Source organism: Fundulus heteroclitus, chromosome 14 (genome assembly GCF_011125445.2).
Source record: "Fundulus heteroclitus isolate FHET01 chromosome 14, MU-UCD_Fhet_4.1, whole genome shotgun sequence".
Lineage (NCBI taxonomy): Eukaryota > Metazoa > Chordata > Actinopteri > Cyprinodontiformes > Fundulidae > Fundulus > Fundulus heteroclitus.
In genome coordinates this window covers 879383-951471 of record NC_046374.1, presented here as the reverse complement: position 1 = coordinate 951471, position 72089 = coordinate 879383, and the positions used below count along the sequence as shown (strand labels likewise).

At 40.6% G+C, this 72089-nt stretch overlaps 3 protein-coding genes and 1 long non-coding RNA gene across 4 annotated transcripts in view; 2 read left to right on the top strand and 2 right to left on the bottom strand.

The window, feature by feature from the left end:
* Positions 1 to 4587, bottom strand: part of LOC105915697 (zinc-binding protein A33) — a 6907-nt gene extending 2320 nt beyond the window's left edge. The window contains exons 1-3 of the mRNA XM_036146959.1: positions 4540 to 4587; positions 1239 to 1819; positions 794 to 889 (exon numbers count right to left, since the gene is read on the bottom strand). Of these exons, the coding sequence (XP_036002852.1) occupies positions 794 to 889; positions 1239 to 1817 (675 nt within the window). The 5' untranslated portion in view covers positions 1818 to 1819; positions 4540 to 4587. The remainder of the gene's footprint in view (positions 1 to 793; positions 890 to 1238; positions 1820 to 4539) is intronic.
* Positions 4588 to 39845: 35258 nt separating this feature from the next.
* On the top strand, positions 39846 to 41149 carry LOC105922936 (macrophage mannose receptor 1-like). Its single transcript, XM_036146957.1, has 3 exons — positions 39846 to 39975; positions 40242 to 40476; positions 40798 to 41149. The coding sequence occupies exons 1-3, from the start codon at positions 39846 to 39848 to the stop codon at positions 41147 to 41149; spliced, it is 717 nt and encodes a 238-aa protein (XP_036002850.1).
* Positions 41150 to 59861: 18712 nt separating this feature from the next.
* On the top strand, positions 59862 to 61175 carry LOC118565897 (C-type mannose receptor 2-like). The gene is made up of 3 exons (XM_036146956.1): positions 59862 to 59991; positions 60255 to 60490; positions 60825 to 61175. Exons 1-3 carry the CDS (start codon positions 59862 to 59864, stop codon positions 61173 to 61175), a joined length of 717 nt encoding a protein of 238 aa, XP_036002849.1.
* A 2852-nt stretch (positions 61176 to 64027) lies between these two features.
* LOC118565885 lies at positions 64028 to 64903 on the bottom strand. Its single transcript, XR_004932697.1, has 3 exons — positions 64774 to 64903; positions 64632 to 64699; positions 64028 to 64306 (listed from the first exon to the last, which is right to left on the bottom strand). It is a non-coding gene; the product is annotated as an uncharacterized LOC118565885 (long non-coding RNA).
* Positions 64904 to 72089: the final 7186 nt, after the last annotated feature.

Here is a 72089-nt window from a genome sequence, read left to right as displayed (position 1 = left end):
AAATTCAATTTCAGCAAGAAATCGGAAGTGAGCATCCAGACCTGCAGTGTGAACGAAGCCTATAAGTTTATACTCCACCGGCCCCCACCCACACCTTGAACACGTAAACCCATTTTTACATAATTCTTTTCTTATCTTGATATTTCTTTATTCTAACACTTGTTTAACATTCTGTATATGTTGTTACATATTAAAGATATACATACATAAAACAATCATACATAGAAATGTTGTCAAATAAACCCCCATTCTCTTCATTCTCCACATATTGATAATATTTCTGTATTATTTATGACGACTGCAAACAGGATGAAATTCATTCATGTCGATACAAGTGAAGATTGAAAGGACACAATTTCAGTTAATGTATTCTGGCATTTCTGCATGATATATAGATTTTTTTTTAGAACATATGAGCATTCGTGTGACCAGTTTCCTTCTATGACAAGGCGTAGAATTGGGTTGACTGACTGACCTGTAGAAGCTGAAGGTGGTCTTCTTTTTGTGAAAGCTCCTCCAGCTGAGAGTGTTTCCTCTGCAGAGCTGCAACCTCCTCTACTAGCTCCCGAATCATCGCCTTGACTTTTGCTTTGGATTTTTGCAGTTTTGTATGAATGTTTTCCTTCAATTTGCTTTGCATTTCTTCAACTCTACCCGTCAGATTAGTGAAGAGCTTCTCAGCATTCTCAGTTTCTTTGTCTGCAATCACCTATTTAGAACAGAGAGCTGGTGTTGGTATGAAAGTACCATTGATTGAAGTTATCTTACAAATACATTTAATTAAGGTACTCACTTTTCTAATTTCTAATGCATTTGTAAATTCCTTTATCTTTTCCACTCTTCCATTGATCATGAGCTGGATTTTCGCTTGTTTGGATTTAATATTTTCCTAAAAGAGAGGTAATGTGATTGGTCCAAATATATCGATTTTTAGGCCTGTCAGTAAAAACATATTTTACAGATTTCATCTATTTTTTTTCTAATTTTAATTATCAGACAAAGATAACCTAAGTAAATACAAAATTCAAACTGTCAAATGATGATTTAATAGAGGTAAAAAGGACTGTGGTAAGTAATTTGTGCCTAAATTAATTATTCTGAAACTTTACAATTTACTGCAGTTTTTGTATTAAAATTTGATAATCTGAATCATTTAGGAGTGATAGAAGTCAAGAAATCTGTTAGGAGGAAAATCCTTTCTCAGCTTACTGCCAGTACTAACACATCACAGGCCTCACTTTCTGCAGAGCCCCCTCCTCTTCCACAGGCACCGTCTCGTGTTCTCTATGTTCTCCTTCACAGCACAGCAGACAGACGCACACCTGTTCCCGCCTGCAAAAAAACTCCAGGATCCTTGCGTGCTTCTCACAAACCTTCTCCTCCAGGTTCTCCACGGGCTCCACCAGCTTGTGTCTCATCAGGGCAGGAACCCGCTGGTGGGGCTCCAGGTGTCCGTCGCAGTACGACGCCAGACACACCAGGCACGACTTGGACGCCTTGAATCTAACGTCTGTGCACACGTCACACTTCACCTGCCACGGAGCGTTGGTGCTTTCAAGTGCCTCGGTTTTTCTTCTCTTTATTTGGACTGACATTTCGGCTATGACTTCATTTGTGGAGACCTCTGGCTTCATGAGGAACCTTTTGTTACACTTTGGACACTGACAAAACTCGCTGTCGCTCCACTGCTGGCTGAGGCAGGACCCACAGAAGGTATGACCACAAGGTGTGGTGACCGGTTCAGTGAAGACGTCCAGACAGATCAAACATCGGAAATGTTCCTCTGGTAATGGAGTGAGGATGCTGTATGCCGACATCTCTGTAGAACCAAATAAAGGTTATTTATAAATTTGTCAGGAAATATTATCTACTTTACAACTAACAAAAAAAAATCCCACATTTCTTCTCAAAGATCAAAAAAGCAACAACATAATCTGCAAGAAAGTGTACAAAGAGTTAAATCTGTTGGAGATTCAATTTCATTCAGTTTGGGTTCAATCAGGAGGTGATGCTGGGTTTGACCAGCAACTGACAAGAAACTGATAAGAGTGACTGAAACAATGGGTGAATAAAGTTTAGCATGATTTAAGTATCTTTAGAGAGATTCCTGCCTCATTTCCCATCACAAACACACCGCCTGTTAACTAAAACAGTGACAGCTTGCAGCTGCATTGAAAAGATTTGGCATTGTAAGATAAAACATTGAAAAATTAAACATTGAAAAAACACTTGCAATGACATCGAAAAAGAGATTTGGCATTGGAAAATTAGACATTGAAAAGTCAAAAATTGTTAGAAAGTAAAAACTTATCACGATATTCTCATTTTATGCTGCAGCTTTTATTCAGTGAGAGATGTTTTCAGTGTCACTGCAGAGCTCCTTCAGCTACAATGTCACTAGAAGTTGGCATTGTTTCGCTGTTGGGGGCGGGGCTTAATTTAAGGCCCCTTTATGGGCCTTCTGTTTTTCCTGTACTCCTCATTATCTACCTGCCGTCACTGGTTTAGCTTCATGTCACTACAATCATTAGTTGAATAAGCTAATGAAGATAACACTGATGAGAATAATACCCTTTCTTGTGGTAGAGCAGCGGTAATTGACCGAAGCTTTCCATAAGTTCAATGCAGGTAGCTAATGAGTACCGGAAGAAAACGTCCATCTAAGATTTATGACCACAGAAAGATACATGTGAAGCTGTAAAACCAAATCACAATTCCTTAAAATTAAAAAGAATACCATGGCAAACAGCATCAAAGTTTTACCTCAAATTAAGGCATCTCGTCTATCCACCCTCAGAGAAATTAATGACATTTCCTGTTCTACAAGGTTTTCTCAAATTTGATTAGAAGTTGTTCATCCATCCAAAACAATAGTAATGTGCAGAAATTAAGTTTTTACATGTGATGAAACAAAAATACCATGAAGATTGCATTTACTACAGATACAATATCTCAATTTGGCTTCTTTGGTAGTGGAACAATGTTCTGAATAGTTTTTAAAAATATATATAAGAGCAGACTTGAGTGTGGAAAAACATAGCCTCCAGTTTTTTGTGTGTATGACCAGCATCTAGATCATCGTGTGGAGAAACATCTACTTTAAGGAAGGAAGATTTGTTGAATAGATATTTCCAGTTAATTTTAGAAAATGATCCTGAGAGTCTCAAAGAAACAAGTTAATTATGATAAAACAGCATCTGGGTTGTGGTTTAAGTAAGCTGCATTTTAACTGTTTTTAGAACATTATAAGTTTTTAAGTTAGAATAGGGCCAAACGTGAGATGGGTGTTTGCAATAACTTTGTCTAAAGGCAAAATACAGTGCCAACTCAGTCACGCCCAGTGAGTCACCGTCACATGAATGTTGAAGCATATTAATTTATTTGTAACACTAACATGAAATTATGTCAATGCAGATAAAATGACTGAATTAGAGAAACAACTCACCTCAGTTTTGGTTGTTCTGCTGTAGATTTCTAAATCCAGAGGTGTAAAAAGGTTCTTAAAGTAGGATGAAACTACGAATCGGTAACTACAAACACTTGAGATCTCATCTCTGCAAAGGAAACAGATCTACCAAAAACTGAGCAGCAGAGCCAGCTTCTGGCACACAGTGGGTGTGGTCAACCACATCAGTTGACTGAAACGAAACTTAAAACAGTTTTTTGTTCTGAAATTAACAACAAAGAAAATATATCTGGGCATATTTGACATATACTTGTTAACTTTTCTCCTATATCCTACAGCTTTGTAATTATTACAGATAAATAAAAAATATATAATTTTTCACATTAAGCATGTGAGAAGTACACTGCCTGACCCAAAAAAAAATAAAAAATAAAAAAAACTAAGTAAATAGATACAGTATAATTACTGTATGGGCAATTATGTTTCAGCTGGCAACAAGTTATTTAACCTCAAACGGTGCTATGAATTGCTATTCATTTCTTAAACTACTATGTAAAACAACACATCCTGGTCTGTTTCAGAAGGGTCAAATCATTGGCATGCATTGAGCAGAGAAAACATCTAAGGAGATTGTAGAAACTGACAAAATTGGGTTAAGAGCTGTCCAACGCATTATTAAAACCTGGAAAAACAGTGGGGACCCATCGTCTATGAGGAACAAAATGTTGATGCTGCAGTTGGTCAAGTCTGGGTTCAGCAACAGTATGTGCTTAAAGAATGAGGTCAGCTGACTACCTGAATATACTGAATGACCAGGTTATTCCATCAATAGTTTTTTCCTTCCCTGATGGCACATGCACAGTCCAAGATGAGAATGCCAAAGTTCATCAGGCTCAAATTGTGAAAGAGAGGTTCAGGGAGCATGAGACATAATTTTCACACATGAATTGGCCACCAGGCTGGCGCTGCGGCCGGTCGAATTTCAGTACGTGAACTTGCATTGGGCCCGTAACTCATTTAGTGTATTTGCCCTTAGGGGGTTCAGGGAGCATGAGATATAATCTTTCATCATTTTCATCCTTTTTTTTTTTTGGGATGTGCTGGAGAAGGCTTTGCACAGCGGTTGGACTCACCTCAGTTTTGGTTGTTCTGCTGTAGATCTTTAAATCCAGGGGTGTAAAAAGGTTCTTGAAGCAGGATGAAACTACTACATCATCACTGCAAGATCTTAGTGAAAAATGAATGCAACACTGGATGCCACAGCAAATGTGTGCTGCAATTATAGCTAAAGGCAGTCCAATGAAATATTAGAGTCACAGACATGAATACGTAGACGCCGCGTTCTCGGTTGAGAGGCGTGCCGACAGAGCGGCCATCTTAGGTCAGACCAAGCGGCAGTCAGACAGAATCCAAGTCAGTTCAGGTAAGTGGTGCTTTATGTTTTCAGACACTCTGAATCCGGTGAATTCTCAACCGATTTCCAGATAAATTAGCTGACTGAAGACGTCACCCCTTTAGGGGCTACATGGGACCAATTGATTGAATTAAAAGATTGATTGTCTAACTTAATACATAATTTCGATTTTATATTGACAGTCAGCAAACTTCCAGAGCTCCGTCCCAGGATGCCCGATTTTTGCTCGGCTTATGGGTGCGGAAATAAAAGGGCATTACAAACCAGATCCCGGGGAATTACCTTCCACAAGTAAGATTTTATGATAGTTAATCCTCATACTTTACAGTTACAGTTTTTTCCGGCATAAACACATAATTAACTAATGGGTAGCAGGGATGGAAGCGGAGAAAAGTACATTAAACACCCTGATTTCTAAAAGATCTGACTGAGGATATATATATATATATATATATATATATATATATATATATATATATATATATATATATATATATATGTGTGTGTATATACATATGTATGTATATGTATGTATGTATGTATGTATGTATGTATGTATGTATATGTGTGTATATTTATAATATATGTATATATATATATATATATATATATATGTATATGTATAGATAGAGAGAGAGAGAGATGTGTGTATAATTTGTGTTTATTATATTAATATGTAACTGAAAATATATAACTGAGTATATGTATCATCCCGTTAGACTTCAGTTTAAATTGTTTTTGTTCTGAATAAATATGTGTAATCTGTCTGAAAGGTCACCAGCATTGTGAACATATGATTTAAATTAAATCTGAGCTGCCTCCTATTCATTTTGACAGCAGATTTCTGATCTGTGGTCTGACCCAAGATGGCCGCCCTGTAGGCACGTCAGCCCAGCAGCCGGCAGCATACAATGGGGCGTCTACGTATATGATGTCTATGATTAGAGTTGTCATGATGCAGCCTAGTGGCTGCATTTTTAGCAGTTCCTGCCTCCTCCTTCCCAGCACAGCCTGATCAGGATCACCTGTCAGGCTGCAATCACTTGTGACTGGCTCCACCTGCTCACCCTGCTTTAAATACTCACCTCAGTTTATTCCTGGTCGCTGGCTCGTCTGCAACCTCCACTCACATCACACCTGTCTAGTCCAGAACGCTGCCTTGCTGTTGGAACTCCTGTTACCCCAGTGTTTCAGTAACTCCAGCCTGGTAACTGACTCTGGTTTTCACCTTCCACTACTCCTTCTTGCAATAAACTCTCAAGACCATCTCTCTGTGTGTCCGCTCTGTCCGGGTTCATGAAGACAAATCATGACAAGAGTGTGTAACTTTTTTTTTTGATCAAGACCTTCTTTTGGGCCTGGCAGTGTATATAACAACCAAGAGGAAAATAGTCAAATACTTACAAAACTGTAAATTTAGAGGTGCAGTGCGTTTCTCCAGTGTGACATTATCCCAGAGCTCTTGCGTTGTTGTGGGTGATTCTTCTGTGCTCACAAACAAAATAGTGCTTGTGGCATTCCTGCTTTTAGCACTGCTGTTTACAAGATGCCAAAGCACAAGCATTCCTTTAACAAACAAAAGTGCAAAAAATATCCCCTCACACCATCCTGGTTGGGACAACCCCACTGTGTGCAAAGCTGACATATGTGTTTAAGTGTATCTCAAAGGTGCCATAGATCTTGCAGGTCAAATGGAACCAAAGACCCTGTTCCATTATTCACACTTCCACTCAAATGTATGTTCCCGCTGAGGATCTGATTCTCTAGAGTGGCATTTCGCCCCGCCCTCTTTACGTCCTCAATCCACACTTTGAAGTCTGCATTGATGCGGACTTCAATGAAGTATATTACCCACAATTCCTTGCTGTAGGTGACGTTTTGAGCCACAAGGTGAAAATATTTGACCTAAAAAGACCTAAAATCTTACTCCCATCTTATCATAAATTATGAATCACCAGTTTGTGTGCCTTAAAACAAATATGGTAGAATAAAATTAAACCGGCTGCTACTGAAATTTCAGTATATAATTAAAATGACTATCTGCTTTGTTGAATTTGTTTGATGTATTTGCACTTTAAAATGGGCAAAATACCCAAGTGATGTTTTGTATGTCTATTTATTGACTTTGTTCTATCTGAAAGTGTTTCTGAACAAGTAAGCAATCAGTTATGCTTCTTGTCTGCAATATGGATTTTCTTACCTCACAGCAGCTGTGGATGAAATTATAAAAAATAAAATAAAGAAATAGTCATTAATAATATCAAGTATTTTAATTATTATTTTTTCCTAATTTTCTGTAACAAAAATAAAACAATGTCACATTACCGTGCCATCATTAATAAAAGCCACACAACAAAAAATTATTTTTGTTTTATGTTTACCTTTAGTACATATTTAACAATATTATTTTCCATTCATCTCTCCTTTGTGGCAATACCTGCTATCCTATGCCCAATCCTCTCTAATTTCCATTCCTGTATTTTATTCCCCTCAAAACGATTACTTTTTAAATCATTTTCGATTTTTAGCAGTAAAGATTGCAAAAACAGTGATGGTCCTGTCATTTTTGGTTGTCGTAGGTACAGTATGACACAGAGGCGCAAGTTGATGACATAGTCCATAGTGTCCCAATCCTCCTGTTTTGGATGCTTGTAACCTGCACACTCGAACCCTTATGGGCACTTCCACCAGGTGCACACTTTATAGAAGTGCGCAGGGTTTAGTGTGAGTATTGGGACAGGGCTATATTAAGATGTGTGAGAAGACTGAGTTTGTTGTTACACCTAGGGAAATGGATATGATGCATCACAAGTGGAGCAAATATTTTGGAATGGCAAAAAGCATAACATGGTACTCATTATTACCAAATATTGCACAGTTTTTTTTCTTTCCACATCCTTTATACAATCCAAATGTTGATTTTTTGTTTTGTGATGAAAAACCAGGGGACCAAGGCAAGAAGCTAGCCTTCTGTTGAGTCACTAATGGGGATTCTGCTTATGCAATATAATTTCAGACACTTCTTTCATGCTTATCTGTACCTGAACTGATGTATGTTAAAGCCTTAGTTTGTAATCCTGTTCAGAAATACGGTTTGTTATACTGGATGAAATGGTCTTTCCATTCTGGAAGTAGTCAATACATTATGTATTCAAATATAAAAGGTTAAAAAAAACAATCTCTGTAAAAAGGCCTTTAAAAACAGGCCTGTAAAAACCAATCCCTGACCAATCCCTGCCGTTTAGTCTGAATGGCAGGAATGGCATTCCGCGGGAGAGCTATTTTTAGAACGTGACGTCAAATCACGTGGTACGCGGTAGGACAAACTTGCGTTGTCCTCCGCTCTTTTGCTGTAAAAGAGCTGTACGTTACCCTTGGTTTTACTCGGTAAAACGACTGCTTTTTCCAAGTCTAAGACGTCTCCTAACCATGGTTTTTAAACAATGTTGTTATGGAACGTGCAACAGCGACTCAAGTACGCGGATAGGCCGCATATGAAGGATGTTTTTTTCATTAATTTCCCGAAATTCAAGACTGCCAAGGAGAAATGTGTGCGCTGGGTACATTTGTGTGGTCGGCCTTCACAACAGTTCAACCCGAAAAAACATCCTGACCCACGGGCGCCAGGACGTATCGTCTTTCCTCTCTCCCCTCCGTTCCCCCGATGCCCGGTGCCTCCCGTGGGCCTTGCCCGAGCCAGGCTCGACCCCCAGGTCTGGGTCCCTGTCACCCACTGAAGGCGCCTCTGGCGTCGCTCGCCTGACTCTGCCACCAAAGCGCGCGGTCCCGCCGGCCTGCTCCCGTCAAGTATATAAACAGTTATTTTGTAGCTACCGATTGGCAAAATATACCGATTCCTGGAAGGTGACTACAAACAGAAAAAAAAAACGGCCGATGACGCCATGAACGCCGAGCAGTAGAAAAACATCGACTTACCTTTCTATCAACTCGGCCCGTTTTCCAGTCTTTCTAAGCCCTCGACACTCAAGCCATCGTTTGAGCTGAACGTTGGTATGTTGTTCCACAGTTCTACCAGTAAAATGGGCGCCTGGACATCCTCTTGTGAAAGTTTAACAGCTGAAAACTCTGTAATATCGTTGTATCTGTTGTACGTGTAACAGCTGGTTGCTACGGGCGCTCTCTACCTGTTTGTCCTACCTTAGCGGCAAGGGGCGTTGCTCATGAGATGGTGACGTCACGTGTGCGGTACGCTATTGGTCAGGCGTCTGGTCCTCCTCTCACCCTCCTCTTTCCCTTAGGTTCCGGGGGTATCACCTTATCTATTGGCTGCCCCACATGCCAATCATTCTGACATGCTCGCATAATGCCAGTGTCCGTGCTCATTCCTTGTTAGTTTCCAGTCGCAGGCTGCGCACTTCAAGTGTTTTTGTATCCAGTTGCCTTAGTTAATACAACAGTTTCTGTCGGTGGAGAAGGATGAGGAGGAGACACGTACCCATACTATCCTGCCTTCCCTCGGCAGCGCTGCCCCTCCGTGTGCTCTGCCTCCTCGCCATCAAAAGCACCTATGTGCATCCACCAGTCCTTTTTCCTGTCCTCCAGTGGTTAATTCAGTCATTGAGTCCTTTACACAGCCAGCCAAGGCTGCAGTGATGCCGTCTCATTGTTCTGATTCCTTGGACCGAAGAAGACGTCAGAAAGAGGCCTCGACTTCTGCAGATGCTACTTCCTCTTTGTCATCCATTCCTGTTGGGTCTGTTCCTTCATCTGTCACCAGGGAGCCATTCAGCACACTGATTCCTCTCACATCACTTACGAGAGTGTGGAGGAGAGTTTTAGATCTTTTGCGCCTATGATCAAGAGGCTTAAAGAGACCTTGATTTGTCAGTATTCTCCTGTATTAAAGGAAAAGTTAAAGAAGCTGGAGGAGGACTATAGGACTGCATTAAGGGCTTTTTTATCATCATCTAGCATCTCCTGCAGTTCTGAAGTCTACCACCAGAGGTTGATCTGATACCAGTCACAGAAGCTCAAGTCACAGAACCAGCCCATGTTAGTGAGGATGTTCTGAGCACATCCATGTCAGTGAGGATTCTTCAGAGCCTGTTCGCATCAGAGAGGAAGTCTGAAAGCCTGCCTCGGTCCCTGTTCCTGCCTCAGAGGGTCCGATGGACGCCTCAGGTCCGATCCCGCATTTAAGGGTCTGACTGATGCCTCGGGATGAGGATGACTGCTTACCTGTCCTCCTCTCATTTTTAAAAGATTTCTGGTCAGATTGTTTCAACTGCTTGTTGTGGCTTTGATGTGATAATATTGCAGGGGAGAATGTATCTGACACATAATGTGTTACAGCATAAAATGTACTGCAGGATAAAGCTTGGTGGGAAGAATAGTTTTCTTCTATCCAGGAAGTTGTGGGTTTCAAGCTTCCTCTACTATCAGTGTCAATATCCATTGGGAAACAAGCGTATCCCTAAGTCACCCACTGATCTATATATCATCCTATGAATGTTTGATGTGATGAATGAATGTGGTGCTAGTAAAAGAGCATTTTTACCATTTACCGCTCATTTCCGCAGTGCCTCATTTTTAGTTGTAGCTCTTACTTGTATTGACTCAGAGTCCAGTTGGGATCTGCAGGGAAAACTTTATCCCCATAACAAACAGTCCAGCTTTTTACCCTCAGGGCCCTTTGATAATGTACTAAGGAATGATGAATACATAAAACGGTCCAGTGTACTTTCTTATCCTCTGTTGACTGAGTCTTGCTGTAATTGTTATGGGAGTTTTGGGTGGAATTCCAAGCAATAGTAACTGAGTTCCCATCTTTACTAAATGACGAGACGGTGGTATGACGTTCCAGCACTTTTATTGAGAAACAGAGCAGAGATTCACATAGATGGAAAGTAATCGCACCCCACGGTTCCGCTGCAGTCTGCGTCTGCCCTGTCTCTGCCTGCCTCGCTTTTCAGGCTTCCCCTAATACTGCACCGTGGCCTTCCCATGAGACAAAACAAAGACAGTCTATCGTAAACAATCAGTATCCCTCAGCAGCTGCAGCATTTGGCCTTGCAATCAGAAAACAGTGGATCTTATACACAGACATCAGGTCTCCAGGCCTCCTCTGTCCGAGCGGTGTGAGGCCATAGTGACTTCAGAATAATAATTCTTATAACATTCCTCTTTTTTTTATTTTATTTTTTTAATGATGGCATCGTCAGCATCAAGACAAAACAAGATGACCCATCATATGAAAATGTGAACAAAGCACAGAGGAACCATTTCTGTAAACTCGTAAAGCGGGACCCAAAGGGTTCCCGTGTTGGAACCGGGTAGTGCTGGAACTTTTAGTACAGATCAACATGAATGCTTCATAGAGCTTTAACACACAAGATCAAAGGTTTAGCTTTCATCTACAATTTAGGGTTCATCTAATTAGGTAAGGCCGGTTTTAGGTACCTATGCGCACATTATTTTGAAATTACATTAGGCTATGGTAAGCTAAACCTGTTCAGTAACCAAGGTCGAATCCGTCTACTCTGACCCACCCTGAATACCCTCCTACTCCTTTCTCCACTCACCCCTACGATGGACAATAATCCACCACTCCAAACTTACAACACCAGGAGCAAAGGCAGGAGAGGTTCAGTGCGGGCAGGTGAACTCCAGAAAAAGCTACCCTTAGGGGGCAGTAAAAACTGCAAGGGCCCCTCCCAGGGAGATCTGCTCTCGGCCAATCTGAGCCTGAAAACCCTGTATTGAATCTAAGTGTTAACGTTACCAGCTAATATTAAAGGATCTTTAGAGCCAATCCGATCCTGGTTCTTCCTATATCAAATCAAAAGGTGCATAAACCATAGATCCTTGTGTGTCTGAAGCAAACAGTTTCCATTTTTTACCATAAAACCCATATTGATCAACATGATGTAATATTAAAGTGTAGATCTCATAACACAAAAAATCAAACATGTGAGTCAGTGGAACAGAGCAGTTAAACAAACAGCAACAGAATATGAGAAGAGTTCTAAATGTAAAGAACGCAAAGTTAAGAAAACCTTCAGGCCATTCAGGCACAAGGCAGAAAATTATCTAATCGCGCTTAGGGTCTCTTCAGGTAACTCCTCCCGTTGAAGAATAAGGAATCAGAGTTCTCTGCCTTCTTCATCCCCAGTCCTCTTCTTGGTTCCTCCTCGCAGGCTGGACGATTGAGCTGGATGGTAATAAGCGTTCAGTTCTGGATGGGCACTGAGCATTTTATTTTGCATTTCTCCCTAATAAACACTTTGTGAAGATGGTCTGCAGACACGAGTCCTTGTTCCCACTAGAGAACAGAAACAAGGTGTAATTAGTGTTCTTATCAAAACCCCTTTCATGTGTCATTTATTAAAACATCCTCCAAGCACTTTCACATTCAAGATATTTCTGTCCACAATTATTTAGCTCTCAGAATTCTGCTATTTAATTATTAGTTAAAAGAGTAATCTTTAAGTTCAAATGTATCTGCAGTAAATTCATAATAATTCTTAACAGAATGCTTTTAATGTGTGTCTTAACTGTTGTTGTCTGACAGTTGAAGTTCTCTGCAACACAATTTCATCAACATATTCGTTTCATGTCATTTCCCGATTATTTTGAAAACCCAACTGAGAAAAAGAAAGCCTTTCCATGTGAAAGCTTTTCCCTCTCTCTCTACTTTTTTTTTTAAGTGAGGTGCTGTTCTGCACAGAAAAGACAAAATATTTATACCATGCTGTTACTGTTCAAGGATGCCAAGGTTCTACAACACAAAACAAAGCAGAGAGCAGGAGAGAACAGGAGTTTTTTGAAAATGTTCTAACATTGTTGAACAACCAAAGCTACTTAAGCAAATCAGAATTAGTTCCTAAATTAATCCTAAAATAAAGTAAACCTTACATTGTGTACATTGTGATTATTTATTTATTTATCTTCTTAAACCGAGGATTAAGGACTTTGATTAAGAAGTTCTTGGATGAACGCGTCTCTGCGTTCCTATTTGTCTAGGCCTCTGCAATCTGATCTATGATCTATGTATTCTGAGTGCCTGGTCAGGAAGGGTTGAGGTTCTCCGAAGCTTTCTGTTTTCAGCAACCCTGAAAACCCAGAACCCTTTACAGTCAGTGTAAGGTGTCAGATGACATGTGGGACCACCTTGTCGTCCCTCTGGTTCCAACAGCTGTGTCAAGTCCACAGCAGCTCGTCCTGGGTGCCATGCCCCAGGGGTCTCCACACCCCCCTGTGTGGAACGTCTCTCGTTGTAAGGATCTCACCTTATGTCCCGTTCAAGATGTTCTTTACACAACAGGAGTTCCAATGTGGGATGTATTTGCTGCTTTGATGTTCCTCAGAGAAAACCTTCATTCATTGATATCACCTTCAAGCTGTTACCCTTTTATCATCACAGCCCCCCGACCATCCTGACCAGATCCAAAATGTCCCCATAATCTAATCTAATTAAAATAATCTTACTTATTTTCTGTATGTAAGACGATAACCATTAAATTATCCTGATCTAAAAGCCCTCAGGTTAACGGGTTAACTGGTTAAAAAGACTTTTGAGTTATTTGTGTTCTAGTTGAAAGATATTAAATCTCCATAAATATTGTAACCATTGTACCCTGATGCTTTAATCCTAAATTTACCCATGTTAGTTAGTAGGATGTATCATTATGCTAATTTTATTGCAACATTACCCATTTTAGCCAGTAATCTTTCTTTGCGTTTTATTGATGCCTGCCAGAGTAGCAGAAATCAGCTTACACTAAGATGTTCATTAAATGAAATGCTATTTAAAAGTTCACATTACTCTACTGATATAGTGAAAACTAATTAATTCATTTATTTATTTAACTGTTGATATAATACCCACTTAATCTATTAAGTTGCTCTATGATTCCATCAAGTTGCTTCTTTAAAAGTTTTCACCTTTACATAATCCTAATGTGTTTCGTAATGTGTGTTTTGTTTTAATTGTGTACAGAAAAATCTGAAGTGAAATGCATGAAGTCGTGTCTGCAGAACTCATCTGTGTTTGTTGTCGAAGGTTGTCCGATGCCTCAGCCATAGTCCTTCAATGTCCATTTTCAGTCCAATGTCTAAATTCAGCCGCCCAACATTCTCCTTCTCATCAAGAGTCCATCCTCCAGTCCTCACGCCTGCAAACAGAATGAATTCTGCCAGCATTTTTTGCCAAAGAAAACGCTCCATAGGTTGAAAAGAAATTACAGCAAAACAGTCACAAACATTTTAACTACAGTGTTCCCTCTAACATGACAAACATAAAAGAAACAAAAGGATAAAAAAAAAATCAAAAATCAAACTTTGTCTCTGACAAAATAAAACTCAAAACTGGATCAGGCTGAAGTCAATGACATCACCTTTAGTCCTTGTCCCAAGGATCAGCCCCCATGGCACTGCGGCACTGTTTCTGCATTCTCTCGCATCTGAGAATGTCTAAAATGAGACTAAATCTCTATGTTAGCACATTCCTATCATATTGACCAGGTTTCTTTGCAAAGAAAAAGAAGCAGAAAGATAGAGCTGTTAATAGCAGAAAGCAACAAACATCTTTAAGACACCACCTTTCCTGCTGGAAGATCTGGCATAACTTGGTTAAAACTAAGTATAATTTAGTGTCCAAATCTGATTATAACTCCTTACCGCACTGCTAGCACTGTCTTTTCAGAGTCTTCTGTTGGCAGAAAGGTGGCGTCTCCTTTAATCTGAAAGCAATAACTCAGAGAAAAACAAGAGTGTTAATAGCATGCATTTAAAACCCTGGTCCCCTTAGTGTCCCTTTAACGTGATGTTTTTCCCTTTTTTTCTCTGATCCTGGGAAGGTTTCTATTCTTTACCTTTCCTTTGAAACTCTGTTCAAAACACCTCCAAAAGAAAGAAAACAAAAAAACGAAAGAAATGAACCAAAAAAAACTAAAACAAAATAGTTTTCCAAGGAGCACAATTATGTCTTTTCCAATATGACATAGGTTTTTGACTTATTACAAACCTTTTTGATATCCTTCTGGTCCTTTGACCATGTGTATTTGCTGTTAGTAATACTTTTATTCATATATACCTTATCAAACCTAATTGGTCAAGGGTGAAACTTTAAAGCAATGATTGTTCCCTTTTAGTTTTTGAGCTTCTAGTGTTTCTCTATAAATGATAAGAGTTTTCCCCATAATTCAGCACATTGAGAAGGCTACCCAAAACAAACCAAGATTAGAATTAGAATTTAACCCTTTAGAAGCTGGCTTTATTTTAAAAACCTAGACATAGTTTTTACTGTAGTTCTGGCCAGAGAGGCCTGCTCCAGTGGACCACCAGCAGCATCTCTCTCCCCCACAAAAAGAAGTGACAAGTATGTAGCCTCCTACATATTATTCTGTTAGGAGTCTGTCACTTTAGATAAAACTATAACCATCTATCCTAATAATTAAAAGATGGATTGAAAAGGACATGAAACTCTGCCTTATCCAGAAAAAAACATGCTTTCAGCTTTCTGAACCTGTGATAAAATGTGCATACATCTATAAAAACAATACCTCATATTGTAAAGATGTATCCTGATATCCAGTAGCGTGCAGCGTTGCATAATGAAACAGTTTTTGTAAGTGTTTAAATAGGATTAAATAAATTATCTCAATATGTAGCTGTTGTTTTGTACATAGCTTTTCCTTCCTCTTTATTATTTATAAATTATGTAACTAAGAAACATGGACCTGTCTGGTTTGAATATTCAAATGCTAAAATATTTAAATAATGCAGCTGCTATTCAGTGATCTCTGTCTAAAAGAAGTTAACATTTGACAGAGGACAGTTTCCAGCAGAGCATCAAGAACAACCATCAAATTCAACAAGGTAAAAATTGACTTTCATGTCTGCCTTGATTGTACTGTGTACGTTTAGGTTTAGGCTTCAGCTCCTCTTCTCTCCCATTGTCTCTCTGAACAGTGGAGAGAGAGCTGGAAGTTTCCAAAACATGTTATGAAGTGTTTGAATGTGTTCTTCATCTATCATAGACTGTTGGAGTAAAATAATTAATCTGACAGCAAAGATGCAGTGGAGTCTGGTCCTGCTCTTTCTGATGGGTAAATTAATCTAAAGTACAGATACAATCATTGGATTCTGTTACAGTACTGACTCATCTGGATTAATTTGAGTTATTGCTGCTTTTTCTTTTTGTCATGATGCAGCCTAAAGGCTGCATACTGAACATTTCTCGCTCAGTCTCAAGTGCAGTCCTGATTGGGAACACCTGTCAGGTTGCAATCACCATGGACTCATTCCACCTGATCACTCCACCATATAAACTCACCTCAGTTTGTCCAGTTTTGAAAACCGTTAACTATTCTGCAAACCCCCATATATAACTCCCATGGTCTTCTGCACCTGGCGCCTTACTAGAGCTTGAATGAAGGCATTGTTTTTCAAATAGTCTGCAAAACTCCCCATCCCAAGTCACTACTTAATGATTAAAATTTGGGTAAATTTAAAAATACACTATTATCATATAAATGATTACATATTTTTAATAGTACAATACAAGTTTTTCACTCTACTGATTTCTACTGTTCTTCAGTCTACTGTTCTCCAGTTTTGCATTGTATTACATTGAAATGACTGTTGTCATTTCAGCTTTTAACTTTTTGCTCTCTCTCTTTTTCTTCATAGTAGGTACACCTGGTCTGGCGTTCTGTTAACTGTGACATCATCCAGAGAAGACGGCTCACCCGCTACTACCATCTAATGTAGAACAGATTACTGGATCAATGTGTGCTTCTGTGCTTTTTTGTTTCTCTTGTTGTGTCTCTGCTCTGTCTTCTGTAACCCCCAGTCGGTCGAGGCAGATGACCGTTCATACTGAGCCCGGTTCTGCCGGAGGTTTTCCTTCCCGTTAATGGGTGGTTTTTCTTCCCACTGTCGCTTCATGCTTGCTCAGTATGAGGGATTGCAGCAAAGCCATGTACAATGCAGACGACTCTCCCTGTGGCTCTACGGTTCCCCAGGAGTGAATGCTGCTTGTCGGGACTTTGATGCAATCAACTGGTTTCCTTATATAGGAAATTTTTGACCAATCTGTATAATCTGACCCAATCTGTATAATATGATTGAACTTGATTTTGTAAAGTGCCTTGAGATGACATGTTTCTATGTGTTTTCTGCTCAGTTGTTCAACCACACAGTGAGCTGCTTTTGTCATGTAGAACAGTTTTGTCCTGGGTGCACCTTAATGCTTTCCTCTGCCTACTTGCTTAGCCACCAACTCGCCTTAAAGCTATAGTTGGTAATCCTGTTCAGAAACACTTTTTGTTATACTGGTTAAAATCATCAAAAAATTAGGTTAAAAATCCTTCTTTGTGGGAGCCGCATGCCTGTAAAACACTATAACCAGTTTTTGCCGTTCGGTCCAAAGGGCGTGGATTTGTCAAAGTTTTGGTCCTGCTCTGACCCATGGACATTATATACTCACCCCCTCTGTCCCTTAAATTCTGGGGGAATGGTCTTATCTATTGGTTGTCCCACATAAAAATCGTTCTGACGCGGTCACGTAACGCCAGTGTGCACTTCTAGTGTTTACCAGACCTCTCAACTTTTATCAAAAGTTAGGAGTGAGATTATGCTAATTTGGGGACGGGGCTTGTTTGGGGGCGTGGCTAACCGGACCCTGGAAGAGCCGGTGGAGTCAACTGCATCTCATTTTTATCCCACCAGACATTGAAGTAGACATGTATTACTTGTGTTAAAAAGAGAAAGAGATGTATTAATACTTTATTGTTCAGTTAATGGATTAAAACATAAATAATGCACAATTGTTCAAATAATACTGAATAAAATTAAGTAGATTTTAATTATTGACCGAATTATTATACTGTTACACATTCATCTATGGGTTGTTTATCATTGTAAATCTATAACCTGATTGGTGAATCAGGCTGAGTTTCATCAAGCCTTTATGATCCCCTCAGCAGCAACACTGAAGCACACAGAGGTTCCCGCTGCGTCTTTACGCACGATCCAGCTGCTGATGTCTCCCTCCTTTCAGCTCAATGCACTTCTAGACTGTTACAGTTTATAACATTCTCATCACCTTTCACAGCGACAGGTTTCTCAGTCAGTCGCCGCGCTGACCAGACAAATCTCTATTGCGCCTTTCCCTCGGAGCGCACCAGCTCCGAGGGAAAGGAGGGGAGGGAGAGGAGAGGAGCAAGCGCGGAGGCACAGAAATACGGTGCATGTAGTTAAAAAATGCAGAATTAATAAAAACGAAACGTATAAACAGACCAAGTGGCGTTTTAAACTGCATCTGGTTAGCAGAACTGTTTTATTATCCAGCGTGCAGCCATGACTGGTTCTGAATGAACCGGTCATCTCGCAGCAGCTCCGCCCCCTCCCCTCCTGCATACGCGGTACAGGACCTTACCGGCTTACTTTCACCACTGTTAAGACTAAAATTATTCATAACTCTGATCACTCTTCCTGCTGCTCTGTTAACACGAACTGCAGCAGGAATTACTGATGGCCACAAGTTGTGAAAGAAGCCGAAACAGCTCAGCAGAAGGCGGAGTTTTGTCGTCCGCAGCCCAGATGGGCTTTGTGATTTTTATGCGTGAAAAATGCCATGTTTGCGTGTGAAATGCCATGTGTTGCGTGTGAGCGTGTGAAGTTAGTGAAATGCGTGTGTCACACGGTCAATGCGTGAGAGTTGAGAGCTATGTGTTTACGTTTCCGGTTAGCTTAACCGTTAGCCGTTTTATCGCAGCTCTACTGCTTTCACTGTATAATTAGAACATGGCTGAGAGTCGCAAGTAGCGAACCGTTATAGGGGCAAAATAGTAGCTTTAACATTTGCAAATGTGTGTGGAGAGTTGTGTGTCTGTACAACAATCTGCAAATGTGTAAAACTACTTGTATTCAGATCTGCAAATGTGTACTGAGATTTGAAAATGTGTACTAAGATTTGCAAATGTGTAGATCAATCTATGAGCACACACAGAGACACTTGTGTCTGAAGTATTTTCGCTTCAAGACCCAGAAATACAGACAAATCATTGGTTACAAGTCAAGCCGTTTTTCGGTTGGCTCTCTTTACACACGTGATTTTTGTCACACTTCTACCGCGTGAGATGCACAAATGCGTAAAAGGATCTGTTTGTGTAATTTCTTGATTTGTAACCCCGAGCTCAGGCTCACAGGCTCACATGTTGCCCTGAGCGCAGGTTCACAGGCTGCCTCTTCCGGCTGTGGGAGGTCACGTGACTTTCAAGGATTGTACCAAAGCGTTTTGCTTCCAGACGGCTGACAAGGCAACTTGTTATAACTATATAACTTTCCCCTTTTACAGCAAAAGTGTCTTGTTTTAATGAGAGACCTATCTTGCTAAAACGAGATAATTTTCTCCTCATAACAACGCAACATAACCCGACATCAGCTCACGGGGTATCTGAGTGTCATGGAGAAGAGGAGAGACGGAGGGAGATTATTTCTTTTTAAGAAGTCATCATTTGTCAGAGGAATGTATTTCTGCTCTGAGGAGTGACAAGGTAAGTCATGCATATACAGCAAGTGCTCTACTTGAAATTTGATCAATTCGGCAGTTATTATTTATAGTTCAAAACTATGCTCTGGATACAATGGCATCACTGTAGTACCATCTCTGGCTCTGTTTACACGGTGAAAACAGGTTTGCGTTGCCTTTGTACTCTCCATTTACACACTACAAGGTTTAACTGTTGCTTAGGGGGGGCTTTCAGCTATAGCTTTGGGTTTATTTACAACAGTTTGCAGCAGAAACAGTCCTCCGCCAGCAGCTGTTTTCTTCTTCTGGGCAATTTGACGCAGAGCTTCAAAAATCACAGCACTACTAGTGGTGCGGCATGGGAATTACACCGTTTAAGTACTCTAAACAGGGCCTGTGACTGCAAATGTACCTATGCCTTTATATATTTTAATTAAATATGATTAAAATAAATTTTAATTCGACACTCGTAAGGATAATTAAAAGTATGCGTATTCTACTCAATGAAAGTGAGGCTAGATAAAGCTACATTTATCCATATTTTATTGTGTCAAAACAAAGTGATGAATACAGAGCTTTCTAATGTGACTATTTACAAACCAGTGAAGGACAGTTATTTATATCAGCTCCATTAATAAACCCAGTCAACTTCTGCTTTATGCTTTAATAAGGAGAGAAGCAAAAACTGATAATCGATTATCATTGCTGCAAATTCAAAAGTTTCAAAATATCAGAATTTATAAAAGCTCCTGGCAGCAAGGTGTGATTGTTCTGAGTTTATTTGTTGTTGCATTTGTTTTTTTCTCATGTCTTTAAACTTACTCAGAAAAGAAAACAAATCTTAATCAACAACATTGTTGCATTGCAGTCTAGTTTTGAGCAATTTAACACTGATCCGGTCTAACTTTAATCACAATTTTAAACAGCAGCTATTCTCCTTCTGATGGGAATTCTGTAAAAGTACTTTTTAAAATTCCCATAAACAAAAACATTAAGGTAGGTGGACCAGGTTTAAGATTGCTACATTAAAAATACAGCCAGAAAATCATGAATGTTCTCTTTTATATCTTAGAATGCCTGTGCATTTGATCTGACACTCAAATTTGAATATTTGAAACCAATTTGAATTTTGAATATTTAGCTTCTCACATTTAGCAGAAGTAACATGCTCAATTTTTAGAAAGAATAAATTAATTGTTATTTTTACCTTTGTTTAAAATAAAAAACTTGAAAAAACAATAACAAATTGTCTGCTGTGTTTACAGGTTGGCATCTCTAAAGCTGAATACATGGATGGAAGCTGTCCAAAAGTTACTGCTGGATATTTTGTTTCAGAGGTTGAGAAAAGAGGGGGTACCACAGCCAGAATTCATATAGACATGGAGACAGAGAATGGTACAAGAAAGACATTCAGAGATTTTTGCATCTTGATGACAGCTATCCTGAAAACTACTTCATTGTGGGATCCAGCACCCACAGCCAGCACATCAACAGCCAGTACTGGATGAACCTTTTTCAAAAACTGAAGAATACAGATTACTTTACTGGTGACTTCTTGGATAAGCAGCCAATTCTGCTCACCTGTTTAAATATCACTGAGGTATGTTTGAATGTAAAAGATAAATACTACATGATACATGCTTTTAAATATGGAGTATGTATTTTAAGAACTTGTTTATTATTTTGTCTTTCAGGAAGAACTCTAAAAAGTGGTTCACTTATGGAACATCATTCGTAAGATTAGAGATGCAATTGCTGCAAGTGGCCTACATGATGTATACCGTTCCACAGCTTTTTGGTGAACAAGATCATCTCAAACAGGTTTCTGAGCAAGCGGCGGAAACTTGCACAGTCCAACTTCTTCAAAGGACCGTTCACACGTGATGAGACAGTTCGAACTATCATACCTTCTGATGAGAGAAAACTTTCTTCATGCACCGTCCACACATGATGAAACAATTGAGTTATGCTTATTTTTAAGAGCTTGTATACGCACAAACCTGTGACATGTGTGATATTTTCTTGTAAAAAAGAGTTTGTGGGGCAAATGACCTTGTGAGCCTGTCCAGAATGAACATGTCACTTTCCTACACAGTCAGAAATAGGCAGCTGCAGACCCCACAACCAATAAAGGACAAGCAGTCAAAGAAATACAAATGGAGGGAAAAAAATCCTTCGATTTCCATGTACTTAAAGGTTTCATCATGATGTACATAACTTTTTGAATTTTGGTGCTAGGTTTTATATTTTGTGTGATTCTTGTTGTGTATGACAGCAAATATATGCTACTACATATATTAGGACAATACCAAGAAATGTACCTTCACATTTGCCTTGTAATCTATCATGTAGGACAAAAAATGTTTAAATGACATGTGTTCTGTAAACCCCACCACTGCTCCTCATATTCAAGACATACTTTTTATATTTAAAACAGTAAGACTCTTTTAGTTCTCTGGGTAACACTTTATTTCAAAGGATGTACATAAGACTGACATTACACTGTCATAAACATGACATAACACCTGTTATGAACATAAATGACTCTTTATGAATGTTTGGGACTGTTGTCATTAATTGTCATTCGGTAAATTATGACACTATTAAAGCAAAGTTGACATTGTTTAAAATGTCTTTGTTATGACAAGCCCTTAATTTAACCTACTCCCAAATCAAGCCCTTAATTTAACCTACTCCCAAATCGAGCCCTAAACTTAACCTTGTCTCTGTTAATGTCAAGTTGTCATAACAAAGACATTTTAAACAATGTCAACTTTGCTTTAATAAGTTACCAAATGACAATTAATGACAACAGTCCTAAACATTCATAAAGAGTCATTTATGTTCATAACAGGTGTTGTGTCATGTTTATGACAGTGTAATGTCAGTCTTATGTACACCCCTTCAAATAAAGTGTAACCGTTCTTTGTTACTGGACACTGAGACCCAAGTTATGTACTGTTTGACAATGATGATATGATCGAATGAGATTAAAAATAAAGTGCCTATGCATTCAATACTTTCAAACTTTCAATGAGTCTTTGGTAAAAAAAAAAACATTCTACGCATTTGTGCATCTCACGCGGTAGAAGTGTAGCAAAAATCACGTGTTTAAAGAGAGCCAACTGAAAAACGGCTTGACTTGTAACCAATGATTTGTCTGTATTTCTGGGTCTTGAAGCGAAAATACTTCAGACACAAGTGTCTCTGTGTGTGCTTACAGATTTATCTACACATTTGCAAATCTTAGTACACATTTTCAAATCCCAGTACATATTTGCAGATCTGAATACAGATTTGTGGATTTTTTACACATTTGCAAAACGGAATACACACAAGTAGTTTTACACATTTGCAGATTGTTGTACAGACACACAAATCTCCTCACACATTTGCAAATGTTAAAGCTACTAATTTGCCCCCATAAACCATGTTCATGTTTATGAGAAGAAGAGGAAAGTCTCAGTAGAAATAAATAAGACCAGAGGGGAGTTGGGAGGCTTTTTTCACGCAATCCCTCTAAGGAGAGGAACATGCGGTTATTCAAAAATGGACTTGAGGAAACTTCAGGAAAAAAATCAACCACCCTAGCTTTAATTGCCCTGTGGGACAATAAAGGAAATTTTTATTTCTTTTTCAAATATTCTATTCTAAACACCAGCTCACATTTCTCTCAGGTAGACAATTAATCAACTAGCCATGAGCCACTGGTAAATGTAGACTGGCCTGGAACAACAGAACCACCTGTTATCAGTTCATTTCAAAGCTAGTACTGTATTTGGGTCCATGTAGTATCAGTGCATTGATTTTGCTTTACTCTAAGCAGAGACAGGTAATCCAGCAGCAGAAAATAAAAAGCCTGTACAAAAATCTGTTGTAACTATTCGCATTACCAACTTCACAGCATCAACAGGGACTAATACTAAAATCACCTGGTTTAGTGAACAGAATGAAGAAAAATTTGGCAGGGCTTTTTAACTTTCCTTCTTGTCCTCTGGTCAATCAACCAATCAGCTTTATTTCTAGAGCACATTTTAAAGACCACATGGGTGACCAAAGTGATGTACATTAAAACATGGGCTGCTTTCTCCAAATTAGGTCTTTCAAAGATTGATTTCACCTTTGCTATTTGATGAAGCTGATAAAAATTTTTCTGAACTCTTCTGGTAATGAGTCTTACACATTAACACCTAGACATAGTATTTGGGAACGGTAATTCTGGCCAAAGAGGCCTGCTCCAGTGGACCAAATAGTCCCCTAGAACTCAGTCAGGCTGGAGAGCAACCAGTATTTTTACTGGGAGATGTTACCAGGTGTGACATCACCACTCAGCTACTGTCCTTGGAACAATATGTAAAATCTTCCATCATAGTTAACAACATGCTGGACTTATGATTTGATAGCATCCCAAACTAATATATTTCTAAGCCTTGTCCACCTCTTAGTTGCTTACATCATAGAATTATTCTGTTATTACTGAAATACAGACCACAACTAGAAACTAGTGAACATGTTAAAAAACAATTACAGGCTAGAATCAAGAAGCAGCTGAAACACTTAAAGGCTGCTTCAATTTTTCTGATCAGGATGGCTTTTTTTAACAAACACTGGGATGATCCACGCCTCTTGACAAATGTTTTAGCCTCCTACATTTTATTCTGTGAGGAGGGTGTCACTTTAGATAAAACTATAACAATCCATCCTAACAATAAAAAGATGGATTGAAAAGGACATGAAACACTGTCTTATTCAGAAAAAAATGCTTTCTGTTGTCTTACCCAATGATACATTTGATCTGTTGTTGAGAATAAAAAATATATCTTAGTTGTTGACTGTCTCTCCCTGTTGCTGGGTAGAATAACACATAGAGTTTTATGGCAGGTGGGGGAGTAGGCCAGAAGAGTTTCTTTGTTCGAATAGATCACCCCTCCCTCCCTAACTTAGAGGAGGGCAGACACTGTAGTAAAAAGGATGTTTTGGCAAAACTTACTTCAGACAGACTTCTACATCGCGCTGTGAAATCACCTTGAATGGTAATGTAAACTCTGTCTCCATATTTAATTTCTATGAATCAAATATATATATTACAATGTTTTACCTCTGATCAATGCTTTTCTCATTTATTGTCAAATCTTAAACTGGAGTAAAAATGGGCCTTTATTAGCGAAGCAGAATTAGGCCAATATTACTATTACAACACTGTATAAAGTACATACAACAGCACTGAAATGACTGTTGTCATTTCAGCTTTTAACGTTTTGTTCTCTCTCTTTTTCTTCATAGTAGGCACACCTGGTCTGGCGTTCTGTTAACTGTGACATCATCCAGAGAAGACGGCTCACCCGCTACTACCATCTAATGTAGAACAGATTACTAGATCAATGTGTGCTTCTGTGCTTTTTTGTCTGTCTTGTTGTGTCTCTGCTCTGTCTTCTGTAACCCCAGTCGGTCGAGGCAGATGACCGTTCATACTGAGCCTGGTTCTGCTGGAGGTTTTCCTACCCGTTAAAGGGGAGTTTTCCTCTCCGCTGTCGCTTCATGCTTGCTCAGTATGAGGGATTGCTGCAAAGCCATGGACAATGCAGACGACTCTCCCTGTGGCTCTACGCTTCCCCAGGAGTGAATGCTGCTTGTCGGGACTTTGATGCAATCAACTGGTTCCCTTATTTAGGAAAAAAAAAGTTTTTTGACCAATCTGTATAATCTGATTGATTTTGACTTTGTAAAGTGCCTTGAGATGACATGTTTCATACATTGGCCCTATATAAATAAAACTGAAAACAATCAAAACAATACCCCATGTTGTTAAGATGTATCCTGATATCCAGTGGCTTGGTGCGTTGCGTAATGAAACAATTTTCAGAAGTGTTTAAATAGGATTAAATAAATTATCTCAATACGTAGATGTTGTTTTGTACATAACTTTTCCTTCCTCTTTGTTATTTATAAATTATGTTCCTAAGAAACATGAACCTGTCTGGTTTGAATATTCAAATGCTAAAATATTTAAATGCTGCTATTCAGGGATCTCTGTCTGAAACACTTGAACATTTGACAGAGGACAGTTTCCAGCAGAGCATCAAAAAGAAACATCAAATTCAACGAGGTAAAATTTTACTTTTATGCCTAACTTTATTGTCTATAATTAGGTTTCCATCTTACCTATAAATACATATTGTATATATCAGATTTATTATGTCGTAGCATTTTTTAGTTAATATTTGGCTTCAGCTCCTCTTCTCTCCCACCATTTTTTCTCTGAACAGTGGAGGGAGAGCTGCAGGGCTCAAACCTTGATATAAAGTGTTTAAACATGTTCTTCATCCATCAGAGACTGTTGGAGGGAAATAATCCATCTCACAGCAAAGATGCAGTGGAGTCTGGTTCTGCTCTTTCTGATGGGTAAATTAATCTAAAGTACAGATACAATCATTGGATTCTGTTACAGTGCTGACTCATCGAGATTCAGCTGTGCTATTGCTGCTTTTTATTTTATCACAGATAAAGTAAAATCAAAAAACATTAAACCACTTAAAAATAAATAAAATATTGCAGACAAATAAATGTTTGTTATTAATGAGTAAATACATCACAATGTTTAACAGGTCAGTGTGGTTTCATCGACTGTCATCTCTATGAATATCACTACATCAAAGAGGAAAAGAACTGGACTGAAGCTCAGCAGTACTGCAGAGAGAAACACACTGACCTGGCCACAGTGTCTAACATGACAGACATGAAGAGACTCCTCAGTAACTCACCAGGAGATATGAGGGAAGCTTGGATTGGTCTGCATGATCCACCAGGTGTCAACAGAACATGGTACTGGTCTCTGCCTGGAGAGGAGTTCAATGAGAGTGAGACAGACTGGAACACAGGAGAACCGACTGATAGAGGAAGTGGAACTGAGAGTTGTGGTTGTTTGATAAAAACTCTTAAATGGCTAGATACTGGTTGCCAATGGACGTATTATTTCCTCTGTTATGATGGTGAGAATTTATTTTTTTACATCTACTTATACTTTACTCTTTAGGTGGTGTTTTTTGTGTTTTTCGTCTAACAAAGAAGTCATGTAAATATGTGATCTAAGTTTATCTGATTTCTCCACAGAAACTAACACAACACAGAAATACCACTTGATTAAAGAGAGGAAGACCTGGCAGAAAGCTCAGAGTTACTGCAGAGAGAATCACACAGACCTGGTCAGTGGACAGAAGAAGCTAGAGGATGGAGAGCTGAAGAAGATGGTGAAGGAAGTGGTGGAGTCTGTGGGAGAAGGGCCATACATATACATTGGTCTGTTCAGAGACAACTGGAGGTGGTCAGATGGAAGCAGTTTCTCTTTCAGACACTGGAACAATGAGTTGAACAATATACAATCCAACAGTGGTCTATGTGCCATGACTGGGTTTGATGATGAAGGCAGATGGAAGACTGACAGCTGTGATGTTAAAAAACCCTTCATCTGTTATGGTGGTAAGTTGTTCTCATAAAATATGTAGCAAGAGTGTGTAAAGATTTGAACTATGGGTTATTTTATACAGCTATGTTTTTTATGAATCTCTGAAATTTGAAAAAACTTTTTTAACATATATAGAAATTAATTTGTTGTATTATAGTAACCCAGACTGAAAATGTTTTGTTGTTAAAATTTGCATGAAAGACCATTTGTTTGTGCATGTTATCTCTGTAGCAGAAAAACTGATCCTGATCAAAGAAAATAAAACGTGGGAGGAAGCCTTGTACTACTGCAGAGATCACCACCATGACCTGGTCACCATCACCAACCTGGATGAGCAGAGATGGGTCCAGGAGAAAGCCAAGAACGCCTCCACTGATTATGTCTGGATGGGACTGCGCTACGCCTGTACTCTGGATTTCTGGTTCTGGGTCAGAGGCGAGATGATCAGCTATGAGAACTGGGCCTTAGTTGGATCAATGGATGACTGTGACATGTCTGGAGCCATGGAGACAGGAGGAGAACATCAGTGGTTTAAAAGAAATGACAGAGAGAAGTCTAATTTCATCTGTTCTAAGCATTAAAGCTTATATGCTCAATTGCACAGAAAAACACACAAATTATCTATCTATCTATCTATCTATCTATCTATCTATCTATCTATCTATCTATTGCACAAGACCCGTATACGGAGGCCTTAGTCCTCGACGTGGCTGTCCCAGGTTTGATTCTGGTCTGAGTTCCTTTGCCATGTGTCCCCCCCCCCCCTCTCTAAAACCACCTTTCCTGCCAGTCTACTGTGTGAAAAACGAGCCACTAAGTGCTGGAAAAACCCAGAAAATAAAAAAAAGACTTCATTGTATTAATCAATAATGGAAGTCTAATGTCTTACACCTAAACAATAAAAAGACTGAGGTCATGTTATTTGGTGTATGATGTCTCTAACATCAGTGTTGACCTTGAACCTTTAGGTCAGTTTCTGACACATACTGCTACAGACCTAGGTGTAAGACGTGAAAGTAATTTTATCTTTGATGGTCAGTTTAATTCTGTGGTCATGTTCAGCTTTTTCCACTCCTGTTACAGTATCATTTTGGGATTTTAATCTATGTTTTTATTACAACTTGCTAAGATTACTGCTATGCACTTTACTCTGGGCATAACAAAACTTTAGTAGCTTGACTGCAGCTGGTCCAAAATGCTACTGTTCATCTTTTAACTGGTTGTACTAGAAAACAAGAGCACTTTTCTCCAGTTTTAACAGCTATTCATTGGGACTGATTCGTTTTTGGGTTGAATTTAAAACTATTTTATTTGTTTTTAAATGTCTTCATGGCCTTGCTTTCCGGTATCTGTCAGAACTGCTTCATCTACAGGTTCCCTCTCACTCAGACTGACAGATCAGTTTTTATTATTCCAAAGACAAACAGTGCAAAGAGGTAACAGCGCTTTCTGTGTCATTGCATTAAATCTCTGGAAAGAATTACCTTTACATATTTGGCAGGCAGACTCACTTCCAGTTTTTAATAATTTCTCTTGAAATACATTTTTTGTTTTTGGCTTTGAACTCAGTTTCAGATGTTGGTTTTTAACATTTTTTTGGTTTGCTTTTTGTGTATCTCTGTTTTATTTTACATTTTATTGTATTTGCTGTCTTTAACTGTTTATCCTGCTTTGAATTACTGTTTTTTAGAATGTGTAAAGCACTTCAGCCCATTGAGTTGTATTACACTATTCTAAATAAAAAAATAAAGCTGAGTTGAGAATATTAGTTATTAGGTTTTAAAATGGCGAATATGGTTGGTGTGCAAGCAGTTTAAAAATGACTCAACAACATAACATAATCTTTTCTTTTTGTTTTTCTGGCTTTAATTAAAATATTATATTTGACTGTAAAGGCACAACCTGAATAAACAGATTTATACCAAAGCAATGTCAGTTGTGACTATGGCTTAGTTTCATCAAGCCTCTCTGTGTTCACACATTTTCCCCTCAGCTGCACCTAGGACCTTTGTAGAACACAGGGGTTGTTACGCTGCATCAATACTCTGTCCATGGCCTTCAAATGGAGTTTGGAGACTCGTAACTTCTACGGTCAGTCTTCTGCGTAGTCAGATGCCAGAGTAAGGAACCAGCTTCTACTGAAACCAGATTTTATGATTTTTCTCAGCTGTTGAAGGAAAACTGAGCCAAAACTGCATGAAGCGATTTCCTGGGCTAGACCTCCTTGAACAGTTTTCCCATCCAGGAAGCTTTCTCAATTCAAATTGTCTGGAGTAGTGTGGAGCTCCAAGCTTTATAGACCTGCTGGCAGGCCTTTTTAGAGCTTAGGTTCACATGTACATTTCGCTTCTTGGAAGGGAAGCATTTTTTTTGGTTGATCATGACTTGGATGACTGAGAATCTTCACCAACATCATAACAGGACACAAGAAGAAAAGAACAGAACCTACAGACTTATAGACAACACTAAAAGGTTGAAAACACTGACAGACCGCACAATCCCGAGGAACCTAAAAATAAATAAACACTTGGGAATTCTGACAGACTGGGATAAATTAGAAGTAAGGATGAAATAACACACCGTGTGTAAAGCTCAATCCTCACTGGGAACATGTCTAACATGATAACAAAGTATTTGTGTTCAAGTCATTCATGACATCCTTGATTTGGATATTCAAATAATAAAATTCAGATTTAGCTGCTGTTCAAGATCTCAGCTGGAAACACATCAACTCTTGACTGACAACAGTGTTCAGCAGAACATCAACCAGACAAACCTGTTTAGCGCTGTTTCAGGGCTTTCCTGCTCTGTGATTATTATTATTAACTAACATCTTTTACTTTTGATATGTATAGATTTTGATAGTACCCATGTGGAAAATGTTCAATCAATATTTGACTAACGCAAGTGCTAGTTAATGGTCACTCAAAGGGGTTTTGCTGTTCAATGAAAGGAAAAAGTTACATGTGGTCATTCATATTGGCTGTATGTGTAAAATAAATTCATTGGAGTAGAAATTGATGGAGGGCAGGGTGTGGGGGAGGTAGAACCTCAGAGTTTGTGGGTGGTTGATTGGATTGTTTGGTTCATATTGGCCACATTCCTGGGTGGATGGGCCAGTGGGTCGTCTGGACCCACAGACGACACACTGGGTCCAGTCCAGGCTCCGTCCTGGACTGGAGCATGGACAAGGTATGTCAGTTTTGTGGTGCACCCCCACCCCCGCCATCTTGATGTTGGGGTTCACCTCCCGGGTCCAGGGGCTGGATACCCCTCTGGGACGCTATTGCCTGGACCTGAGAATATAGGATGTGTGGTGAGTAAGAGTGTGTACTGCACCCCCTTTTTTGTGTGTGGTAGGAGTGTTTGCATGTTTGCAGGATGTCACTAGCATGGGATCGTGTGCATTTTGTCTCATCTGTTACTCTTCCTTTTTTCCCTCTTCTACGTTCTAATTTCAGTCTCCATTGAACATGAAATAGTCCCAGCAAAAAATTTAATAAAGGTTCTTGCATATATAAATCAAATGAAGCACTATGATGAGAGCAGTAAGGCTTCACTTGTGAAATTAAAATCTGATGGGCTCTTTTTGGCATTAAGACAACAATTGTTATTTCAATCTGAAAAACTCACACAGAAAGAAAAGACAATTAGAAGAATTTATTGATACAATATTTTAAGACTTTGGCGCTCAGACCTCGGCAGGAAACAGATCATCAAATGGACATGTTCAGTCCATTTGATGATCTGTTTGAGCTAGATGTCCAACTTTGATAAACACAGGTTTGCATGAACTGTCCATGATGAGCAAGCATGAAGCGACTGTGGAGAGGAAAAACTCCCCTTTGGGAAGAAACCTCTGGCAGAACCAGGCTCAACATGGTGGTCTTCTGCCAGACTGTTTTAAGGAGTGACTGGGAAATCCGTAAGAATCTGGGAGGAATTACACTCTGATAGGGACGAGGTTGAAGTAGCAGCATAGGAAGCCAGGCGGAGCTTGCTACGATGGTGGAGAAGGGGATGGAGGTGGATTGAATCCAGTCATCAGAGTCCAAACCAGACACAGCAAAGCCACCGCTTGCTCACTGAGCAGAAGGCCGAGACGAGGATGTGGAGTTCTTTTAAGATGAACCCAGGATGCTCATTGGCTTCGAGGAGGAGCAGCTCAAAGCTGATTGGCTTGTGACCAAGGCAGATGAGTCTCTGATTGGATGGGAGGTAGGCAATAGAGTTTCTTCAGATTAAAATCCCGCCTTAAGATAGACTACCACTGTTGTGAAAATTTTATTGATGTATGTAACTCTGATCATATCTTGTCTGGATGCACCTGCATATTTCCCATGTGAAAGAAGCTCTAATGCTCACAGATTCACTTTTGTGTTTCCACATCCAAGGACACAGAGAGGAGTTGAGTTAGATAGGAACTGGATCGTACCAGTGGCTGCACTCCTCTGACGATAACTCCCACTTTCTTTGTTAACCCAGAATGTATAAAAGTTAGTGTGTTCTTTTTCTCATTGCTCTGTTTCCTGACTGCGTTAGGGGACAGAGACATTCAAACGCTTATGCCTTTGAAATAAAATAACAAACGATGCATCATTTGTTTTCATGAGTGGTGTGCTCACTTAATTGATAATTATTAATATCCATAACATAGGCTAGTGCAGATATGAAGCTATGCATAACTATACAAAAGCAACATTGAAACAATACAAGTAGCCTATTTCCACAAAGTTAGACTAAGAGTCATAACATCATCCATCCATTTTTTCACAGGCCACAACATTTAGGACAAAAATTGTGGTAACCTACACTTACATATTGTAGAGTAGGCCTATGTTGCTCAATGTCTGTGCATGTTCTGGTGATTTTCCTTAGGAAATAAACAGGTAACAAAATTAATTAAATTCAATTCAATTTTATTTATATAGCGCCAATTCATGAAACATGTCATCTCGAGGCACTTTACAAAGTCAAAATCAATCATATTATACAGATTGGTCAAAAATGTCCTATATAAGGGAACCAGTTGATTGCTTCAAAGTCCCGACAAGCTGCATTCACTCCTGGGGAAGCGTAGAGCTGCAGAGAGAGTCATCTGCATTGTCCATGGCTTTGCAGCAATCCCTCATACTGAGCAAGCATGGAGCGACAGTGGAAAGAAAAACTCCCCATTAGCGGGAAGGAAAAACCTCCAGCAGAACCAGGCTCAGTATGAACGGTCATCTGCCTCGACCGACTGGGGATTACAGAAGACAGAGCAGAGACACAACAAGAGAGACAAAAAAGCACAGAAGCACACATTGATCCAGTAATCGGTTCTACATTAGATGGTAATAGTGGGTGATCTGTCTTCTGTGGATGATGTCACAGTTAACAGAACGTCAGACCAGATGTACCTACTATGAAGAAAAAAAAAAAAAAAAAGAGAGAGAGAACAAAAAGTTATAAGCAGAAATGATGACAAGCAATACATAATTAAAGAACAGTAGAATTCGATAGAGTGAGAAAAATAGATCCTGATGTCCTCCAGTAGCCTAAGCCTATAGCAGCATAACTATAAAGGTAGCTCAGAGTAACATCAGCCACTCTAGTTATAAGCTTTGTCAAAAAGGAAAGTTTTAAGATTAGTCTTAAAAGTAGACACTGTGTCTGCCTCACGGACCAAAACTGGGAGTTGGTTCCACAGGAGAGGAGCCTGATAGCTAAAGGATCTGCCTCCCATTCTACTTTTAGAGACTCTAGGAACCACCAGCAGACCTGCAGTCTGAGAGCGAAGTGCTCTGTTAGGAACATACGGGGTAATCAGAGCTCTGATATATGATGGAGCTTGATTATTAAGGGCTTTATACGTTAGAAGAAGAATTTTAAACTCTATTTCTGATTTAACAGGAAGCCAATGAAGGGAAGCTAAAATTGGAGAAACATGATCCCTCTTGTTGATTTTCATCAGAACTCTTGCCGCAGCATTTTGTGGACTTCCTGATAGTAAAGAATTACAATAGTCCAGCCTTGAAGTAACAAATGCATGGACCAGTTTTTCAGCGTCGCTCCTAGACAGAATGTTTCTAATTTTGGCGATATTCCGGAGGTGAAAAAAGGAAACTCTGGAAACCTGTTTAATATGGGATTTAAATGACATGTCAAAAATAACACCAAGATTTGATTAAACTCAAAGGTTATTAAAAAATGGTCAGATAGGACAGGGTTGTGAGGAAATATTGTTAATTCTTCACAATCAATGTCATATGTCAGCACAAGGTCTAAAGTATGTAACCAGGAGTGCGTCGGTTTATGCACATTTTGAGCAAAACCAATTGAATCTAGGATAGTTTTAAAGGCTACACTAAGGTTATCACATTCAGTGTCAACATGGATGTTAAAATCACCCACTATAATAACCTTGCCAGTATTTAACACCAAATCAGATCAGAAATCTGACAGCTGATCCAAAAACTGAGTGTAAGGGCCTGGTGGACGATACAATGTAAGTGTAATAATTCGGTCAATAACTTAAAACTACTTAATTTTATTCAGTATTATTTGAACAATTGTGTGTTTTTTATGTTTTAATCCATTAACTGAACAATAAAGTATTTATACGTCTCTTTCTTATTTTAACAAAAGCAATACATGTCTACTTCAATATCTGGTGGGATAAAAATGAGATGGAGTTGAGACTCCACCGGCTCTTCCAGGGTCCGGTTAGCCCCCCCCCAAACAAAGCATAATCTCACTTTGAATAAAAGTTGAGAGGTCTGCATTTAACTATGGTCCTTGGTGTCTTTACTTCTTAGTAAGGAGCTGCCAATAATTAAGGTCGGCTCCTCGGCGAGACATCTGACAGAGAGCAGCAGATAGAAGATTTAGTCAGAGACGGAGAAGCCATTATGAGGTTGAGGCAGGGGCGGTTCTAGACCAAATTTACCAGGGGGGCCAAAGTGGGGCCAGTATTTTTTCACAGGGGCACAGAACAAAAAAAATTAAAAACAATAAAATGTCAATATTTAACTGTGTAATAATATTAAGTGAGCCACTTGTGGCTCTGGAACTGCAGGTTTCAGACCCCTGATCTAGCAGTTGAAAACTTTGCCCCCTGCTCAATACGGCTAAAGCTAAACGTGAAACATCTTAAGTTTTAAATTCTTTTTAGAGTAAAGCTGTATAGGTAAAAATAATATTAGTCAAAGTGACCAATCAGTTACGGTTTCTTTGCCATTGCAAATAATTATGAGAAGTTTATTTAACATCATGCTTTTAGTACAGGGGCCATAACAGGGGCCAGGGCCATTTCTACAGGGGCATTGGCCCCTGTTGGCCCCTGTCTAGAACCGCCCCTGGGTTGAGGCTTGGTTAAAGCTAGGCTAACGCTAGGCTAGCGCCCTCTTACCACGCCAAAAAGCAAACCGTGTGAAACACGGGGAGTTCTCAAACGTGATGTGCAGTCAGAGAAAATGTTTTAAAAGTGCTTATGTTTTGGAAACAGATGTTACAGCAAAGAGGTTTAAATATAGAAGCGAGAGAGCCTGGAGCAACACACTGCAGTTCACACAGCGACAACAGGAAGTGACACAATTCACCTTACCGCAAACAGGAAGTCCGCCAACAAACCACCCCTGATAACTAAAATTACTTAAGAATTAAACAGCTAATCAATTAATTTATTTCGAATTAAGAAATAAACAGGTACGGACCAAATAATTAATTAAGATGCTGCCAAAAGAAAACTGCATCAGGAAATGGTTGTAGGCTACAAACCTTCTTTTCCATCTGCTCAGAGTACGTTTAGGAACATTCTTCCTCAGCCACTCGTTTTCTTTCTCCTGAGAAGTGCATTTTCTCTTCATCATTTGTCTTTTAAAAGAAATTACTGTATACTGCCCTAGTCTTTGTCATTATCATTCAAACCCGGAAGGTCAAGAACAACGACAGCGGGTAAGAAAAGAACGAAACAGCAGAATGCAATGAAAAAGGCGCGACCCCAGATCTCGCAAAATTCTACGAGATCTGGCTAAACTTTTGGACTGAGGACTGATGCCAGCCGTCGTCATCACGTCAGCCAGAGAATCCAAGGATTGCATCGACCAGAAGTAAGTGAATTACCCAGTATTTGAGTGTTTTGGCTTAAAATAGTTGTGCATTCGTGTAGCTATTTTTGTTGGCCTGTAGCTTCCAACATTCCCTCGTTTACCAGTGTTTCCCGCAGGAATTTGCTTAGGCGAGGCGGTGAGTTGGGGGGGAGGGGACACGACGACAAGATTTGCGCGGAGGGGGGGGCGACGACAAGCAGCGGGGTGGGGGCGTATCCATGTGTTTTTTTCCCTGTCATTCACTATATGCACGCGCGAAAGCAACAACAAAATACCGCGTTGTTTGTTGTTGGTCTTTTTTGGAATGTTGGCTAGGCGGTAGCGTGAGTTTGGCAAGGCGGCCACCTCGCCAAGATAGCACTGCGGGGAACCCTGTTTACAGAAGACGGCACCTTTGAAGCTAACAGAACTTTTAGTTAATGCTACCTAATGTCATACGCAGTGGCGGCTGGCCAGTAGGGGGCGCTCGGGCGCCGCCCCCTTTAAATCTTTTAGATAATAAATGATTTCTGAACTGCAAAGTTCTTAGAAATGTATTTATTCATACTGTGTGTCCAATAGACATGTTAGAATTTATTAAAATAGTAAATACATAATTCTATTTAATTGCTCACATTGTGCACACTTCCTCCTTTCCTATGTGCAGGGCGCCGGTCTAATGGGAGTCAATGTAGGCACAGGAACTTGGGCAAGCACGTGATCTGAGGCTGACTTTTAATTGGTTATCTAGGTTTTTGCATAGGGGCGCAGAGCTCTGCGCCCCGGACACACCTATTCTGTTGTGTCATTACTGGTAGAGTGTCAATACTGGCTAATTTTTTTAAAAACATTGTGTGATTGGACAATCCCCGATTCGACTCAGCTCAGCTGCAGTTCGTTAGGTTGATTCACGGTTATGCTTGCAAAGTTGAGTAGTTTCAAAATGAGAGAAAATTCTGTTTTGTCTTTACAAAAAAATGCTTTTACAAAGCGTTCACTTGAAGAAAAAAAACAGGATAAAGGAGCTTGGACCGGATCGTCTTAATTTACAAATTCAGCAGCAGGCAAGTGATCTCTCCACTCCATGGGTGGAAAAAGCAGTGTAGCTAGTAGTCAGCCAGTGAAGAGGCGTTGGACACTCAGTGTAGAAGACCATGAAAGGATTGCTGCAGAGGTGAGTTGTTGTGGAAAATCACTGTTACACTGGTTTATAGTAATGTTATTTAATATATTAGGAAGATGTGCTTTGTAGTTAGAAATACCTTTAGTTGTGTCTATGCTGTGTAGGTATGTTGATGTAATGTTTGTCAGCAAGATATTTTATTATTTAAGTTGTACTGAAGTTTATGGGTAATGGGGAATAAAACATTTAGTTACTGAATTTTGTATAATCTTGTCCCACAAAAATGCTGTAACACATTTCATAACACAGCCTTAAAAAATGGCAGCAAATGTTATTAAAATCAGAAAAACAATCTAGAAGAAGTCTTTTCAGAAACTGTCACGCTCTTGAAGATCCTCCTCACCACACCCATGACCACAGCTGAAAGCTGAAAGGTGCTTTTCAACTCTGAAAAGAATCAAGACTTTTCTGAGAAACTCAATGACTCAGGACAGGCTGAATGCATTGGCCATGTTGTCAATGGAGAAAAGACTAGTCACAGAGATGACTGACTTTAACAATTAAGAATATAATTGAGAAATTTGCTGGGCAGAAGGAAAGGAGGGCAAAATTCATGTTCAAATAGTGCTATTTTTTAAGATTTGCTTTGTTTGTTTTTCGTTTGTTTGTGTGCGCCCCCCTCAGTTTTTTTTAGCACCAGCCGCCACTGGTCATACAGTGTAGCCTTCTAACTTAATGGTAATGTTAGCTGATAGAACTATAACTGGAAGTGGTGGAGCTGCCACAGACAAAGTTAATGTTACATTACTAAGTAATCTTACCTTTTGTAATGGTAATATATGTGTTGCTGTTGTAGTTGAGCTCATATTTTTAAAATAAAAATTCCTTCCTTCAAACGGGCTCTTTAATAAATGCCGTGAAAACTACAGAAATAAAAACAAAGCTTTAGAAATAGATACATTTACAGACAGTCAGGTGACACATACTTTAACAAAAGTTACCTCGTGACTGCCTGCCACTTCGGAGGTCTTTAACAGATTAATTCATCGTTGTCCACTCTAAATTAAAATATTAAGTAATTAAAACACCATAACCAATAAATTTACAAAATATTACAAACATTAATACAAATACCTTGACAACTACAGGAAATACGAGACGGCTACTTGTAGCTGTTTTCCAGACTTCTGCTCCTTCTCTCATATGCAAATCTCGCTGCCTTTCTTATATACGCAAATCTCGCGACAACTTTCAACAAATAGTTTGAAAAGAAATAAAATACAATAATTTTACATAAACCTCAAAATGTGAACTAAACAACTTAAAATACATTATCTGAAATAAACATACGTTTTTTCCAAGAAATAAATTATTTCACTGTCACTTACAACAAATAATTTGTGAGGGTGCTCTGGTAGGAAAGCTGAACTCACAGAGAGTTAGCTGCTTGGTGCGAATTAAGTTATAGCAGGGAGCCGGTAGGCTACACTGTCAAGATGTATCTTAAAATTAATATCTAAAGTGTCCTTTGGCAGAAGATAGGCACCCGCTTTGAAAACACCTGTAAATTAAACTCTGCTGGAAGAGGTGGAAAGACCACAGCTGACCAAAAGGGTGTCGGTGGCCTCAAAATATATAGGCGATTCAGATGATTCCACTGATATTGAGACTGAGCCAAAGAAATTTAAGGTGACATTCATTTACTTTTATCTTACGGTAGTATATGTAATTATCATATTTTCCAGTGGTAATATGTAAATTGAACACTGCTGATTTAGTTCTACAGTACATAATGGGTAACCAAGTATTGCTATCAATTCTGTTTATCTTGACAACCATAAGTCAAAGGCGAGGGCGGACCCTGCAGAAGACTTCCTTAAGACATATATGGACCTGGCCAGTCTCATTCAATTGACAATCATGACCTGAGAAAAACACTGGTGGAGTTAAAGCAGGAGGTAAAGGACCTTAAAGAAGAGAACACCAAATGGAAGGAAATGGTTCTTCAAGGTATCACTGCTTCTTATGAACTGTAGTTGAGTCATATTCATATTGAGCCATTAGACAACTACTAGGGCTGGGCGATATATAGATATATTTTAAAATGCAATATGGGATTAGACCATATCGCATATATCGATATAGTTCAAATTTGCGCCGTGATCCTTGCTCCACGCAAGCCGCTGACCGGAGCTCTTTGCACTGCTCCCCTCTCTGCACTGCTGTGGAACTGCATACTACTTTTCTCATAGAAATATTTTTATTTCAGAAAAAGATTGACCTATTTTATTTTATAGGCTATTTTTATTTTTATATTTACTACTGAGGTAGTGGTAAATTCTTATATGTTTTTTCCAGTTTTTTTCCGTATGGGTAGTCAAGTCTTGCTAAGATTGATTTCACCTTTGCTATTTGACGAAGTTGATAAAAACCTTTCTTAACTCTTCTGGTGATGAGTCTTACACATCAACACCTAGACATAGTGTTTGGGAACGGTAGTTCTGGCCAGAGAGGCCTGCTCCACTGGACCACCAGAAGTGTCCCTCGCCCCCACAAAAAGAAATGAAATAGTCCTCTAGAAGTCAGTCAGGCTGGACAGCAGTCAGTATTTTTATTGAGAGATGTTAAAAGGTGTGACATCACCACTCAGCTGCCATCCTTGGAACAATATGTAAAATCTGCCATTTTTCTGATCAGGACAGCTTTTTAAACAAACTCTGCGATGATTCACGCCTCTTGACAAGCTTTTTAGCCTCCTACATATTATTCTGTGAGGATGCTGTCACTGTTGATAAAACTATAACCATCTATCCAGACAAAAGATTGATTAAAAGGACTTGAAACTCTGCCTTATTCAGAAAAAAACATGCTTTCAGTTTTCTGAACATGTGATACAATTGATATGTGTAAAGTACATACATATCTATAAAAACAATACCACATGTTAAGATGCATCCTGACGCGTGACGTGCAGCGTTGCGTAATGAAACAGTGTTCTTGAGAATGTGTTTAAATAGTATTAGATTAATTATTATCTCAGTATGTAGATGTTGTTTTGTACATAGCTTTTCCTTCCTCTTAATTATTTATAAATTATGTTCCTAAGAAACATGGACCTGTCGGGTTTGAATATTCAAATGCTAAAATATTTGAATGCTGCTATTCAGTGATCTCTGTCTGAAAGAAGTTAACATTTGACTGAGGACAGTTTCCAGCAGAGCATCAAGAAGAACCATCAAATTCAACAAGGTAAAAATTTACTTTTATGTCTCCCTTGATTGTCTATATTTCAGTTTCCATATTACCTATAAATACACTCTGTTTATATTAGATGTCTTACATCAAACAATTTTAATATTGAATTCATATTTGGCTTCAGATCCTCTTTTCTCTCATCATTGTTTCTCTGAACAGTAGAGGGAGAGCTGGAGGTTTCCAAACATTGATATGAAGTGTTTAAATGTGTTTTTCATCCATCAGAGACAAACTGTTGGAGTGAAATAATTGGTCTGACAGCAAAGATGCAGTGGAGTCTGGTTCTGCTCTTTCTGATGGGTAAGTTGATCCAAAGCACAACTAAAATCACTGGATTCTGTTACAGTACTGACTCCGGTAAATTCTGGGGAGTCATGGCAGCTTTTACTTTTATCACACAGAGTAAAATTAGAATAGTCCAAGACACTTAAAATATATTATAATGACATTTGAATGTTTTTATTAATTAGTAAATATATCTAAATGTTTGTTAACAGGTCAGTGCTGTTTAATCACCTGTCATCTCTATGAGTATCACTACATCAAAGAGGAAAAGTCCTGGACTGAAGCTCAGCAGTACTGCAGAGAGAAACACACTGACCTGGCCACAGTGTCTAACATGACAGACATGGAGAGACTCTTCAGTAACTCAGCAGGAGATCTGAGGGGAGCTTGGATTGGTCTGCATGATCCACCAGATGTCAACAGAACATGGTACTGGTCTCTGCCTGGAGAGGAGTTCAATGAGAGTGAGACAGACTGGAAAGATAAAGAACCGACTGATAGAGGAAATGTAGCAACTGAGAATTGCGGGCGTTTGCAAAATACTTCTAAATGGCAAGATACTGGTTGTCAATGGCAGGAATATTTCCTCTGTTATGATGGTGAGAATTTTTTATTTACTTTTTTGATTTTTTCATGTATACTCCAACTTCACCCTTTAGATGGTCTATGGTTTGTTTTTCTTTTAACAACAAAAAGTCATGTGATCTTAGTTTATCTGTTTTCTTTACAGAAACTAGCACAACACATAAATACCACTTGATTAGAGAGAAGAAGACCTGGCAGAAAGCTCAGAGTTACTGCAGAGAGAATCACACAGACCTGGTCAGTGGACTGAAGCAGCTACAGGATGGAGAGCTGGAGGAGGTGATGAAGTCAGTGGGAGAAAACACGCCAATATTCATTGGTTTGTTCCGAGACTCCTGGAGGTGGTCAGATGGAAGCAGTTTCTCTTTCAGACACTGGAACAATGAGTTGAACAATACACAATACAACAGTGGTCGATGTGTCATGACTGTGTTTGATGGTGAAGGCAGATGGAAGAATGACAGCTGTGATGTTAAAAAACCCTTCATCTGTTATGATGGTGAGTTGTTCTCATAAAATATACAGCAAGTGTATAAAGATTAGATCTAATGATTATTTTGTACAGTTATGTTTTTATGTATTTCTGAAGTATGAAAAACATGTATAGAAATTAATTAGTTGGATCATAGAAAGCCAGACTCAAAATGTTTTGTTGTTCAGATACCGTTGAAAGATCATTTGTTTGTACACATAACTTCCATGACAGATAAAGTGATCCTGATCAAAGAAAGTAAAACGTGGGAGGAAGCCTTGTACTACTGCAGAGATCACCACCATGACCTGGTCACCATCACCAACCTGGATGAGCAGAGATGGGTCCAGGAGAAAGCCAAGAACGCCTCCACTGATTATGTCTGGACGGGACTGCACTACGCCTGTACTCTGGATTTCTGGTTCTGGGTCAGTGATGAAGTGGTCAGCTATGAGAACTGGGCTCCAGATGGACTGATGGATGACTGTGACATGTCTGGAGCCATGGAGACAGGAGGAGAACATCAGTGGTTTAAAAGAAATGACAGCGAGGAGTTTAATTTCATCTGTTCTAATTATTAAAGCTTACATGCACACATAGACACACTCGTTCTCTCTCTCTCTCTCTCTCTCTCTCAACAAGTATTCACTATGGGACATTTCAGTACAATGTTTTCAAATTCTTGGAAAAGAGGATGCAAATTAGTTTATTTAACATGCAGTGGGATTCACTAAAGCTGCAAATAATTGCGCTCATTGTTTGTCATTGTTTTGCATATTCCAAAGGCAGGTTTTATATGGAATAGCACTGCCCACAGATGGCAGGTTTAATAACCAAGTGGAAGGAGATAGGACCTTCCCTTAAACCTCTTTAAAGTGAAAGACGAAAAAATAATCAGAACCAATCCCCTATAAGATGATTTGGAGCTACAAACACGTCAGAGTGATCAGTGGCAGCCTGTCAAAGTCATCAGACACCCAGGTAACTCAAACCGTTGTTTTTTATCAATAGATAACTGCTTTTTTATTTTCTTTCCTCTACTCACTTTACCCATAGACATTATATACGTAGCTGCCCCATTGGACACTGTTGGCCACTAGGCCGATATGCCTATAGGGCGGCCATCTTGGGTCAGACCACAGATCAGACTGCTGCTGTCAGAATGAAGGCAGCTCTGATCTCATTTTTATCATATGTTCACAATGCTCGTGACCTTTCAGTTAGATTACACACATTTATTCAGAATCAAAACTATTTAAACTGAAGTCAAAATAGATGAGATAAATACACACAGTTATGTATTTTGCGGTTACATATTAATATCATATACACACACAAATTGCACATTTATATATATCGCTTTCACACACACACACACACACACACACACACACACACACACACACATATATACTGTATATATATATATATATATATATATATATATATATATATATATATATATATATATATATATATATATATACAGACAAGTGAGAGCAGAGGTGCCAATAACAGCATTTAAAAATGATATAATACAAACCACAATGTGGGGAAAAAACAACAAAAAACTAAATAATGGATCTTAGAATCAAAGAGATTACAAAATCATAGCAAAAAGAAAAATATTCTATATTATTTTTTTCTCATAAATCATGTCTGTCCAGTAAAATTAATTGCTCTTACAGAACCCCCCTAGATTTACAACTACAATCAGGAAGTATTAAATATTTGGGTATTACTGTGTGGTCTAAGCAGATTTACCAAAACGTAACCACATCCTGCTTTTAAAAATGATAGAAGAGGACCTTGAAAGATGGAAATTGCTTCCAATTTTACTTATGGGTAGGGTTGCTTCAATAAAAATGATGGTCTTACCTAGAATTTATTATTTATTTTCAATGATCCCCAATAAACCATCACCCGACTGGTTTAAATCTCTAGACTCCTCCATCTCTAAATTTCTTTGGAAAGATAAACCACCTCGTATTAGCTTAAAGACGCTACAGAAAACTAAAGACAGAGGGGGACTAGATCTGCCTAACTTCCATAACTACTACTTAGCAAATGGGCTACAATATATCTCTAAATGGATAAAACACAATCCAGGATAGACACAGAACAGAAAATATGCAACAATATCATGATTTCAGATTTGCCGTTTATTAGCTCAAATATAAAATGCCATGCATGCTTTAAAAATATCAACATCAGCTCTTCTCTGACAGCATGATAGGAGTTTCTTAAAATGACGAAGTCATCACTTACCCCGTGAAGTCGTACACCCATCTGGAAAAATCCTGACATCCTACAAAATAATAATATGATAAACTTTTCGTACTGGAAGAATAAAGGTATTGAATACCTTTATTCAATACCTGGAACAATTATTTGATTAGATTAAATATGCAATATGGCATTAATAAATAATAAATAAATAAATTCTTAGAATATGAACAAATTAAATCTATAATTAGAAATTAATTTAAGCATATTAAAAGTGGTTTACCAATTCCAACTAATATATTAGAGTTCCTAGATTTAAACCCCCCAAAACTACTGTCTAAATTATACAGGACATTGACTAAACTAGATGATCCAATTTCTCCTCCTATTGCATCGGTGGTGCTTCAGCGCAGCACCACCGATGCCCACGGGCTCCTCCCTGCGGCCCCTGGGGGCTTCGGCATTGTGGTGGCTGGAGGAGTTCCTCGGGGCTGTCTCTCCTCTTCCCTTGGTGGTGGTGGTGGAGGGGTGGGGGTGGCAGATTTCCTGTGTTGGCCCCTCTTGGGCACCTTTACTTTGGGGGTCCCTTTGGGCATCTGGGGTTTTGGGTCCCCCGGTGCCTGCCTTGGTGCTCTAGGGGGCCGCGTCTTTGGCTTTTCACAACCACTGTTGAGCATTTTTCTTCTAGATAAACTTTACATGCACAAGTGTACTCTCACAAACAACTACAAGTGCTTGGTTCCAGGTACTTAGAGATTCACATCCATACAGAAAGCCCATACTTTTATCTTCAGCTACCACATTATACATGTCGGATTAAATAATACTACATATACTTCAGCAATGGTATCAAGGTGCTACTTTATTGTTTCTGTTATACTATATCCATTGGTTGTGCTGTTCTTTTTACATCTCTCTTTGCAGGTGATGAAGCAGACTGATGACGTTTTATCATTCTCTAACTTTTATCTCCTTATTCTTTCACCTATTCTCCTTTTTTCTTGTTTTTCCTTTCCTCTTCTACTTTCTCATTGTAGTGTCCATATAACATGAAATATTCCCTGCATGAATTATAATAAAACTATTTACATGCATAAATCAAGCGGAGCACTATGGTGAAAACCGTACTGCTCCACTTGTGAAAGTGAAATCTGTTGGGTTCTTTTTGGCATTAAGACGACAATTGTTATTGCCACATTGCCACACAGGACACTGTTAAAGAAAAACAAAAGAATAAATTAGCTTTACATATCAGGTGGGCCAACCCACTTTCTGTTTTTAAATCTATTAAAACACATTTTTTCTTTTTGGCTTTCAATTCAGTTTGAGTTTTTTTTTCTTTTGTATTATTTGTTTTTGTGTATCTGTGTTTTATTTTGCATTTTATGGTATTTGCTGTCTTAGTTTTAAGAGTGTGTAAAGCACTTCGGCCAACTGGGTTGTATTATAATGTGCTAAATAAAAAATAAATAAATAAGGCTGAGTTGAGAATATTACAGAAATTAGTTTTTAAACGGTTTTAGAGTCACAATTATGATAAAAACAAGAAACGGGCTTCAGTCTTAACTTGGTGGTAACTAGGTCTAATTGTTGTCTAGGATAAAGAAACAAGACATTTTTGAGATCTCACTTTTTTCCCAGTTTTCTTTTCCTCTGGGATGACCTTTCAGTTGTAAGACTTGGAAGAGTAAAATTAAATTAGACAGATAAAACTAACTTGAATTCAAAGCTGTCAAGCAAATATTTTTGTTGAGACAAATATGGACAGGTCATGATGTGTGTGGTTGTAGATGGACCAAATTGCAGACAAGAGCTTGGAAGCAGCATGAGTGAAAAGCGGATTATTATAAACGAAACAGCAAAACTTACATTTAGGGCAGGTGAAGACAAGGACCAGGAATAAAACAAGGAGCTGACCAGAACAGGGATAGAATAATGGAATATCCGACCAGGAGGGAGAGGATCCGAAACGCTGCAGCAAGAATACTGATGAAAATAAAATAGAGATAATATTTCACCAATGTTATCTTCCCTTCATTGGCTTCCTATTAAATCTAGATTATGATTTAAAATTCTCATGCTCATGTATAAAGCCCTTAATAATCAAGCTCCATCACACAAATATCTGAGCAACAAGAGACTGCTGATTTTTGCTAAAGATCAACTGCAAAGAGATGCATTTCTCAGGGCTCAAACCCTAAATGGAGAAAAAAAAAAAGGGGGGCCCCCAATCCTTTAATTTTTTTGGTTATTCCACAACTACTTGTTCATGAACATTTTCAAACTGGACAATTTATGTGCACATTGACTGAACTGACTGAACTGTTATATTGGAAAGACTTACTGAAATTTGTAATTTCTTTGTTGGTATGAGCTTTAGAGCTACAGGTTATAAAACCTACCCTAATTTTTTTAAATATTAATTTGAGTTATTTTTAAGGGTGGACAATTTAAGTTTTATACCTTAATTTTATTGAGGTAATTATTCTTTTGTGGAGAAAGAAAATAAACCTGAGTTGTTAAAACGTGTATGCTTATCATCCTCCTGTATGACCCTAGAACAAAAGTAACTTTCCTACTGAATTTATTGTTAATTAAGTAGTGGTTACACAAAGAAAGGAGGTTAAAACAGACAGCCTGTCAGTTTTTTTGAGTTTGAAAATGTGAAAAAAAAAGAGAGTTAAAATAGGTTATCTTTGCTATTAGGTCAGATATTTCATTTTGGCACCAATAAGATGTTTCAAGTGTCAAACAATGGGTCACACAGCAAATAATTGCAAAGGAAGACAAATATGTGCAAGATGTGGAGGGGAACACGACTATGGAAAATGTGGTCAGGATGCAAAAGCAAGATGCTGTTGTCATGGTTTTTAAGTGTTTGGCCAACATGCAGACACAAACCGAAGCAGAAACAGTTTAAAGATGTTTATTAAAGGCTCAATAACGGGAAAGCACACAGCGTGTGAGACAGGCGAGGTCTGAACGTTAGAGCTGGAACGACTGCGGGAAGAAAGGGGATAACATTACTGAGGATCGAACTATGGGAAAACGTACCAGAAGCTGCACCGCTTACCGTTTAGTTGGGGAGACCTATCCGGGGGAAATGAGTGACTAGGGAACTCTGTGACTGTAACTCACTGATGGAAACAGGTGGCTGAGTGACTGGAGGGCTGACAGATGGAATGCTGCCAAGGGGTTAAGACAGCACCACAGAAACGGCAGGCAGGAGGAGCAGCTGGAAGAACCAGAGTGTTTGTGGATGAACCAGGTGAATCCAGGAAGGGGTTCTCATGCTCGGCTTGGTACCACCAAGGGTGTATGAGTGGAGATGCCAGAGCAAAATCTGAGCGGCGGTGCGTCATGGCGTAGCGGGTACGCGACCCCTGTTTGGAGGCCTTAGTCCTCGACGCGGTCGACCCGGGTTGGAATCCGACCCGCGGTCCTTTGCCGCATGAGTCCCGGCTCCGTGCTATGGAAAGACCAGCTGATAGCCGCCCCTCTGCTAGCGCGGAGCCACATAGACATAGCGTTAGTTCACTTAGTGGTCCTCCAGAAGCACCCGAGCAGCCGGGTAAGCAGGCCGGCTGGGTGACAGTTCGTAGGAAGCATAGCTCTAGATTTCAGCCCCCAGTTCACCACCAACCCGTCTGCGTTTCAAATAAATTTTCCCCACTCAGCGACACACCCGCTGAGAAGCCGATCCTGGTTATTGGGAGCTCAATAGTGAGAAACGTGGCACTAGAGACACCAGGGACCATAGTTAAATGCCTGCCAGGGGCCAGAACGGGCGACATAGAATCTTACCTAAAACTGCTGGCTAAGGATAAGCGTAAATACAGTAAGATTGTTATTCACGCTGGCGGTAATGACACCCGATCACGCCGATCGGAGGTCACTAAAGTTGGTGTTGCTTCGGTGTGTGAGTTTGCTAAAGCAATGTCGGACTCCGTAATTTTCTCTGGTCCCCTGCCTGATTTGACCAGTGATGACATGTTTAGCCGCATGTCATCATTCAACCGCTGGTTGTCTAGGTGGTGTCCTGAAAACGACGTGGGCTACATTGATAACTGGAGAACTTTCTGGGGAAAACCTGGTCTGATCCGGAGAGACGGCATCCATCCTACTTTGGATGGTGCAGCTCTTCTTTCTAGAAATCTGGCCGGATTTATTAGTCCTCCTAAATGCTGACAATCCAGGGTCCAGACCAGGAAGCAGAGCCGTAGTTTAACACATCTCTCTGCAGCTTCTGTACTGTTACCCACCCATTACCCTATTGATACGTTGTCTTTCCCACGGCCAAAACTTAACAGATCAAAAACTTATCTAAAAGGAACAAATCATAAAAACCTAATAAAAATCAATACGGTTCACCTTGAACCTAAAAATAAAACAATTAAATGTGGTCTATTAAATATAAGGTCTCTCCCTCCAAAGACTTTGTTAGTTAACGAATTGATTTCTGATAAACAGATTGATTTGTTTTGTCTCACAGAAACCTGGCTACAAGAGGACTATGTTAGTTTAAATGAGTCAACCCCCTCCAGTTATTCAAATTTCCACATTCCTAGATCTGTGGGAAGAGGAGGAGGAGTGGCAACTATCTTTCAGTCTGATTTATTAATTAGTCCCAGGCCAATTAATAACTACAGTTCTTTTGAACATTTAACCCTCAGTTTCCCTCATCCAAGCTGCAAAGCAATAAAACCTCTTCTGTTTGTTGTTTTGTATCGTCCATCAGGCCCTTACACTCAGTTTTTGGATGAGTTGTCAGATTTCTTATCTGATTTGGTGTTAAATACTGATAAGGCTATTATAGTGGGTGATTTTAACATCCATGTTGACACAGAATGTGATAACCTTAGTGTAGCCTTTAAAACTATCCTAGATTCAATTGGTTTTGCTCAAAATGTGCATGAACCGACGCACTCTCGGCTCCATACTTTAGACCTTGTTCTGACATATGGCATTGATTGTGAAGAATTAACAGTATTTCCTCACAACCCTGTCCTATCTGATCATTTTTTAATAACATTTGAGTTTAATCTAACTGAGTTCTCCACCCCCAAAAGAGGGTTCCATTATAGTAGATTTTTATCGGATAATGCTGTATCAAAACTTAAAGAGTCTGTCCCCTTTTTAATATCCTCCGTATTGCAGAAATGCCCTGCAGATAGCAGCAATGTTGTTTCTTCCAATTCACAAATAGATGTCTTTGTAAACGGTATGACTTCGTCATTGCGTTCTGCATTAGACAATGTAGCTCCCTTGAAAAAGAAGGTGATTATTCACAGGAAGCTGGCTCCTTGGTTTAATTCAGAGCTGCGTTCCTTGAAGCACAATGTTAGGAAATTGGAGAGAAAATGGCGCTCTACACACCAAGAGGAATCCTACCTAATCTGGAAGAACAGTCTATTGTTGTATAACAAGACCCTTCGCAGAGCTAGAGCAGCATATTTTTCATCATTAATTGAGGAGAATAAGAATAATCCTAGATTTCTCTTCAGTACAGTTGCCAAACTTACTCAGAGCCACAGCTCTGTTGATCCATCCATTCCCTTAGCTCTTAGTAGTAATGATTTTATGGGATTCTTCATAAATAAAATTGATTCCATTAAAAATAAAATAATTGGCATCCTCCCAAACATGATTACCTCATCCTCAGTAAGTGAGGCAGCATTGGAGGAATCCTTAGAACCTGCGCAGTGTCTGAACTGTTTAAAAGCAGTAGAGCTTTCTGAGCTATCTAAAATTTTAGCTTCATCTAAACCTTCTACCTGTATGTTAGACCCAATCCCAACCAAGTTGTTTAAGGAGGTATTCCCTCTGATCAGTGGTCCTATTTTAGACATGATTAATGTATCCTTGGTAAATGGATATGTACCACAGGCTTTTAAAGTAGCTGTTATTAAACCTTTACTTAAGAAACCATCTCTTGATCAAGATGAGTTAGTAAATTACAGACCTATATCTAATCTTCTTTTCTTATCTAAAATTCTTGAGAAAGTAGTTGCTAATCAACTATGTGAACATTTACAAAGTAATGACCTACTTGAGGAGTTTCAGTCAGGCTTCAGAGCTCATCATAGCACTGAAACAGCTCTGGTGAAGGTCACTAATGATATTCTCATGGCCTCAGATAATGGACTTGTGTCTATACTTGTCCTGTTAGATCTCAGTGCTGCATTTGATACAGTTGATCACAATATTCTCCTACAAAGACTTGAGCATACTGTAGGGATTAAGGGAAAAGCATTAGGCTGGTTTAAATCTTATCTGTCGGACAGATTCCAGTTTGTTCATGTTAATAATAAATCTTCCTCAAACTCTAGGGTCACTTGTGGAGTACCACAGGGTTCAGTCCTTGGACCAATTCTATTTACTATATATATGCTTCCGATAGGCAAAATTATCAGACAGCATGGGATTAATTTCCACTGTTATGCTGATGACACTCAGCTATATTTATCCATAAATCCTGATGAATCCAATCAGTTACTTCGACTGCAGTCATGTCTTGATGACATCAAAAGCTGGATGACTTTAAATTTCCTGCATTTAAATTCTGACAAGACAGAAGTTGTAATCTTTGGGCCAGAGTCTTCAAAAAATAAAGTTCTTAATCAATCCCTTAATCTGGATGGCATTAACTTGGCCTCTGGTAATAAAGTTAAAAATCTTGGTGTTGTTTTCGACCAAGACATGTCATTTAAATCCCATATTAAACAGGTTTCCAGAGTTTCCTTTTTTCACCTCCGGAATATCGCCAAAATTAGAAACATTCTGTCCAGGAGTGATGCTGAAAAACTAGTCCATGCATTTGTTACTTCAAGGCTGGACTATTGTAATTCTTTACTATCAGGAAGTCCACAAAATGCAGTTCGAAGTCTTCAGCTGATTCAAAATGCTGCGGCAAGAGTTCTGATGAAAATCAACAAGAGGGATCATATTTCTCCAATTTTAGCTTCCCTTCATTGGCTTCCTGTTAAATCAAGAATAGAATTTAAAATTCTCCTTCTAACGTATAAAGCCCTTAATAATCAAGCTCCACCATATATCAGAGCTCTGATTACCCCGTATGTTCCTAACAGAGCACTTCGCTCTCAGACTGCAGGTCTGCTGCTGGTTCCTAGAGTCTCTAAAAGTAGAATGGGAGGCAGATCCTTTAGCTATCAGGCTCCTCTCCTGTGGAACCAACTCCCAGTTTTGGTCCGTGAGGCAGACACCCTATCTATTTTTAAGACTAATGTTAAAACTTTCCTTTTTGACAAAGCTTATAGTTAGAGTGGCTCATACCCTGAGCTATCTCTATAGTTGTGCTGTGATAGGCCTAGGCTGCTGGAGGACATCAGGGTCTAATTTTCTCACTCTACTGATTTCTACTGTTCTTCAGTCTACTGTTCTCCAGTTTTGCATTGTATTACATTGAAATGACTGTCGTCATTTCAGCTTTTAACTTTTTGCTCTCTCTCTTTTTCTTCATAGTAGGTACACCTGGTCTGGCGTTCTGTTAACTGTGACATCATCCAGAGAAGACGGCTCACCCGCTATTACCATCTAATGTAGAACAGATTACTAGATCAATGTGTGCTTCTGTGCTTGTTTGTCTGTCTTGTTGTGTCTCTGCTCTGTCTTCTGTAACCCCAGTCGGTCGAGGCAGATGACCGTTCATACTGAGCCCGGTTCTGCCGGAGGTTTTTCCTTCCCGTTAATGGGTGGTTTTTCTTCCCACTGTCTCTTCATGCTTGCTCAGTATGAGGGATTGCAGCAAAGCCATGTACAATGCAGACGACTCTCCCTGTGGCTCTACGGTTCCCCAGGAGTGACTGCTGCTTGTCGGGACTTTGATGCAATCAACTGGTTTCCTTATATAGGACATTTTTGACCAATCTGTATAATCTGACCCAATCTGTATAATATGATTGAACTTGACTTTATAAAGTGCCTTGAGATGACATGTTTCATGATTTGGCGCTATATAAATAAAATTGAATTGAATTGAATTGAATGTCTCTCCCCTTCTTCCATCCCCTTCCTTTCAGTCTACTGTCAATAAAAGCAAGCCGCAAAAAAATAAAAAAAAATAAAAATCTGAGGAGCGGGGATTCTGAAGGCTGGTTCACTGAGCACGATGCCAAGACAGGTAAGTAAATCCAAACATGACAAGACACGACGGGGTAACACTCTGGCATCTTCCAGCTGTCTCTGAACTCCTTATAAAGCTCCTTGATGAGCAGCAGGTGTGGGCCATGCCCACCAGTCAACTGCAACCACCTGTGAAGCAGAGATAGAGTACGGAAACACAGAGAACCCTGACAGCTGTAACTGTGGAGGTGATCATAGTGCTGCTTTTGGGAGGATGTCCTATACAGATCCAAGCTAAGGAGATACATAAATGTAAAATAACAAATCAGGTATCATATGCTGACGCAGTCAAAAGTGGGAAAACAGTGAGACTGCTAGAGCTGAAGTAGCACAGGAGGTCAAAAGCACAAGTGAAAATGGGAATATACAAGTAGCAAAGGCATTGTCTTCAACTCAGAACCACTCAGAAAATAACCCATGGCTGAAGGAATTAAATCAAGACAGTTTGATTGTGAAAAATAATCATATTTGTGGCATTCATTTGTAAAACTGTTAAAAGTCTTATTACAATATTCTCTAATTTTTTCCCCAGTCTGCTTTAGCAAAACACCATCTTCCTATCATGTACCCTTCTTGAACATGTCAAAATTCACACAAAATAATATAGGAAAGTGACCACTACCTATATTACTATCATCTTTTAACTTCCAAGTTACTTGAAACCAGGGTAAGATCCTAACATAAGACTTTATTTTTTGTAACATCCACTCTGGTACCCCTTCCATTATTAATAAACACAAGTGATCTTTCCTCAATTAATTCCCAACAATCTCTCCACTATGAACTGTATGATCACTTCCCCACAGTATTATGACCATTGACATCCCCACACCATATTTCTCTTCTACGGTCACTTCCTAGAATGTCATGAAATGTTTGTATAGTTAATTTTTTGCAATAATTATAAAAAAAATACAATTTTAATATTCCCTCTGGGGCCACATAATTTTACCACTATACATTCCTCTCCCTGTATAGCACTTTTAAATGCTACACTATCCTTGATGAATGTCATACATCCCCCACCTTGTTTCTCAAGACAACCTGATCTAACTGCACTGTATCCTTACATAACAAAGTCTAAATGGGGTTTTAGACATGTTTCTTGAACATAAATAACATCCAGTTGGAATTCAAGGTCAGCTACAACTTTCTTGAACTCTTGCCCATTGACAAGTAAAGGTCTGGCATTCCATTGAAGGATATGAAATGGATCATTTCAGCTGTAACGTCTTCAGTCCCCAGAATATAATTAGTTGCCCCTACAATTGTTGTAATTCGGTCACTTTTCTTCTCCAGCTGTGTGTTGTTCTCCCCAGAGACCTGAATTTCCCATCCAGCTCCTGTTTGTGCCTATACTCCCTCTCAAACAGAGAGGAGTAAAACTCCACAGCCCTCCTTCTACTCCCTGCTGGTTCACTTAGCTGCTGCCCTGTTTCAGATACTGCCCGCGTGTCCTCTCTAAGATGAAAAAGAAAGTAGAGGGAGCATTGATCTCTGTAATGTTCTGAACCCTAGATCAAGTTCTGCTTGACTGAAAGCAGGATTCTGGTCCATCTTCTTCCCTTGCAAGGCTGAATGTAACAAATGCTCCATGTTTTCTTAACATTGAGCCTGATGCTGTGCCTCCTCCTTCTGGATCTCAGAGGATCAATTAAAGGTTCTTACTGGAGGCCCTCTTGCTGGACAGAAGCGATAAAATGGGTGATTTAGGAAGACTAAAATGAAGAATAAAAAATAATAAGAATATTTAAACTGGTAATGAGCAGTGACAATACAAGTGCTATGTGTATGATGAGATGATCAAAATCTATGTGTTTTCTGCTCAGTTGTTCAACCACACAGTGAGCTGCTTTTGTCATGCAGAACAGTTTTGTCCTGGGTGCACCTTAATGCTTTCCTCTGCCTACTTGCTTAGCCACCAACTCGCCTTAAAGCTATAGTTGGTAATCCTGTTCAGAAACACTTTTGGTTATAAAGGTTAAAATCATCCTTCCATCCTGAAGCGAGTCGATACATTATGTATTCAGAAAAATGAGGTTAAAAATCCTTCTCTGTGGGAGCTGCATGCCTGTAAAAACTACAATCAATCTTTGCCGTTCGGTCCGAAGGGCATGGATTTGTCAAAGTTTTGGTCCTGCTCTCACCCATGGACATTATATACTCACCCCTTTGTCCCTTAAGTTATGGGGGAATGGTCTTATCTATTGGTTGTCCCACATAAAAATCTTTCTGGCAGGTAATCAAGCAGCAGAAAATAAAAAGCCTGTACAAAATTTTTTTCTAACCATTGGCATTACCAGCTTCACAGCATAAACAGGGACTAATGCTAAAATCACCTGGTTTAGTGAACAGAATGAAGGGAAATTAGGCAGAGTTCTCATAACTCTCCCAAGGCTAAAAACAGATTTATTGATCGGGTACGATCATAAAGCTGTTCCTGGGTTTTAAAGGTAAAGGGGTTAAGGTAATGGTTCCTTACCTTTCAAAGCACGTTGTGGGGTTACGCTGGGCTGTCGGTACTGGTACTGGCCAGCGGGACTGGAGTCAGGCGCGGCAGACGAAAAAGCTTCTGGAATAAAACAAAAAGGCAAATAATAATAATAATCTTCAATGCTCACACAACAGCTAATGTGTGCATATTATAGGGACAATGAGGGGGAACCATGAACAGAGACTTAGGGGCTAACAAGACTCCAGCTTCACCAGAACCTGGTTTCAGATTAGCTTTTGTTCACACAAACATTAGCTCACTGGCGACAATGACTAATTACATAGGAGAATATTTTAAGATTAAAATAAACATTTACTGTCATTCAGGAACCCCACAACACAGTGGCTGAGTCGGGTGACTCTCCCTGCCATCTCCCTGATATTGCTCGTCAGTTAGCTCCTGTATTTTGAATCCATTTCGACGAACCACTACAAAATTTTTCGGGTGGTGTTGCTCCGATCAATCCATCTAAATTTTCTCTTCCACCCAACGTGTTCACCTCATTGGTGAGCCACATTATTGATTTGAGAGATTCCATCTCCATTCAGCATCTATTCATTTACTTGGTAACTGCTGTGGCTGTTTGTCTTTTTAAATCTTCTAGTTGTGGAATTGCTGTTGTCACTCAAACAGCGTGTAATGCCAGTTCAGACGTGACAAACTGCATTTCCCATGAGGCAATGTGGTCAAAATGGCCACAAACTTCCATCATGCAAAACGGCCAAACGGCCGCCGGTCGAGATAAGGTTGCTATGGTGATAACTATAAAACACAGCCACGCACGGCAATCTTCCTTCTTCTTGGCGTTCTGCCAGTCCGAGAAGGCACGCAGCTGTTATACTCCCTTGGGATTACCACCACCCACCCACCCCACCCCCCAGGGCCACGTGCTCAATAAATTCGCTGGACCGAAGATTACCGAAGCAAAACTTTCCCTGTATTGCTGATACAGGAGGTTGACTTAAAAAGTACTTTTGAATTCCCTCTGATCAATGACTGAGAGCCGTTATCTCCCGGTGATCGAAAGAGGTATACGCTTCTGTTTTGGCCGAAACGAAGCGTCTGAACGCCCAGAGAGAGACCTTGGAAAACCTCCTCCCCTTTTCCTTGCTGCCTGATGGACCTGCGCTCGTCCAGTGGGATTCTCAAAGCTGTTCTGTCTGTCAATGCTGCTACGTTAAATGCCGACATCTTGAATGTGATATTTAAACAACCGTGAGTTGAACTAAGATTTGCTACCTCTCACTTTAATCCACTTTTATTTCCACATATATTTTGCATGTTTAGTTTAGGAGCGAGTGGTGCTGAGTGGTAGCGAGTGGTCTGTTATGCCATAATATGCCATGATGAATCTCAGATTGGATTCTGAACAGTAAGAAAGAGGTGACAAAAAGAATTCTGTCCTGCTGCAGACATGGCCGCAAGGACGGCCTCTATCCCTCTCTCTCTCCTCCTGAGGGCCCTTTTTCCCAACAGGAGGTCAGCTGTGACCCCTACTATCAGATAAGTCACAGCACAGACAAAGAGCGCTTCTCTTCAGCATTCTTCTGCAGACCTGTTCAGCTCCACTACAGCTCTCTGAGAGCAGACAAAGAAGGCCAAACCATGAGGGCCTGGTCGGCCCTCACCGACACACAAGCCAGCAGCTGAGGGAGATTGCCTGGACCAACAACACTTGATCCAGGGTCTGCTAGATTCGACTGCCTGCTTCAGCAGAGGACCTGACTGGATCCGGACAAACAACATGTACGGGCAAATACAGAGCTAAGTTGCTGTCCTAACTTCACAATCAGATGCAGGGGCAAAGATCCTGCATGCGAAACAGCTCTGTGTATTTTTCCTCAGCCTGTACAGGGAAGTGAACACCAATGGAGCTGAAGGCTGGATGCTGAGGAAAACCCCTGCTCAAATCGGACTGCATCCCGGTCAGAGAACGTGGCCTCCAAGCTACCCAGACCACGCCGTTAGCCACATGCTGCTGCAAAGGTAATGCTAGCCTGCCAAGAGACAAACCAACAACTGCCCTCCTTCAACGCTCCTTCCGTGAATGGCCAAACTGAACAGAACTGACACGAGACAAAGGACAGGTTTGGACAGCGAGCTGAGGGTGAAATAAAAGGTTTACTGGGAAACGATTTGTAAACCATTGTATACCTGGTGTTTTGAACAAAAGGCTAACAATATAGCATTGCTAGCATTTGGTACCATGTTAGCGCCGAGCGTCAGCTAGCCAACATGCTATTAACCTTGCTAACATCCGGTTTCAGACCTTTCAAAAGGAGTTTGTTTTAAAGCATAAAGCGTAACTGTTCTGCTCCGCTATCATCCGATGGTGTTATCTGCCTTATTCCCGCATTAATATGGTATATTAATGCCGGTTTTCAAAGCAATTTTGGCAACTTTATGTTGTAACTTCTTAGCCACCGAGTTGCCACAGCGACCCCATGCGCCCGGAGGGAGAATCGCGTTAACAAACTCGGTCGTAAGGGTTTAAATGATTTTACAGGACAAACGGTCCTCAGAATATTATTTCAACAAATAATGTTTTGTTTAACTTGGGCTTTGCATTGTGAATGGATTGAAATACATGGCAGATGTTTTTTAACTCCATTCCATGTTGTTGTTAATCAGATCTGCAGTGAACCAGGATTCACTGAAGTATTCTGATTATGACCAACCATTTTTGTTTTGTCTTTTGTTTGTTTTTGCTTGTAAATAGTTTCTTAGCTTAGCTTCTTTTTATCTTCATTTTGCTCAGTAGTTTAGTTAAGTTTCACTAGCCTAGTAGAGAGGATTTATTAATCGAAATATTGTGCTAATTCAGGTAAACAGCATTACATAGTGATGTTCTCTGGATGTTCATTTTATTTCTGTTATTAAATTCTTGGACTTGAAAAGAAGCTGTCACTCCTTTATTCTATGTGTGTGCAGGTTTTGCTGTTAAAAAGATCGCTAGTGCTCGAATTCATCCCTTTCAACCATTGTTCTGATATCAACTTAAGAGCTGATCATCACCAGACAATACTTAACAGACAGAGAGGTTTTTATGAAACATTAAATCACTTTAAACAGTGTATAATTGCACAACAGGTCCAAGGTTGTTGAATCAGAGAATTACTGTAACAGGGAATTGCCTTTGGTTCAATAAAACAACAACTGTGGAATAGTAATTGTTTGTGTTCATTCCAATTCAGAGTTGCATGGTTATTCAGAATTCAGAGGTAACCTCCTTTGGGAATTAACATCCGATATTAACACAGATGCATTTTCCTTGGATTGGTGATAAAAGGGGTTATGGTTTAAACTCTAATTGCAGTTATAAATTGAGTTAATTCGTTGCTGGATAAATCTGATCGGTCAGAACCCGCTACCTGCTAGGGTTCCGCCTCTCCTCCTTCTTAGATTGTGGGGAAATGGTGAGAGGGCAGCACAGCAAATCTACCGAGAGAGCTAACAGCTGTTCTCTGATGTAAACAATGGGAGCATTCCCACTCATGAGCCTCTGAACACAATTTAAAAAGAAAAGAAAAAAGAAGCTGTCCACAAAACAGTCAGCTCCATAATGTGAACAAGTAAAACAGAAATACACCACACATAAAAACACATTAAAAAAAGAGAAACCCAGGGTTGAGCTGAAGCTACAGGAAAAGACTACCTCCCCCACCGGGGCCTGAAGGAGAGCTCTGTCATAACCAACACTGCAGCTGAGAAGACTGCTTATGTGACAGTTGTCCAGAAGACGGTCATTGACAGTGTATGCCAAAAAGGCTAATTGCTCAGGAAGCCGGCTGCTCACACATCACTGTATGACAGCCTTTTAAGGGGAAGTAGAGAGGTTGAAAAAGAGTGGTAGAGAAATAAGGACATTAAGAAAAAGATTGTTCCCCACTTTAATGATACAATAGACAAGAGACTCTCTCTTGCCTTGTAGGTTGAGGATTTTGACTCTGTACCTGTCTCCTCCCTTGTTTAAAAAGATTTCTGGTCAGCATGTTTCAACAGCTTGTTTTGGCTTGATGTGTTAGACTGGAGAGGAGAGCACACTGTGGTACAGCATGAATCTTATTATGGGATAAACGGTTTAGAATGTAAAACGTGAAGCTGTGGATACTTTCCTCTTTGGGAAAAATCTATGTGAAAACACCAGCTGTTATCAAACAAGCACACCTATAGAGTCTAAATGCAGAAAAATTATCGAATATCGAAGTAAATCTACATCTGACATGTGCTGAACACATCTTCTCTCATGCGACTGGAGCTTGGTGGGAAGAGTAGTTTTCTTCTATCCAGGAAGCTGTGGGTTTCCAGCTTCCTCCCCTATCAGTGTCTATATCCATTGGGTAAGGGACTAACCCTTAAATCACCAACTGATCTATGTATCACTGTATGAAAGTTTGTTTGATGTGATGGATGAACGTGGCGCTAGTAGGAGAGCATTTTTACCATTTTAAGTTCTCCTCATTTTAAGTTGTAGCTTTTACTGTATTGACTCAGTGGCCAGCTGGGATCTGCAGGGAAAACTTGATCCCCATGAAAAACAGTCCGGCAAGAATATTTTAAAATGCCATACACGACAAGATCACAGTGTATTTAAAGACCGGAAATAAAAGTGCGTTACTAAAAGAGATTTAACTGCAGAAAAACAGGAGGCCTGTCTGATACTCAATGGTAAATTATTACATAACTTAGGAGCAGCAACAGCAAATGCTCTGTCACCTCTGAGCTTCAGCCTGGTTTTAGGGACTGTCTGCAGCAGCTGATCTAAGGGATTGGGGTGGGCAGTGAGGCTGAATCAGCTCACATAAATATGGTGGAGCAAGGTTGTTCAAACATTTAAAACAAATAAAAGCTTAAAATGAATTCTGTAGCGCACAGAGAGCCAGTGAAGGGATGCTAAGATGTTAGTAATATGCTCATGCTTACAGGTCTGGGTTAATAAATGAGTAGCAGAGTTCTGCAAAAGCTGCAGACAAGAGAGCTCTGGCTAATGCCTGTATACAGAGCATTACAGTAATCAAGATGGACTGTGATAAAAGCATGGACTGCTTTCTTCTAGTCAGGTCTTGTTAAGATTGATTTCACCTCTGCTATTTGACGAAGCTGATAAAAACTTTTCTGAACTCTTCTGGTGATGACTCTTAGACATCAACACCTAGACATAGTTTTTGGGAACGGTAATTCTGGCCAGAGAGCCCTGCTCCACTGGACCACCAGAAGCGTCCCTCACCCCCACAAAAAGAAATGAAATAGTCCCCTAAAAGTCAGTCAGGCTGGACAGCAGTCAGTATTTTTATTGAGAGATGTTTTTAGCCTCGTACATTTTATTCTGTGAGGATGCTGTCACTTTTGATCAAACTATAACCATCCATCCTGACAATCAAAAGATTTATTAAAAAAGATATGAAACTCTGCCTCATCTAGAAAAAAGCATGCTTTCAGTTTTCTGACCCTGCGATACATTGATCTGTATAAAGTGCATACATGTATACCCATAATACCCCATGTTGTTAAGATGTATCCAGATGTGTGACGTGCAGCGTTGCGTAAGGAAACAATGTTCTTAAGCAAGTGTTTAAATAGGATTAAATTAATTATTATTTCAGTATGTAGATGTTGTTTTGTACATAACTTTTCCTTCCTCTTTATTATTTATAAATTGTGTTCCTAAGAAACATGGACCTGTCTGGTTTGAATATTCAAATGTTAAAATATTTAAATGCAGCTGCTGTTCAGTGATCTCTGTCTGAAAGAAGTTAACATTTGACTGAGGACAGTTTCCAGCAGAGCATCAAGAAGAAACATCAAATTCAGCGAGGTAAAAATTACTTTTATGTCTCCCTTGATTGTCTATATTTAGGTTTCCATCTTACCTACAAATATATACTGGATATATTAGATTTCTATTATTTAAACATTTTTATTATTTAAATAACGTTTGGCTTCAGCTCCCCTTTTCTCTCATTATTGTTTTTCTGTAGAGTGGAGGGAGAGCTGGAGGTTCCAAAACATGATACGAAGTGTTTAAATGTGTTCTTCATCCATCAGAGACAAACCGCTGGGGTGAAATAATCCACCTGACAGCAAAGATGCAGTGGAGTCTGGTTCTGCTCTTTCTGATGGGTAAGTTGATCTAAAGTACAGATACAATCACTGGATTCTGTTAAACTACAGACTCATCTGGATTCAGCTGTGTTATTGCTGCTTTTTCATTTAACACACAGAAAGTAAGATGAGAATAGTCCAAAACACTGAAACATCAATATAATGATGCAGGTATTCAAACGTTGGTAAATGCATCAAAATGTTTGTTAACAGGTCATTTCATCCACTGTCATCTCTATGAGTATCACTACATTAATGTTAATAAGACCTGGACTGAAGCTCAGCAGTACTGCAGAGAGAAACACACTGACCTGGCCACAGTGTCTAACATGACAGACATGAAGAGACTCCTCAGTAACTCAGCAGGAGATATGAGGGAAGCTTGGATTGGTCTGCATGATCCACCAGGTGTCCAGAGAACATGGTACTGGTCTCTGCCTGGAGAGGAGTTCAATGAGAGTGAGACAGACTGGGACACAGATAAACCGAATGATAAAGGAAGTGGAACTGAGAGTTGTGGGCGTTTGCTAAATACTCCTAAATGGGATGATACTGGCTGCCATTGGCAGGAATATTTCCTCTGTTATGATGGTGAGAATTTTTAATTTACTTTTTTGATTTTTTTCATGTATACTTAACTTCATCCTTTAGATGGTCTATGGTTTGTTTTTCTTTAAACAACAAAAAGTCATGTGATCTTTGTTTATCTGATTTATCCACAGAAACTAACACAACCCAGAAATACCACTTGATTAGAGAGAAGAAGACGTGGCAGAAAGCTCAGAGTTACTGCAGAGAGAATCACACAGACCTGGTCAGTGGACTGAAGCAGCTACAGGATGGAGAGGTGGAGGAAATGGTGAAGTCAGTGGGAGAAAATACGGCAATATTCATTGGTCTGTTCAGAGACACCTGGAGGTGGTCAGATGGAAGCAGTTTCTCTTTCAGACACTGGAACAATGAGTTGAACAATACACAATCCAACAGTGGTCTATGTGCCATGACTGGGTTTGATGGTGAAGGCAGATGGAAGAATGACAGCTGTGGTGTTAAAAAACCCTTCATCTGTTATGATGGTGAGTTGTTCTCATAAACAAATACTCCAAGTTTATGTAAATATTTAAACTGTGGATTTTTTTTACAGTTATTTTTTTATGTATTTTTAAAGTATGAACAATTTTATTTTGCCTTGAATAGAAAATAAGTTGTTGTGTCATAGAAAGCCAGACTGAAAATGTTTTCTTGTTAAAATAAGAGTGAACGAGGATTTGTTTGTGCACATAACTTCCATAACAGATAAAGTGATCCTGATCAAAGAAAGTAAAACCTGGGAGGAAGCCTTGTACTACTGCAGAGATCACCACCATGACCTGGTCACCATCACCAACCTGGATGAGCAGAGATGGGTCCAGGAGAAAGCCAAGAACGCCTCCACTGATTATGTCTGGATGGGACTGCGCTACACCTGTACTCTGGATTTCTGGTTCTGGGTCAGTGGCAAAGTGGTCAGTTATAAGAACTGGGCTCCAGAAAGACTGATGGATGATTGTGACATGTCTGGAGCCATGAAGACAGGAGGAAAACATCAGTGGTTTAAAAGAAATGACAGCGAAGAGTTGAATTTCATCTGTTTTAAGCGTTAAAGTTTACACTTGCACAGAACACTTATGCACACACACACACACACACATATATATATATATATATATATATATATATATCCATCCAAGGCGACATATGGAGTGACCAGTGGCAGCCTGTCAAAGTTATCATCCATCCAGACACCCAGGTCACACCAAACCATTGTTTTGTATAAACAGAGAATTGCTTTTTTATTTTATTTTGTTACAGACTCCCACTCATAGGGAGTGTCTCAAGCCTCTATTCTTCCCCCCTCCTCTACTCTCTTGACCTCCTCCCGTTTAGTTTACATTTTTATGCAAAAAGACAGTCGAATTTTTATGGTACTAAAAAGCAAAATAGTTACAAATAACTACAAGAATTCATTGCATGGGGGCGTGCAGGTTTGATTCCGGTCTGAGGTCCTTTGCCACGTGTCTTCCCCCTCTCTCAAACCCCCCTTCCTCTCAGTCTACTGTTTGAAAAAAGAGCCACTAAGTGCTGGAAAAACCCAGAAAATAAAAAGAGACTTTATTGCATTAATCAAGTAATGAATGTCTAATTTCTTACACCTAAACAATAAAAAGACTGAGGTAATGTTGTTTGGTGTTTGATGTCTCTAACATCAGTGTTGACCTTTAACCTTTAGGTCAGTTTCTGACACATACTGCTACAGACCTAGGTGTAAGACGTGAAAGTAATTTTAACTTTGATGGTCAGTTTAATTCTGTGGTCATGTTCAGCTTTTTTCACTCCTATTACAGCATAATTTTGGGATTTTAATTTATGCTTTTATTACTACTTGCTAAGATTACTACTCTGCACTTTACTCTGGGCATAACAAAACTTTAGTAGCTTGACTGCAGCTTGTCCAAAATGCTAATGTTCATCTTTTAACTGGTAATACTACAATAAAAAGCCCTTTTCTCCAGTTTTAACAGCTATTCATTGGTATTGGTTCATATTCAGGTTGATTTTAAACTATTTTATTTGTTTTTAAATGTCTTTAAGGCCTTGCTTTCCGGTATCTGTCAGAACTGCTTCATCTACAGGCTCCCTCTCACTCAGACTGACAGATCAGTTTTTATCATTCCAAAGACAAACAGTGCAAAGAGGTAACAGCGCTTTCTGTGTCATTGCATCAGAACTCTGGAAATAATTATCTTTACATATTAGGCAGGCAGACTTCCAGTTTTCATTCTTCTCTTGAAACAATTTTTTTGTTTTTGGCTTTTAAGTCAGTTTCAGATGTTGGCTTTTGACATTTTTATTGTTCGCTTTGTGTATCTCTGTTTTATTTTGCATTTTATTGTATTTGCTTTCTTTAACTGTTTATCCTGCTTTGAATTACTGTTTTTGTAGAATGTATAAAGCATTTCAGCCAATTGAGTTGTATTACAATGTGTTAAATAAATAAATAAAGCTGAGTTGAGAGTATTAGTTTTTAAAAGGAGGAACCAGCCAGAGTAAGGAACCAGCTTCTACTGAAACCAGATTTTATAATTGTTCTCAGCTGTTGAAGGAAAACTGAGCCGAAACTGCATGAAGCGATTTCCTGGGCTAGACCTCCTTGAACAGTTTTCCCATCCAGGAAGCTTTCTCAATTCAAATTGTCTGGAGTAGTATGTAGCTTTATAGACCTGCTGGCAGGCCTTTTTAGAGCTTAGATTCACATGTACATTTCGCTTCTTGGATGGGAAGCATTTTTTTGGTTGATCATGACTTGGATGACTGAGAATCTTCACCATGATCATAACAGGACACAAGAAGAAAAGAACACAACCTACAGACTTATAGACAACACTAAAAGGTTGAAAACACTGACAGACCGCACAACACCCAGGAACCTAAAAATAGTCAAACAGCTGGGAATTGTGACAGACGAGGATAAATTAGAAATAAGCATGAAATAACACATCGTGTCTAAAGCTTAATCCTCACTGGCTTCATGTAAAGCAGAGTAAAGTCCATCACAGTTTTCTCAGGAAAATTATTAAACAGATTATGCTTTCATCCAGCGTATAGAGGTTGCTTTATCTCATCATTCTACTTCCTCTGGGGGGATAATAAAGTAATTGTGTTCAAGTTATCCATTACATCCTTTATTTGGATATTCAAATAATAAAATTCTGATTTAGCTGCTGTTTGTGATCTCAGCTGGAAACACATCAACTCTTGACTGAGGACAGTGTTCAGCAGAACATCAACCAGACAAACCTGTTCACCGCTGATTCAGATATATGTTTCAACTCACTTCCTGTTTTGTAATTATTCTTTTTAACTAACAGGTTTTACTTTGATATGAAAAGATTTTGATAGTACCCTTGTGGAATTTGTTCAATCAATATTTGACTAAAGCAAGTGCTTTTTTTTTTGCTTTTTTTGGGTTTTGCTGTTCAATGAAAGGAAAAAGCTACATGTGGTCATTTATATTGGCTGTATGAGTAAAATAAATTAATTTGAGTAGAAAGTGATGGAGGGCAGGGTGTGGGGGAGGATCTGGGCGATATGTGTGATGAGTACGAATGTGTGTACTGCCCCCCCCCCCCCTTTTTGTGTGTGGTTTTGAGTGTTTGCATGTTTGCAGGGTCACTAGGATGGGAATGTGTGAATATGTATGTGCTTTTCTGTCTGTTTATTTGTCAGGTTGGGTTTGAACTGCCCCTATCCTGGGACATCTCAGGTTTCCATTAAGTGTGGAGCCCTGCTCTCCACCATCTGCTGGTACCTTGGCCCACGGGTGTGTAGCATTTATGATACTGAATTTATGTTAGAATAAGGAAATAATTATTTACAGTAAGGCTAATTACCAGAAGACCTAAAGATTTGACTCAGAGAGGATCAGGGTTGTATTTAACACACTGGAGACAGTAAGTTTGTGCAGAAAGTGATTTATACTACGAAGACTATTTACAATATATACAGACAAACTTTGTCAAAACCAAAATCCTGCACACGCCGTAACATTCCAAGTTGTAACATTCCAAAAGTCCAAAGTACTAGTCTTAGTCGATTTAAACGTTGACTTGAATCCTTTGGATGGGGTGGGGCAGGCAACAATGTCTCCTATCACACAGATAGAGATTTAGCAGTCTATCCAGGTTCCTTGGCCTAAAGGCCTAGTGGGTAGCTCGCCATCAAATGAGGACCTGGCCTGTATAGAAAGGTCCAACAATAAGTTAATTTCCTCTTAATAGTAAATATTAAGTCATTAATATTCCAAACATTTCCTTTTTAAAGTAATTGGAATCAATAGGAAAAAATCTACATGTACATGATTCAAATAGAGTACTCTTCGGCATAAATATCTGATTCTAAAACATTAAATAGTGCACCATCAGACAATATACAAACATCTTTCAAATACTGAACAATATCACCTCAATGGTACCAGGTCAACAACAAAAGATAGGATTAGCTTTAGTTCAGCATGCTAATGTTTGCATTAGCATGCTCCAAACAATAAGACAAACACTCACCAGTTCATTGCTTCCCATTTCTAAGCCATAAGAATACCCATTCAGTGTAGAGTACAGGCATCTAGAAACTGCAAGGCATATCAGTGAGCATAGTATAATCAAACGATGACAAATAACTGATTTAAACAGATTTAAAGCCCACCTGCAACAGCCAGCCCTGAACTTCCTTGTTCATGAGACCAAACAACTTCCTTGTTCATGACCAAACAATGGGCACCGCCCTACTTTTTAAAACTAAAATCCCACAGAATCTCACGGGATTTCACACTTAGTACAAAATTGGTGAACAAGATGAAAAATTGAAAGGGAGACATAACCTTAACTATTAGAGATATCTGGATTACCCCAAAAACCTGGGTTACACCTGCATTGGTGGTACTCGGTGTCCGGGGCTGGGTGCTCTGGCGGGTGCTGGCTTGCTCCTGGCAGCTGCTTTGCATACATTTAGTATTAAATAATACTGTATATTCTACAGTAATGGTGTTAAGTCATAGGTTGTTTGTACCTGTAATACTTCATCGGTTGGTTTTGCTGTTTTTTTATATCTCTCTTTGCAGGTGAAGAAGCAGACTCAGAGGATGTTGTATTGCTGTCTCTCTCCCATTTCTCTTCTTTTTCACCTTTTCTCCTTTTTAGCATTTTGTCTCATCTGTTTCTCTTTTTTTCATCTTCTACCTTGCAATCTCAGTGGCCATTATAACAAAGGCAGCAAGGTGCCGCTTGTGAAAGTAAAATCTGCTGGGCTCTTTTTGGCATGAAGACAACAATTCTTATTGCCACAATGCCAAACAGGACATAAAAAATTCCTGTTTGGCATAAATACATACATATATACATGTCATGATTGTTTACCGGTGTACTCAGGACGCGCACACGGGACTGAAGGTTTTTAAAGAGTTTTATTACAAGAGGTTGCTGGATGGTGGATGATGAAGTCCGGAGGGTCAGGGTTGCAGAGGATCAGAGATGTAGGTGACGATAGGAGCTGACGGCCCGGAGCTAGAGTCCATAACGACCAAAGTGACCAGGAAGCACAGAGGTACGAGTAGCAGTTCTCAGGAGACACTGTGGTTTAGAGCAGCGCATCTCCTGGGCGGCTATACAGGTCAGCAGTTCTGAAGAGACACCAGGACACAGAGCAGAAACTTCTCCAAGGAAACACAGTGGGTAACAGTCCTTTTAGTGACTGGCTAGACTAACCTTAACTCGAGAGGAACAAATCTTCAAAGGAAAAACGTGGACTGGCATGGGAGGTGGTGACTGAAGTCGGACCAGCACAAGAGTGAGACAGAGGGAGGCACCTTAGCCAAGGTGGGTGGAGGGAGGTATGGATGGCGGGCCAAAATCAAACAGAAAACTACCCAATCAGGGCAGACCAAAACAAAGAGGAAAAACGAAAGCAGACTAAATGGGTTTCTAACAACTCCTGATAGGAAAAACAAAGCTTCAAACAGACGTTGGCAGGCAAACGAGGGCAAAAAACGGATAAACAGGCGTACGTCGCCAGAGGACAAAACAGACAACCAATGTCACAGGGCAAAACAGGAGAGACAGGCATACTAATGCCAGTGAGCAGAACAAGCAAAACGTGAAAGGGCAAAACTGGTAAGACAGGCAAACAGCGCCATAGGAGGGGACAGGCGCATCAATGCCAAAGGAAAGGGAACAGGCGTACGAAAGTGCCCAGAGGGAAGGAACGAGCGTACTTAACGCCAAAGGGAAGGAACGGGCGCACGACAGCGCCAAAGGGAAGGAACGGGCGTACTTAACGCCAAAGGGAAGGAACGGGCGCACTCAGCGTCAAAGGGAAGGATCAGGCGCACCACAGCGCCAAAGGGCAAATACAGGCGTACGACAACGCCAGAGGGAAGAACAGGCGTACTGAAAACACCAGGGCTCAACAACACACGCTGGAGCATGACTAGCGTACAGAATGCCAGGGGCGTGAGGGAAACGCCGGGGCTTGGGAAAAAGAATGCCGGGGCGTGAGGGAAACGCGGGGGCGCGAGGGAAGAGATCACCGGGGCGCGAGGGAAACGCCGGGGTACAAGGGAAGCAGGAACATCTAAAACGCCAGGGAACAAGAACGGAGGGCGTACTAACACGCCGGGGAACCAAGGGCTTCCTAAGACGCCGGGGAACCACGAATCAGAGGGCATCCTAACATGCCGGGGTACCAAGAGTCAGAGGGCGTCCTAACACGCTGGGGAACCGAGAATCAGAGGGCGTCCCGAAACGCTGGGGAACCGAGAACAGAGGGCGTCCTAACACACACAGGGGAGCCCTGAAATCTAAAAACCAGGATACAAAGGCGCTCTAACACGCCGGGGAACCAAGAGGTCTAAATTCTAGAAGACCATATCATCATATAGGCCATGGTAGGGGGGGGTGAGGGGAAGACGTCTGGGGGGGGGGCTTATGTTGTGTGGGCCTCACCTCGGACGGCTCCCTTCACCTCCTCTCCCACTTAGACATTGAGGGTTCTGGGCAGTCACACGGAAGGGGTGCGCTGGCAACAGCTACCTTCCGAAAGGGGGGTGGGCTGTGCCGTGCATCCCCTTCGGCGCTCCCAGTTTTTAAACGCACTTGAGAACAACATGCAACAACACAACATTTGAGCAGGCGTAGGGAGGGTCGGGGTCTTCTGCACACCCCCGTTCTCCGATGGAGGCAAGGAGTCTGGGGCCTGGAGGAGGTGCGGGCCACTGTGTCCGGGGTCTTGGCGGGGGGCTGCGGTGTGCAGTCAGCGGCCTGCCAGGTCTGGGGCTGATGCCTCCGCTCCCCCCAGGGGGCGGGGGGCAGGGATGGCAAGGGTAAGGTGGGGGGAGGGAGGGGGTTTATTAGGTATTTAGGGGGAGGGGGGGGCTCTGGCCGGGTGGCTCGTGCGGGTCGTGTTGGCCCGCCCTCTTGGGGGGGCCCGGTCCGGGGGGCGTCTGGTCGGGGGCCGGGGCCGGGGGTTGGGCACAAGCAGTCGTATAGTCGATTTGGGGTGACCCCCCCCCTTTGGTCAGTGTTAGATGTGAGTGTTATGTGGGAATGTGTGTACAGCGTCTTTTTTTTTTTTTTTTCTGTGTGTGGCGAGTGGGGCACAAGGGAGGGTTGGGGTGAATTAGTTTTTTGTTTTTTTTCAGGTATGGGTGTGGTCCGCTCCCTCTCCCAAGAACATCTCAAGTCTCCGATAGGTGCGGAGCCCATCCCCCCACGTCCTGCCCTCCTCCACTTCGTTGGCGGGCGCCTTGGCCCCCTGGCGCATTGGTTGGCTTCGGGTTTGGGGCGGGTTCCCGGGCGTGCGCCGGCCCACTCCTGGCGGCCTCTTCGCGGGGCCTGGCCCCCCGGGGGGCGGCCGGGGCCCTCGTCGCGGGGGCGGGGCGCCCCTGGGGCCTCTGGCCCTCAGCGCCCATGGCCGGGACCACTTCAGCGGGGCTGGCTGCCGGCGGAGCCCACGGGCTCGTCTCCGCGGCTCTTGAGGGCGTCGGCATTGCGGTGGCTGGGGGATTTCCTCGGGGTCGTCTCTGCTCCTTCCTTGGGGGGGGGGTTGCAGATATCCTGTGTCGGCCCCTCCTGGGCGACCTGCTTTAGGGACCCCTTTGGGAGTCCGGGGTTACGGGTCCCCTGACGCCTGCCTCTGTGCTCGGGGAAGGTGGGTCTTTGGTTCTCCACAATCACTATCAAGCTATTTCTGGATAATCTTCACCTAAACTAGTGCACTTTCACATCTCCCACAGGTGCTGGGTCCCAGGTATTAAGTGTTCACTTATATACAGTAATCTTATAATTTATTTATTTATGTTGTGTCACTTTCTTTTTTCAAATATCACATTACACATGTCAGCTTACATAATAATATATATGATTTAGCAATGGCATCTAGGTGTTATTCGAGTGTATCTGTTGCTTTATGTCTGTTGGTTGTGCTGTTCTTTTTGTGTCTCTTTCCAGGTGATGGAGCAGACAGAGGACGTTTTATCATTCTCTTCCTTTTATCTCCTCTTTCTTTCACCTCTACTCTTTTTTTTTCTTTTCTTTCACTTTTTGTTCTTCCTTTACTCTCCCATTGTCATGTCCATATAATTTGAAATTCTCCTTGCAGGAATCATAATAAAGCTATTTACAAGCATAAATCAAGTGGAGCACTATGGCGAAAGCTGTTTGCTCCACTTGTAAAAGCAAAATCTGTCGAGCTCCATCTGGCATTGAGATATCAATTCCTATTGCCATAGTGCTAGACAGGACACTGGGAAAAAAAAATAAAAATAAAAATAAATAAATAAATAAATAAATAAATAAATAAATAAATTCTAGAAGACCGAGGAACAAGAAGGCCAAAAAACTAAGGAAGCTCAAACTAGCCAAAGCTAAGGAGCGTGAAACAGCTCATAATCAGGGGTCAGAAGTCTAAACTATCGCTAGGACCTAAGGAGTGCTGGAACCTAAGGAGCGCTGGGACCAAAATAAAGAATCAAACCAAGAACCAGAAAATAAAGGCAAGACTAGAAAACTAAGTCAGGGATAACACCACAAAGAAAAACTACAGCAAAAAACTACTAAGTCAAAACAAAATACTAAAGCAGAACTATGAGACTAAAGCTAAACTAGAAATTAAGGCAAAACAAGAAAAATAGGACATGAACAAGTACACTAACGTGAAGAGCAGAGAACTAAAGCTATAATGAGAAAGCAAAGCAAAGCTAGAAAACTAAGGCAAAATCTTGAACCCTAAAACAGAGCAGGAAAAAACTAAAGCAAAACAGAGACAAAAACTCTAAGAAAACAAAGAACCCCCTAAATAATTCTAAACCACGGAATTCTAAATCACTCCACTAGAGCCGAGCTTAAACAAAATAAAACAGAAAGCACTGGCCTTAAGGGCGCAGGCAAAAACAGCTGCTAAGCCACAAAGAGTCCTCGAGGAGGTCGACCAGGCCGAGGAAGCGGCGAAGCAGCATCGCCCGACTAAACCCTCGAGGAGGGAGGCCCCGACGAGGCATAGTCAAGCGGCCCGGAGACCGCGGTCGGCGGCTCCGGCCGAACAGAAAAGTCAAAAGCGGGCGGCGTGGTGGACGGCCCCGCCGAGGTAATGTCAAACAGCTCGGGGACCGCAATCGGCGGGCCCGGCCGAGTAGGCGAGTCTGGATCGGGCGTCGTGGAGGACGACCCCGACGAGACAAAGTCAGGAAGCGTGGAGACCGCTGTCCGCGTCTCCGGCCGAGTTCAGAAGTCTGGCGCGGGCACCGCAAACGGCGGCCCCGGCCGATCAGAACCAGAGACGAGCGTCGCAAACGGCGACCCCGACCAGAAAAACAAGGAACGGAGATAACATCACCAGAGGTCATGGACTGAGGTGAAGCAACTCCCTCGGCGGCCTCAGACTGAGACAGAGCAGCTCTCTCCGAGGCAAAGCGGCTCCCTCGGAGGCCTCGGGCTGAGACAGAGCAGCTTCCTCGGAGGCCTCGGGCTGAGGCAGAGCGGCTCTCTCGGAGGCCTCGGGCTGAGGCAAAGCGGCTCCCTCGGAGGCCTTGGGCTGAGGCAAAGCGGCTCCCTCGCAGGCCTCGGGCTGATCCTCTTCCTCGTCGGCCGGCGGGTCTACTTTCTTGGCGGTCGGCAGAGCAGAGCTTTCAGCGCCCGGCAGAGCGGAGCTTTCGGCGGCCGGCAGAGCGGAGCTTTCGGCGGCCGGCAGAGCGGAGCTTTCGGCGGCCGGCAGAGCCCTCTCCTCAGCTACCTCGGGTGCTACCGGGCTACAGGCTTCAGTGGGCGCCGCAGGGCTACCGGCTTCTGAGGGCGGATCCCCCTGGACCCCCTCTCGGGATTTGAGCGGAAGCGGGTCCTCGGAAGCCTTAACGCGCCGGAGTGACCGGCTTCTTCGCTGGGAGGAGCCAGACGGGGAAACGGAGGCGGTCAGAGGGGTAGCTGCTGGTCCACAGGGAAGATGGTCGTCTCGGTCACCATAGTAGAAACTCCACTGCTCGTCCTCCTCGACGTGTGGAGCTCTGATAGGTGGAATGATGACCCTCACTCGAGGGGCCAGCTGAGAGTCATGGAGGTGGTGACCGAGACGACGTGAGGCTAAGCGGCTTCTCCTCCCGTGCTCCTGGGTAGCCGTGACAATGCCCACGTGGACCATCTGGGTAGTGGAGTCTGCCTTGCTTGGATGCGCGGCGATCCGGGCTGATGCCATCTTGGCATACCTGTCCTTCATCTGACGCTCACACTCCATTACATAGGCGATGATCTCCGGGTCGTCAACTCCAGCAGGTAAGCCCCACACGGCGCCTGAGTACACCTTTTGGCCGGTCCGAGCTGTCATGATTGTTTACCGTGTACTCAGGACGCGCACACGGGACTGAAGGTTTTTAAAGAGTTTTATTACAAGAGGTTGCTGGATGGTGGATGATGAAGTCCGGAGGGTCAGGGTTGCAGAGGATCAGAGATGTAGGTGACGATAGGAGCTGATCGCCCGGAGCTAGAGTCCATAACGACCAAAGTGGCCAGGAAGCACAGAGGTACGAGTAGCAGTTCTCAAGAGATACTGTGGTTCAGAGCAGCGCATCTCCTGGGCGGCTAGTCAGGTTAGCAGTTCTGAAGAGACACCAGGACACAGAGCAGAAACTTCTCCAGGGAAACACAGAGGGTAACAGTCCTTAGAGTGACTGGCTAGACTAACCTTAACTCGAGAGGAACAAATCTTCAAAGGCAAAACGTGGACTGGCATGGGAGGTGGTGACTGAAGTCGGACCGGCACAAGAGTGAGACAGAGGGAGGCTTAAATAGGGAGACTAGCAGGTGACATGCATCTGACTGAATAATTACCAACAGGTGTGACTGACTGCAAAGGGAGTGAAGGGGAAGCTTAAGTGAGGGGAAGGGAGGAGCTAAGACTAACAGAAATAAAGGTCAAATCATAACTACATCCTAAAAGAGATGAAAACTGAAATATAATATTAAACAGAAAGCTAAGTCAAAACTCTACCATGACAATATATATATATATATTAGGGCTGGGCAACAATTAAAATATTTAATTGCGATTAATCGCGTAATTTGCCTGATTAATCACGATTAATCGCGATTAATTGCATTGTATTTACAAACTCCAAGAATGAATTCAAAAGTAGTGTAAAGAGCACTTTTATTTTAATATTCTGCTGCCATATGAACAAACGTGTTGTAACATTTGTAGCACTTATCAGTAACACATATTTAGTGTAAAGCTCAACTTAAACATGTAAAACAAAAAATAGCAATAATAATAAATTAAAGCTTATTGCCACTGACAGAGAATTCTCTTTATGGGGAAATAATCTACCAAAAACAGGCAATTTCTGAGGTAACCGCAGGGAGCAGCATTACCATTTTATGTTCAATACCAAAGTTTAACTTGGCAGTGGTTACAACTAACTTGTTTCTGTCATATTTGATGCTGGAAGAACTTTAAACTGAAATGCTTGCTAACTCGATATG

Bases quoted from the DNA above. Each gene is read 5' to 3' on its own strand.
- LOC118565897 (XM_036146956.1), top strand. From the start codon at position 59,862: ATGACAGACATGAAGAGACTCCTCAGTAACTCAGCAGGAGATATGAGG. The intron at 59,992-60,254 runs GTGAGACAGACT...ATTTATCCACAG, and splicing joins TGGAGAGGAGTTCAATGAGA to AAACTAACACAACCCAGAAA. The intron at 60,491-60,824 runs AATGAGTTGAAC...ATAACTTCCATA, and splicing joins TCTCTTTCAGACACTGGAAC to ACAGATAAAGTGATCCTGAT.
- LOC105922936 (XM_036146957.1), top strand. From the start codon at position 39,846: ATGACAGACATGGAGAGACTCTTCAGTAACTCAGCAGGAGATCTGAGG. The intron at 39,976-40,241 runs GTGAGACAGACT...TTTTCTTTACAG, and splicing joins TGGAGAGGAGTTCAATGAGA to AAACTAGCACAACACATAAA. The intron at 40,477-40,797 runs CAATGAGTTGAA...CATAACTTCCAT, and splicing joins TTCTCTTTCAGACACTGGAA to GACAGATAAAGTGATCCTGA.